At 46.1% G+C, this 70,500-nt stretch overlaps 10 protein-coding genes across 10 annotated transcripts; 4 read left to right on the forward strand and 6 right to left on the reverse strand.

Annotated features, from left to right (window-relative positions):
- Positions 1–7,185: 7,185 nt before the first annotated feature.
- Positions 7,186–8,134, reverse strand: PtA15_2A461 (uncharacterized protein; the record flags this gene model as incomplete). The annotated part of the gene is made up of 5 exons (XM_053166484.1): positions 7,186–7,247; positions 7,326–7,418; positions 7,506–7,628; positions 7,732–7,839; positions 7,933–8,134. The coding sequence occupies 5 exons, from the start codon at positions 8,132–8,134 to the stop codon at positions 7,186–7,188; spliced, it is 588 nt and encodes a 195-aa protein (XP_053017701.1).
- A 1,154-nt stretch (positions 8,135–9,288) lies between these two features.
- PtA15_2A462 (uncharacterized protein) lies at positions 9,289–9,877 on the reverse strand (the record flags this gene model as incomplete). Its single annotated transcript, XM_053166485.1, has 5 exons — positions 9,289–9,325; positions 9,412–9,521; positions 9,590–9,673; positions 9,755–9,799; positions 9,875–9,877. 5 exons carry the CDS (start codon positions 9,875–9,877, stop codon positions 9,289–9,291), a joined length of 279 nt encoding a protein of 92 aa, XP_053017702.1.
- Positions 9,878–10,151: 274 nt separating this feature from the next.
- On the forward strand, positions 10,152–13,796 carry PtA15_2A463 (uncharacterized protein; the record flags this gene model as incomplete). The annotated part of the gene is made up of 8 exons (XM_053166486.1): positions 10,152–10,548; positions 10,633–10,826; positions 11,076–11,299; positions 12,607–12,653; positions 12,733–12,836; positions 12,933–13,045; positions 13,129–13,468; positions 13,542–13,796. The coding sequence occupies 8 exons, from the start codon at positions 10,152–10,154 to the stop codon at positions 13,794–13,796; spliced, it is 1,674 nt and encodes a 557-aa protein (XP_053017703.1).
- Positions 13,797–18,442: 4,646 nt separating this feature from the next.
- Positions 18,443–19,558, reverse strand: PtA15_2A464 (uncharacterized protein; the record flags this gene model as incomplete). The annotated part of the gene is made up of 1 exon (XM_053166487.1): positions 18,443–19,558. One exon carries the CDS (start codon positions 19,556–19,558, stop codon positions 18,443–18,445), a length of 1,116 nt encoding a protein of 371 aa, XP_053017704.1.
- Positions 19,559–20,764: 1,206 nt separating this feature from the next.
- Positions 20,765–21,656, reverse strand: PtA15_2A465 (uncharacterized protein; the record flags this gene model as incomplete). Its single annotated transcript, XM_053166488.1, has 2 exons — positions 20,765–21,451; positions 21,522–21,656. The coding sequence occupies 2 exons, from the start codon at positions 21,654–21,656 to the stop codon at positions 20,765–20,767; spliced, it is 822 nt and encodes a 273-aa protein (XP_053017705.1).
- Positions 21,657–22,517: 861 nt separating this feature from the next.
- Positions 22,518–23,465, forward strand: PtA15_2A466 (uncharacterized protein; the record flags this gene model as incomplete). Its single annotated transcript, XM_053166489.1, has 5 exons — positions 22,518–22,725; positions 22,812–22,907; positions 23,024–23,149; positions 23,235–23,327; positions 23,401–23,465. The coding sequence occupies 5 exons, from the start codon at positions 22,518–22,520 to the stop codon at positions 23,463–23,465; spliced, it is 588 nt and encodes a 195-aa protein (XP_053017706.1).
- A 4,668-nt stretch (positions 23,466–28,133) lies between these two features.
- PtA15_2A467 (uncharacterized protein) lies at positions 28,134–28,373 on the forward strand (the record flags this gene model as incomplete). Its single annotated transcript, XM_053166490.1, has 2 exons — positions 28,134–28,246; positions 28,334–28,373. 2 exons carry the CDS (start codon positions 28,134–28,136, stop codon positions 28,371–28,373), a joined length of 153 nt encoding a protein of 50 aa, XP_053017707.1.
- A 4,829-nt stretch (positions 28,374–33,202) lies between these two features.
- On the reverse strand, positions 33,203–34,197 carry PtA15_2A468 (uncharacterized protein; the record flags this gene model as incomplete). The annotated part of the gene is made up of 2 exons (XM_053166491.1): positions 33,203–33,603; positions 33,681–34,197. 2 exons carry the CDS (start codon positions 34,195–34,197, stop codon positions 33,203–33,205), a joined length of 918 nt encoding a protein of 305 aa, XP_053017708.1.
- Positions 34,198–47,303: 13,106 nt separating this feature from the next.
- Positions 47,304–48,742, reverse strand: PtA15_2A469 (uncharacterized protein; the record flags this gene model as incomplete). Its single annotated transcript, XM_053166492.1, has 6 exons — positions 47,304–47,528; positions 47,614–47,896; positions 47,974–48,272; positions 48,349–48,394; positions 48,504–48,534; positions 48,607–48,742. 6 exons carry the CDS (start codon positions 48,740–48,742, stop codon positions 47,304–47,306), a joined length of 1,020 nt encoding a protein of 339 aa, XP_053017709.1.
- A 16,594-nt stretch (positions 48,743–65,336) lies between these two features.
- Positions 65,337–65,835, forward strand: PtA15_2A470 (uncharacterized protein; the record flags this gene model as incomplete). Its single annotated transcript, XM_053166494.1, has 2 exons — positions 65,337–65,526; positions 65,594–65,835. The coding sequence occupies 2 exons, from the start codon at positions 65,337–65,339 to the stop codon at positions 65,833–65,835; spliced, it is 432 nt and encodes a 143-aa protein (XP_053017710.1).
- Positions 65,836–70,500: the final 4,665 nt, after the last annotated feature.

Here is a 70,500-nt window from a genome sequence, read left to right on the forward strand (position 1 = left end):
CAAAGTTCTCCAAGTTGTTGAGAAATCATTATCAAAACTTCGGGCAGTTTTACATATCCAACAGTCCAATCAAGTGTATAGCACATTCCAGGGTCTCTGCAAGGATAACAATGTTAAAGCTTGAAAGCCACTCATCAACAACGCCACCCGCTGGAATTCAACCTTCAACATGCTTGATTTAGCCCTTGTTCAAAGACCTGCAATCGACGACCTCATTTCCTCATACCAGAAAACTAACCAAGCTAATCAGAAGGCAAAAAAATCAAAATCTAAATCAAAGAAGAAGGCAAAATCCAGCGCTGGAAAATCCCAAATTATCAATGCGGTGCGTGCGGTTAATGATAAGAAAACTTGTGAGATTGTCAGTATTCCTTTTGGACTTCATGTTAATTGTGTATTCTTTGGGTCGGATGCTAATATAAGATGTCTCCAATGTAACAGGAAGTGCTCAAAGACGATGATTGGAACCTTTATGAGTGGATTCATGCCTTCTTGGAGAAGTTCCAGCAGGCATCTCTTGACACCCAAGGCAAATTCTATGCAACACCAACAATTGTCATACCGTGGTACAAGGGGCTGATGGACCACTGCAACGAAAACATGCAGAATTTCTCCAAATCCTGCTGCCAATTGAGATCGGTCATGATCAAAGCAGCTCAAGCTGCTATTGACAAACTTGAAGGCTAATACATAGTCTACTCCCAACACTCAATACTTGTGGTTGTTTTGGATCCGCGTTTCAAGCTTGCTCTCTTCAAACACCCAACCTCTGCAGCCAAAACAACAATGATGATACAAATGGCGAGACTCAGATCCAGTTCAAAGATGATGCGATGAGGTTTTTACAAGCAGCTTTTGAAAATTACTGGGCAAAAGTTTTGGTCAAGCATAAATCACAAACAGATGCAACTGCTTCCAAATTGGTTTCCAAGAAGGCAAAGGACAAACTCCAATTCCACCCATTATAGAAATACAAGAAGCCATCAAAGGCATCAAACAACAAAATTTCAACCTACCTGCAGATGTCTGATCCACCACTTGAGAAAGACATCCTCAACTGGTGGAAGGAAAATCAATATGTACTTCCAACACTCTCGATGATTGCAAAGGACTACCTTGCAATGCCAGCCAGTTCAGCAGCGAGTGAACGTGTTTTCTCTCAATCAGGTAATCTTGTTAGTCTAAAAAGAATTTGTCCCTCAGGTGACTCATTTGAGTCTAATATGTGTATGAGACCTTGGCTCCAAGGCAATCTAGTTGATAAGGCATATAGTGCCATTAAAATTGACAAGTAGTTTCCTTTTTTTTATGTTTTTTTCACCTTTTTCTCTCAGAAGATTACATAGAACACACACAATACATAGTATACACGCTAAATTGAAATAAAATAGGCTTAAAATGACTGTCTGAAGTGAAAATAATAATCATTGATCTACAGAAACAAACCAAAACACCTCAAATGTCTTTTTTGATGTTTTTGGTGATTTTTGGAAGTTTTCTTTTGAATATCTCCGAATATTTGAATATTTGACAAATCAGTATTCCAGTGTCTCAAAAAACACATCAAATACCACAGTTCTATGCACTGGGACTTCCCTCTTTACCCTTGAGCTGACCTGTAATCACTTGGACGAGTGTGTACAGGCCAGCATTGTTTCTGCCCAGGCGCAGGGCCCTGGCAACCAAAGTTGAGGTTTTCAGGGTGTAAAGCATGAGGACCCAGGTCTTGTGCAGCTGGGTTGGATACTTAAAGGTTGTGAGGGAAGCTGTTTGTCCCCCCAGGGGATCTGGTTTAGTCCCACCCCCTCCCTGGAGCCCACTAATCACTTGATTAGGGTCTCCTTGATTACATTTTTGACCAACCTTTTTTTGCCTGTTGCTCTGGCACAGGCTGGAGGGTCAATCCGAGGTGCCCTCCAGGGTGTTTGGGGATTAATTTAAACTTTTATGGGATTTTTGCTAATGAGCAGAGGCAAAAACTTTGATCTTGCCTTCTGTGTTTCTGTGATTTTAATAAACTTGGATTATCTTTCATTTCTCACCCCACTTTTTACCTGTATTTAGTATCTTCTGACACCAAGGGTGGGCCGTTACGTAAAGAAAGAATGACACACACTTCAGATCAATGAAACTGGAGGACTTCCCATGAATCTGGGATTCCAGATTTTTCACATTTTACAGGGAAATCTAGGACCTAGAGTCCTAATGCCCAGATTTTTATGCAAAATCTGAAAAAATATGAGTTTCCAGATCAAAAGGAAGTCCTCCACTGACTTGGCATCAGCTCCATCCCTCAAGTTTTGCACAGTGTGACATCAATTGTTTCTAGTTGTAGTGCTTGGCAACCTGAGATAGTTATTCATTTTTGTGGGCAATGAATAATTACATATGTGGAACAGTATTTCTTATGGGGCTGTTGATTTTTACAATTTCTCTTTTACCATGTGGGTACATTGTAAAACCATGAAATTGTAAATTTGCATACCAGCCAAAATAAATTAAATTTGCAATTTAACCCTGGAAATCAGGGGCCTCAAAAGAAGCCCTTGCAAAAATTAAATTGCAAAATAGGCCACAGAGGTCTTTACTGTAAGCAATTCCAAACTAATTTCTACCACCACTGGCCATTTTAAAAATGGCCATGGTCAAAGTACATATCCAAGCCCCAAAAAATAAAATTGCAGCTTCTTTTTTGAAATTTGAATAAAATTGCAAAAAAGGTATTGTAAAAGTACACATTCCGCCTATTATATGTAAAATTGCAATGCCTTGAAAAAAAGGCCCCAAAGGCCTGAAAAAAAACAAGGCAACACATGATACATTAAGAGGTCGAAAACAGGGAAGGAGAGAGGAGAGAAAATAAGCCAAGAGGGAGGGGAATGGGGAACCACAAGCAGATAAGATCAAGGACAGGGGAAGAGATCAAGGAAAGGGGAAGGGGGAAACAGCAAAGAGATCATGAAACTCGACGTGAAGATCTGCGCATCGGTACCTTTGACTTGACAGCGCTGATTTTTTCCCTGGCGGCAGCTGCCCTCCAAGCAGCCATGGCCTTCTGAGTGCCCGCGGCCTTCTGAGCAGCAACCACTTCGTCCGAGGGAGCGGAGTTCTGGCTTGGGGTGTCTTTGTGAGATGTGGGCGCAGGTCGATCACTCAAACTCGAGGCCAGGTTTCCGAGGTCAATGAGGAGGGACTTCCTTGGATTTCCTGGGTTCTGGGCTTGAAACTTCACATTCTCGGCGGTGAAGTGAGCTTTCCAGTTGGCTGCCGAGCAGGCCGCGATGCGCTCCCAGTCCGCACCGCTCAACAGGGCCGGCTGAAATTTGCTGTCGGATATGATTGGCTTCCAAGGGCGACCACGTTTTCTGGCAGGCTTCTTGGGGGCTGACTCTGAAAAGGGGACATTGGGACCCAAGGCCAATGGAGCAGATGCTGCGGCAGGGTCCGGTAGCGAGTCTTGCGGAAGCAGACCATCAAGAGTGTATTATGTTCCTCTCATTGACCGGTACTGATGGGCCATCAAGGTTGATGTGTATACACATCAGCAAAAGAGCTTTTCTCTCAATGGCCGGCCAGTATGGGCCATCAAGGGTGATGTGTATACACATCAACAAAAGAGCTTTTCTCTCAATGGCCGGCCAGTATGGGCCATCAAGAGTTTGATATTTTTGTCTTGATGGCCGGTGTACTGACAGGACACCAAGGGGTATCTGTATCACATTTTGATGGCCAGTCAGTAGCGGCCATCAAGAGTGCAAATAGTACTTTACTCTTGCTGGCCGGTACTGACCGGCCAACAAGAGAGTGTAGGGGGTTCCTCTTGATGGCCGGTACAGACGGGCCATCAAGGCAGGTGTGTATTTCCCCTTGATGACCAGTTAGCACCGGCCATTGAGGGGGTCGTGCATTCCTCTTGCACCTGCCACTGAGAATGACAGGTGACGACACACCTGGGGTGCAAGTTTGAATTGGAATCTGGATTATGTCATCCCGACGAAATCCAGATTACATCACCTGCTTGCTGGCAGTGCCATTATGCTAAACTCAATATTCAAATAGGGAATTTTTTGAAAAATATTGAACAAAGATTTTCACCCCAAAAAAGTTATGTTATCCAAAACCTCCCAAACTCAAAAATAAAAAAGTTACTTTATGTTATGTTACTCAAAGAAAATGTTACATTATGCAAATGGCTAATTTGGATAACTAAAAAAAGTTAGGGTATCCAATTAGCCCTCCGTAACGTACTGTAACGTAACCAACGCTGAAACCATTACGCCACATGTAATGTAAAGCTGTTACATTAATGTAGTGTAATTGCACACCAATACAAAAAATGCCAGAATGTGCGTACGTCAATTCTGGGCCAAGGTGTACCAATGCAGATCATCAGCAAACAAATTGGCGTTGCCAATACAATTGCTGTAGCGCATCAAGAAATCAATGCGCTCCGCTACAGTTTTTTTGTTTTTTTGTTTTTTATCAGCTCATTGTACAGTATTCACTTCATACTTCATTTCACACCAATACATAAAAATGTAACGGCAATACAGAAAAATATGTTACAGCCATTACACAATACATGGAGCGTAACAGTTTCACCATTGACGTAACTGCCCACCCTTGCTGACACCACTTGTACGCAGCTCACCAGCTAAAATCCAGGGTCCCCCTTGTAGCTAAAATCCCTCACATTTGTCTATATATAGAGCTCTCTCCCCAAGTTTTTTTTCCCTCAGTTCAGTATTCACCAGTCATTCAGATACCACCCATTAGTCATTCTCATGATCCTTACACTTCATAACATACCATATCATCCCTCATATCTGCAATGACCACTGAGCTCACTCTCATATTCTCATCCTCTCATATCACATGCCTGTTGTGAGTTACCCCGTGCTTGGTTCAACTCTCAACTGAGACATATACCCTTCTCAGCCTAGGCACTCTTCTCAACTTTTTATATCACCCTCTCTAGGACCTTTGTTCAACCCCCACCGGAATCATCAAGTCAACTTCCACCCTTTTCCATCATCATTGCCGGGGAGCAAGCAGGGCACCGTGATTTCCCCTCTGTCCATGGAGGCGGCTAAGTGGGAAGCCCTGATGTATCAGAGCTGTGGCCAGGCTGCTTCAGTCATGAAGCACAGTGTCATGCAAAGACACACGCGCAAATGCACTTGGGAGATTCATATATCAATCCCCCAGCAATAGAAGCTCCCAAGCTCATTGCTCCAAACTTCCCCTCTCCGCGCCCATCAGAGACTTTCCCACTTCAGAGTTGTCTCATTTTTTAGACACCTCCAACCCACCCTTCTTTTTGAAGGCGCAGGGGTTTGCGCCTGAACCCCTACACCCTCCTGGTAGCTGTACGCGAAATGAAACTAGCTCATTTCTCTTCCCTAGTCAAGGCAAGGAAGGGGACCCCCCTTCTTGACCTCTCCACCCTGTACTTGCCACGGGGCGCTGCGCCACAGTACTCCGGGGCAAGTACTAGGTGAGAGAACAACAGCCAAATGGATAAAACCTCAAATCTTTCATGTACCTGTCATCAAACCACTTCATCTGGAACCAGACCAGACCTATCACTTGATTAAAACTTGCCAAGCTTAGATTGGTGGGTCTTGTTATCTGATAGTATAGAAGGGCAGAGTTTACACCTCCATCATCCCCTTCGCCATTCAGCAAAAGGGTTTCACAGCCACTTTTGATTCTTACAACAACCATTTTGAGGGGCGGGTATCTGCTGATACCTGCCCATATCATTGGGTACCCGCCATTGGATTTGGATGTCCGGAAATGGCAAAAGAAATGCTGCGGGTACCCAGATTTGAAGTGACCATCTCTAGGCAGAGGGGATTTTTCTTGCCCCCCCTCCAATTTCTTGGAAGATTTGGATTCCTCAGCTTGACACAAAGAAAGAATGAAAAATAAATACAAAAAATAACCTGAGTGCAGGCTCCCACTTTCCAAGGATTTTCAACCTGCCAAAAGCTGATAGATTGGGTACACTACTACACAGCCCCTCAAAAACAGAGTTCCAGGAGCAGAGGTACATACACCTCCATGAAAATTTGCTGTGCCAATTTGTCCTGGAGCAGAGTATACATACTCCCCTGATGACTGGCCAGTACGCATGTGGAGTGCAAATCACCATTCATCCAGGGGATTAAGTATTCCTCTTGAGCACTAGAATGGTCCCGGTCATTGAGAGGAGTAAACAGACCTCTTGATGACTGGAAAATTTGTCAGTACCAGATTGGGTTTTAGATTGGTTTGGGCTCCAATACATTGCATCAGTATTGGATTGGGTCACCAATACAATGCAATACATGTGGATCAGGTTGCAAAGATGTTCTGATCCAATCCAATAATTGGGGGATCACTGGAATGGGGTGTTTAATTGAGCCCCAATTGCCCTGAAGCATGTGGTTTGTTAAAAATACAATACCAACCATATCATTTTTTCTGATACAATACATTGTATCATTTTTTTTATCAAATAAATACAGTACACATTATTTCATTGCATAATTGGTTTTACTATTGCTACAGCTGATAATTCCTGAGGCACTTTTTTACCATCATCACTTATTGAACTAAATTCCTTATAAGTACCATACAACAAAGTTGGAAAATAGAAGGCCTCATCTGAACCTTTAGGACCCTGGAACCACAAATTCATTATAAGGGATGGATCTGAAAGTTTCTTACCTGGAGCCACATTTGTCTTTCTACACCAGGAGGGGATGTATTTACACCAAGGGGAAAGTTCTGTGCAAACTCTTCCATCCAATTGATGCTTTCACACCAAAACTGTTCAAAAGATGCCCAAAGAGCATCCAATGGATGCTACAGGGTGCCAAGTGTAGTAATGGGGTTTATTTAGCTACATAAGTATGCTGGATTGACTGTATTCAAATAAAGCTGTCTACAAAACATGTCTGGAAACAAAATATGAAAAAAAAAACATTTGGTACATTTGAAATTTTGAATTCGAGAGGGAAAAACTATCAAGTCATTGTTAAGGCAGGTTCTTCCTGATTATGCACAAAATGAATTGATTATGGAAGAGTGTCTACATATACTTGAAAATGGGCAGAGAGGATTTTACAGGAGAAATGAAGTATTTCTTGATGCTTTGAATCAGCAAATTGCGGCATCCAACTTGAACTATCACACTCCCTAGGGAGTGATAATTGGTTCAGGAAGGTCTTCATAGGCTTGGAGTGTGCATTCTTGACATGCTGAGAGAATTTGTGAATAATGAGATGATGTTAGTAAACAGAACTTGGTATTACCCAGAATTCAAATCTTGGACTGACTAGGTCTTTGGTTGTTTGCATCACTAAAATTGACCCATGAGCATTTGTACGTACGTGTTATTTTATTCAACGGATCATCCCACCCTGTGGCAACTAAAGTCCAAAGGTTTCCAGTTAAGGGACGTAAGCTTCACAGTCACTCCATACAAATATAGTCAGGAAAAGAGCTAGATTACACACCTAAATATGCTTTAGTATTGTGGGCCCAGATTTGAATTGGAGACATTGACTTTACAACTGTTGGTTTCCCTGTCTCTCCTTGATTGGGGTAGCGTGTGCAGTCCTTAAAGCGCCAGTCGCTGACTGATGGGAAGAAAATGAAAATCCGGAGGAGAAAATGATTGTCAGTCTTGGCTTTACAGTGCCAATAGTTTGACAAAGTGCCTGATAAACAATTGAGACCTACGAGAGTAGCCCGCAGGTGGTATCTTATCTTTTTTGCTCCCATAATGGCATTTATTCATTGTGCAAAAGTAAGGCAGACCTTTATTTTTCCCATTGTATGATCTACAAGCTGTAGGTTGTAGAGCAGTGATTGATGTGGTTTCAATATTTAGAGCTTTAACAACTTCCCATTATGATACAATCACATGATTTGTGAGCTTACAGACTTGGCCAGCTGGTACTGGAACAGAAGCTGTACCCCAGTTGTCACCGCAGCGAACGTCATTGGCTACGGTACCGATCGCGGCTCTTCGTGAAAGGGTGTGCCGTTCGACTTCGACAAGCTCGATGGGTAGGCTGACAAGGGAAATCACGGCCAAAACAACGCTTAGTTTCCAGATTGAACTGGGTGACACTGAAAGCATACTGATGGTGAGGGTTTGAAGTTTTGAAAAGTAGGAACACAGAATATGTAATTTTTGGTTAATGTAAACTTTGTAAAGCAGCGAACCAAGAGTGTCTTTTATGTATGAGCAACTCTAAAAGTGTAAGCGCAGGCGAAAGTGAGATTTTAGAAGCGGCGAAAGAGGAGTCCAAGGGGCATTTAACTACTAATATGAAAGTTTTGAAGCTGGGGGTTTGGAGGGGAGAGACGGCCAGGAAGGTCAGGTTTTATGCTAAATTCTGATCATATTGGCCGAAGCAACAGTGCCGTTGGACTCCAGCTAGGAGCCTACGAACTGCGTTGTCCAATACCACATTATGTAAACAGGTTACCTGAATTGTTTCTCATTGTTCGGTCGCAAACTTGCCACAAGTCTCTTCCGTCTCCGAAGGAGAGGCTAGTTAAGCTCGTTATCCTCGGTACCCGCTGGGTTGGTGACCATTGCCGGGGTCGCCAGGTGTGGAATGCTCGGATGACCTCCCTTCGAATCTGCAGCTGTTTTGTGTCCAGCTGCAAAATCAAAAAAAAATTGCAAGGTGCTAGAGGCTGTAGATCTGGTTCTGCAGGGTCTGTATATCCAGTAAAGGACTGCCCGTCGTCTAAAATTGTTCGTTTTAAAGGAAGGGCTAAACCTTACCGGCTGACGAAAATTGAGGGTGATTGGTTTTTCATCAGCCAAAAGTGTTCAGAGCCTGTCTAATTCAGGCCATTTGGTCCCCGCAACTTTACTTCGCCTTTCTGGTTGTTATCCGACCGAAATCGATCACCGAGGTTGGGACTCGGTCGATCGGGAAGGCCAACGGGGACAGTAACAAGCTCACTTCGCCGAGGGTATCCCTCCCGGTCGACAGGCTATAGGGATCTCCCTTGGTCAACAAGGTTGCCTAACCTCGTCGGTTGGGAGGGATTCCTCCAGGTCACCAGGAGGCATCAGCCTCCTTGACCGCCGGAGATTACTCCCAGTCAGTCAGGTTTCCTTCTACTTCGAGCTGACTAATAGAGCCAATGATATATTCGAAGCGGTCTGTGAAAGCATGGGCCATAACTTCGGCATCTCAAGTGCCTCAATGATCTTGTGTTTGAGGGACATGGGTGGCATTGCATGAAGGGAGCGGGTGAGGGAGGATTGGACAATTAAGCTTCTCGCAACTCAGCCAGACGACGAACGGTACTGCGAGTGGGCGAGCAAGGAGAAAAAAAGATGAGTTTGACCGTCGAGACAGCATGCAACGGAGAAGCTGTCGGTAGGGTACGGACCTCCTGACAGTGGCAGCAGCCGTTGTCGAGACAGTCCAGGCACCACCAGCAATGACCTTGCGGCAGGATCGGCAGTCCCAGATACCGACGGCAGATCGTTTGACCGTGTCCTGGGATCATCGAGAAGGAAGGTGTGAGAACGGTATCATTGGATACAATGCTTGGATGGTCAGCTGACCTTGCCACAGAAAGTACACGTGTAACGGGCGTGTTGGGTCACTTCCATCTTCTTGATTTGTTTACGGAGAGAGGCACCATATCTCTACAAGTGGATGAATTTGATTTTATCAGTGAATCGTTGGTCGAGGGCCAGGTAAGAGAGGCAATGAGGACCCGAACCAACCGTTCCGTATTTACCGGTAACTCCAACTTTTTTTGTTCGTTTGGTCTGTTGGGAGAAGAATGATCATTCGTGAGGTTTGCTTGCGATTAGGCGAGGGTGGGGAGGAGGGCATGGACTGACCATTTTGAAGTGTTGCTGGTGATGGGGATGGGCCGGCGTAAAGAGGGTGGACCGGAAGGTTCGTACAACGGGCAGTTGATTCGCCGGGGTGCTCGCCCGGTTAGGGTAACAGCATCCAACGGATAATGTGCATACATGCGCAGTCTCACCAGCAAGTCATGCTGCGGGTAGAGGGGGCCTGTGTTCCGTACCGCGGGGGCTTGAGTCATCCCTCCAACTGCTCAGTGCGCAATGCTCATGCTCTCATCACTCAAGCCGGCGGACAACAACCTCAACCATGAGCTCCGAGAAACCCAAGAAACCTCTTTCGAAACTCCAGCGACGCATCCAGGCCGGACTGGCCGGTGCTAGTTCCACATCCGCCTCCTCGATACAACCAAAAACAACAACCACAGGCGAATCAGGACCGATGGAAATTGTCGAGACAACTCTTCGTGCGGGAGTCGATTCACCATCATCATTAGCTCGAGATTTCTCATTCTTACCCACCCCTCCGAGCCTCTTTGCACCGCCCTCAAAGTTTGCCAACGCCCTCCCCCGTCCAGATCGACAATCAAACCAGTCTTTCTTCTCTTTGCCTAAGGATCTCTTTCTTCAACCTTGTCTACCCAACGCTTTTGACGGCCCAAGTCCGGATGATGAAGTCTTGATTGCGCGTCAAGGAAGCTCGCTCGGTACATCCATTCGAAGATCGTAATTCCAGACTCAGAACATCACGCCCGTCTCGTTGTAGCCCGCATGATCTAGAACCGTCGCAGCTCAATTCTTAATTACCGGTTTTGCAATCCTACCATCTCGAAAACGCAATCCAACCCTAACCACTGCACATGTCATCGCGCATTTAACACCACGTCCTCCTGCTCTGATGTACTGGCTACCGTTGGAACAAGTCCACTACACCGCTCACGCACCAGAACGTCAACTGAGGCTTTGCAAACCTAACCTTCTGATGGTTCGATCACGGTCGATTTCTTTTTTCGGGAGTCACTCTTACTCCTTTTTTATTTGTAGTAGTTGTAAAAAGCTTTTCTCATTTATTTTTGTTGTATAAGACATACGTTACAAATCATGCAAATGGGAAAAGTGTCTTTATCTGTGTTGTTGAGGCAGTATGACACGTACTAATCACTGCAGGTCATCAGAAATGAATTATTATGCGTTCCATTGTCAATTTATGGCTCTGATGGGTCAGCTTACGTAGCGAAACCGCTTAAGGAACCGAACGAGTCACACAGAAGTAAACTCGAATGCCAAGCGTAATCATCTGCTTCGTCTCGACGATCGAATTCGGGAGAGCAGAGGCGAGACGATGAATCAAGGGCGCCAATCAAATAGAGGGTATTTCAAGTCGACCAACTTTGGCGACAGTCCGGCACTGAGCTTGCCATTGGTCTTAGAGATCACGGATGAGGATCCAATGCCAAGGTATTGTCGTAAGCAGATCAATATGGGCTGGTTGGAGCCCGGGTAATTAGCAATATGTCTTGAGGCGGATGAGCTAACGAGACTTGTTTTGGATATCAAAACAGATGTATGTGATAACGTCTACTCGCTCGAACCTGGTCGGAGGGCGAATTAAGAATGTCGCCAACGTTGTTCCAGAGGCAAAGAACCACTGCAGTGCCTCTCCTGGCATGAGCCGAATCCGGATCAACATCCACCTCGCTCGAACGTAATTTTCCTTTCCTGTAGGTCTTAAGCCAGATGACCAAGCATTTGTGGTTTGTGTGGCACGCTGTAATTCAGCCAGCCGGGCCGATTTCCACGAGTCGATCAGATGGGCCTGGTATCTTGATCCAGTTCCAGCTCGTCAATGGCCGTTTGGTCAAATAGTTTGTCGATTAACTCTTGGAGCGGGGTTCCGGTGGAGTAGTAGCTTCGGGAGACTCTGGCTCAGCGGACAACTGCGGTAGGATGCCCCGCGCGCGGTTTGGGACGGTCTAGAAGGTGGATTCGATCATCAATGCGAGGTAATGCAGATTGTGTGTTTTGTGTCGTTGTTAAATCGACTCGATTTGCAAGTGATAAAGCGAGGCAGGAAGACCCATTGACCTTGAGGCATCGTTGCTGAAGATCAGTCCAAAAAATAGTGTGATGATCAGGTTTCGTTCCAAGCCAGTTGAGGAGCATCATCAATACATAGAGATGACTCACAACTCGGTGTCTTCTGAATATCTGAGGGCAGTTAGTCGCGTGGAGTTGATGCTTTCGAAAGGATACGAAGTCGAACTGGTGGTTCACTCCCCAACCTCAACAAGGGACCCCCTTCTGGGTCAGGAGGAGGGCTCAGGGTGGACTGACGAGATTTTGAATATTCACTTTGAGCCCAGCGGACCTTTTGGATCCAGCCTTCAACTCCGGAGCATTGTCACTCGAACTTACTCCCGGCACATCTCCATCTTCAAACGGCAATAGGCTATCGCATCTCACTCGTACTGTCGATCGGGGACCGCATAACAAGATGCAGTCGGATGATATGGTATGGTCGATCATGTAAGTCGCTGGCACTCTCTTCACTCAGGTGGCACAACTACAATAGCTGACAAATCAATGGGCTTTTTTCTTCTTTCTTTCTGATTTTCATTTGCAAATAAAAATGAAAATAGAAATCATCAGTTCTGCTCTTACAAAATCAAAGCAGCTCCAGGAGGTGGCCACTCTCACAACAAGGCGGTCGGACAGAATTTCTGTAAAAACGAATATAATGCTACCGGTCTTTGCAATAAAGCCAGTTGTCCATTGGCTAACTCTCGATATGCAACCGTTAGAGAAATCGGTGGTAAGCTCGCAGCTCTGGCCATCGTCTGGGATAAAAGGAGAAATCCCATTTTGAATTAAAACCTTTTCTATCTATATAGGTATCGTATATCTGTTTCAAAAGACTGTTGAGCGTGCACACTCGCCCGCGAATCTCTGGGAAAAAACACGACTATCGACTAATTACGCCAAGGCACTTGAACAAGTTGAGTAGGACTTGTCAATAGATTGCGATCGTCAATCTTTCTAGGACACATTCTGATCCTGCTTGCATCTTCTGGGCAATTGAACATCGATCTAGATCGATAGCTCTCTAATCTACTGGCCTGATTACATGATTCACCGGTGTAAACAGCGATTGACAAAGATTACTCAATATCTGATCAAGATTCGAAGACTAAAGAACAAAGAACTGTCCGTGCATATGCTTTCTGACCTCCCCAATTCATTGAATCGTGTATTTTCCCTAGCTAATCTCCAACCATGCAACTTCCTAGGCCTCAATTGGTTGCGATCAAGTCGAAAACCGAGCGGCGTGAACGGGCCCGAGAAGCTAAAGCCTTATCAGCCGCCCGATTAACCAAAACGCTCGAAAAGGAGTTGATCGGTCGATTAAAATCCAAAACTTATGGTGACGCACCTCTGAACGTCAATGAGGACGTCTGGAGATCGGTCCTGGAAGGCGAAAAACGGAAAGAACTGGAACAAGAGAACGAGTTGGAACTGGAGGATGAGGAAACTGATGAAGAGAGTGATGACGAAGAAGAGGAGGAAGAGCGGGAGTTTGTGAGCGATTTAGAGGAAAGTGATCTGGAAGATATGGAGGACTGGGATGGGGTAAGGCGGTTATTTCTACAGTTCTTCATCTATGTAACTATCCTGATGTCGTTTTTTGTATTGATGTTTCCAGCTAAGTGACGATGATGACGAGGAAGAGGCGGACAGTGCAGACAGTGACGCGTCCGATGATGACGCTGAGGGTCTTGATCTCAATATCGACAAGGGATCATCATCCAAGAGAAAGGCTAACCAACAACCAAGCCAACCCGCCCAGAAGAAAATCAGGCCAACCAACCCACAAGATCCCAAGACAAAGAAGAAAAGAAAGCCGCGTATGGAGATCGAATACGAAGAAGAACAGGAATGGTTGGGTACACAGGTCTAGAGTCCTTGGATTACCACTTGAGGCTTCGGTTTTTCTGGATGTCTTTCCTTTTTTCCCCTCAGTACAATTTGGACTTGTCATCGCGCACTATTATCCTTCTAAGCTTCAGCACAAAAAACAGCATCTAAATGCGTAATAAAATCATTTGATCCTATGCATTTAAGAAATGCCTACAGCAGCTCATTCCCATCCTTAGGTTCAGATATCATACGCTAGCCTATTTTACTGATAGCGTGTGAAGCCCCCAACGGATTACAGGATTATGTGATCACCCCAAGCATGTTCAAGTACAAAGATTTGACTCCTCCCTCTCCTCCCGCTTCTTCCTAGTCCGGCAGAGAGTTTTCCCTCTCTCCGGTCTAGCCTGATGAAATAAAAGCTAGGCTTGTCCCCCTCGCCCGTTTCCTCCTTGTCTCCAGTGAGAGCCCACCGGAGCCTTACATAGCGCAGCAGGCCCACTATTACTACATGGTCATGATGCTTGGTTTGTAACAAATTCATTGTCATCATTGAATTCTGCTCAATGTTAGTCTTGTGCCACATCATACGTCTCAGCTCAAGACACTGGTCCCTTTTGCATATCTTGTTGATAGACTAGAACTGGACACAAAGGTTTGTGCCTGCCCTCGGCAGGGAAACCTTGGAGGATTAAACAGAACAGTTCACATTTGAGGGTGTGTGTTGCTGGTTTGCCTACTGCCACGGCTGTGAGCCCCGCGGAACATTATGATCTTTTCTTTAGAGTCTGCCTCCGCCTAGTCCTGGAGGTTTCAGTTCATTGCTCCCAATTCCCTCAGTCTCTGATTCCTCACTCCAAAGGATCTTAAAGTAAAGACTGTGGTATACTATCACTTGTCAAGTGCCAACACACATTTGTTCTTGCTGGGACAGAATTTGGAGAAACTTGTATTGAAAGGAAAGAAGCTACTTATAAATTGAGCCATGGAGGATCGGTTCCAGTGTGGAACTACTGAACAAACGGAAAATAGCTGGGAGGGGAAACAGACAACTACACTAGTAATAATGTATGTTGAGGCTAAGGGTGCTGTTGAGGCTGCCCTCCTGACTACTTCTGGAGTTGGAAGAGAGTTAACCTAAGAACAAGAAGAAAGAGAGGTGTGGATTGGGTGCTACTGATCCTTAGTGATTTCTAGGACAGGGGGTTTATCAAATGTCTAGTTGGAATACCACAAGATGGGGAAGGGGTGTATGAGAAGCTCATCAGCAAAATATGCAAAGGGTGAGAGGTTTAGGAGCAAAGTATGCAGCTATGAGCTTGAGATAGTTCGTGTACAACTGTTGAGTCAAGGTGGACCAAGCAAGAGAGGGGGGTAATTATCTGAAGTTCAATGTATCTTTAATTTTTAATTTATGCAATCAAATGTATCTGTAATCTGATTTAAGGTAAGAGCAAAATATGCAAGTGATGAGGGGAGATAGTGCAAAATATGCAAGTGATGAGAGCTTTAACCTGGAATTTCATGAGGGGAAATACAAATGGGAGGAACAGAGGTCCTTACATATCATGATGAGCACAGACAAAGAGTGTCCTGGCTATGGGAAGATGAAAGTACCACATTGGGAAGAGGTATGAACATATTGAAAGGTTACAAAGGTGAGTACTAACAAAAAGAGAGAATGTACTAATCCAAAAGAGTTTGTATGAATGTATGATGTAACCACTGAAAGAGAAAATGGTATGCAGTATGTGCTACAGTGACCCCGCCATGTAAGCATACACGTTGTAAGCATAATTCACTGTAAGCATAGGATTTCCATCCACCATTTTTGGTTACCACAAATTTGATGCTTTTTATGCATAATGCATAATGCATAAAAAATTGGGGGGAGAAAACAAAAAAATGCTTATATAGGACTGGGAAAAGAGGCCGAGGGGCCATAGATACTGCTGTTCTCCATCTCTGAAACCATGAGAATCTCCAAACTACAGCTCTTCAACCTCAAAAATGTTCTTTCTTGAAATGCCTGTGTGCAAGATAGTAATGGAAATACATACATATAAATATAAGCATACATGCGCAAATTGGCTATGGCAACCCACTCCTGGTGGTTGCCAATGTAAGCATAAACTGCCGTGGAAATTCACAATGCTTATATAGGCCAGTCCTATATAAGCATACATTGATTTATGCTTACTTCGCTAAGAAGCATACCTCTATGTAAGCATAGGATTTGTGTCCACCATCCTTATGCTTACATGGCGAGGTCACTGTATGTATTATGGAGTATGTTTTTTATGACTATAGGGATTTTACTATGTTTATGCCCATGTCTGGAATTTGAAAGCTTATAACTATGAAATCATTAAGAATTTGAGGGTGGTGTGAGTGAGTGACTGGGGGTCAAATATTATGGAGAGTTTGATTCTGAAAAAATACTGAGGAAATGTGAATGGTTTGTATCTAATCTGAGTATTATGAGGATTTGTAATGGTTGAGAAAGAGAAAGACAAATATCCCTGAAGAATTAGTATGCAGCACCACACCAATGAGAAACTTGAGATACCTGTCAGATCCATGAAAAAAGACAGATGTGTCACTATTTTTGAGCTGCAGGAAGTGTATGTACTTGACCATTTCAGGATACCTGGCAGAGTGCCTCACAGGTTGAATTCTGATGCTGATTTCTTGCTGAAGGAGGGTTTTAAGCCCCAAAATTGTGTGAGATTGTAGGCTGAGTGTAGACCTTCATCATTGTCTCTGCAGTGCCAATTTATGGTAGAATTATATTTTTCTCTGCAAAATCTGACAAACTTGACATACCAAAAAAAATCCCCTTCTTCATAATTCCCTCCTTTGGGGTCAGGTGCCTCATGCCCAGGAGAGACTTATTTAAGTTTGGTCTGGGACTCACAAGTGAAAACCTTATATGCTCTGCTCATTGGAAGTTTTTGTGTTGCTGAAACATTTCAAATTTGAACCCCCTGCCTACTTATTGATTCTTAATGGTTGGACAGTGGAAACTCAGCACAGATATCTAGAAATTCTTCATAAAAAATCCCCTTGCTTGCGCATAGGATAACTCTTTGCGCTTGGGAGAGAAATTTACATTGGCACAAGGGGATTTTGGTTATGCCAACATTGCAACCCTCATCGCCTGTATCTACACCCCAAGGGGATCTAATTTATATTTCATAATCACTTGGTGGCCAGCAAGGTGGCCTTTTCAAGGTGTGCCACACAAGCCTTGACCCCTGGGGGAGAGACTTACATCCAAGTGGCAGTGTTTTGCAGGGAAGGATCTTGGGGTTTTGGTGTAAACCAACTTCATGCAATTCCCCAGGGAAAATACTTCTGGTAGCTCAATCAAGACATATTTTGAGTCCATTAATCTTGAGCTTCTTTGCTTTGGCTACATCTACGTTTATTGATTGGGTTCCACTCTCTTTGCATGAAAAACAAAAATGAAAACAATCAAGAAGCTGAACACTGCCAGAGAATTATAATTTAGAGAATCTCCCAAAAATGAAAAAATAACAGAGTGATCAATGCAGCCATAATCAAGCAGATCTTCTCCCTTAAAAATGGTTAGGGGGCATTGTGAGGGATGAAATTTAAAATGAAGAAAAAGAGAAAAATACTCATAAAACTCATATCCTCAAATGCAGTAAATTTCTCTTTCTGGCAAGTAGAAATGGTCTTGTGGTACCCAGCACTAGCTGGCCGTTACTTCTTGGCGCACAATGGTACCCACTAGCTGGTTCTGGGTGCAGCACCTGGTGCCTGTGTTTGGCCAAAATTCCACCCGGCACACTGGTACTGCTGCGGGTACCACTCAGAAAACCCTCAAGCTCCCCTATAGGGGGGTTGGCTCTCACTAATATGATTGGATAGCAGCCAACCAAAGACCCAATATGCAGACATTAAATTTTTGGCAGTACCACCAGTACCCGGAAAAAGTAGCTCCAGTACCTGCTCAGAGGGGCTGGGTGTGGTACCCAGTTCCTTTTTTTGGCCAAATTTTAACCTGGTACCCGGGTCCCAGACTCCCACAGGGCCATCTCTATTGGCAAGTGCTTGAAAGGCTTTGTCAAGCTGGAAAGGGCAGGCAAGTGACAAAATCAAAAATCCACATTCAAAATATAAAGGTTAAAAAAGATCCTAGCAGTCTGCATTCATTATTTATTAATCTTTGCAGTGAATCAATGAAACAATTGATAATTCAACAACAGAGCTGATTCACCATGAAACAACTGAGGGGACTATGAGGCAGGTGACATGAAGCTAACTCCAGCCTTTGCTCCAACCATACACTTGATGGCCATTGGTAGAAACCCCTGATGATGAAAAAGGAGTCCTTTTTATTTTCAAGGGGAATAATGTTGGAGTCACCACTGGAATTTCAATACATGTTACTGAATGTCACTTGACACCTATTCACATTTTTTTTTTTTTCATGGTGATTGGAGCCAATGCTCCAGATGAACCTTGGTTTGAAGGGTTGCAATATCAGCATGATCAAGTCCCTGTTTGAAAAGAGTTATATCTTGCGCCCACAAAGAGCTTTATCTTGTGCCCAATATCAAGGCCTCAAAAATAGAGGTTAAAGAAGGTAAGATTTTCAGTCATGTTTTTTTAGGCGTATCAATGAAACAATTGGGATTTTAACACAATAAATGGATCTGGCTAATGTCCTCGGTTAATATTGTTTCGAAATAGCGCAAAAGCTTTCAAGAGTTTATCGATGGCTAGAGAGAGCTCCTTGTCCCAAATATACAACCAGTTCACGAGGTGTACTTGGTCAGAGGGGCCGTTGAGAAGAATCAGATAGCGGACCACGTAACACAAGGCAGATCCGAAATCGGCTTTGAGATTGTTGACTATTCGATTAAAATCGCCCCAATGTAGAGGCGCTGGCGCGTCACTTGATTCTAAATAAGGCTTCAAATAAACCAGCAACTCCTTGAGTTGCGGTTCGGCAGAGAGGGGCGAGAAAGCTAGGCGTTCAGCGGAGCACATCTTTTCAAACAGGAGCCACTTTGTATTCAATCCTAATTTCAGTAACTTTCTGAAAAAAAGCCTCGCAAGTTTTATGACTGGGATGAGTGTTTCAGCTAGATTGATGACGGGTGCTCTGAGGGGATGTGTCCTTTCGTGTCGGCCTTGGGTCGATGGATCGTATAAGCTCAAGAGCTCTTCCAGTGTGTTATCAATACGCCCGATGTGAGATAGCCAACGAGATTGAACTAGGTCAATTGCGGAACCTTTCAGCATGTCAACGATTGAATCAAGGGTCTTCAAGGCAGCAGATGTGGAATTTACGGCATCAAGCTTGGCCGAATCTATTTGTTTTCTAGCATCGCGATCTCCGGCTAGGTACATCAGATTTTGGGTGTAGTCACAGCACCTATCACAGGCGGTGCAGGCGTTGTGTAGAAATTTAAAAAGGTTTCGCAGTCGGAATTTCATGACCCGGATGTTGGTGGATTTGAGTGTGACGGTTTGTTGGTTATTAACTTCTAGCGGTAAGTATTGTTGTTCATTTGGACAACCCGTCAAACTTGTACATCTGAGTTGTAACTGCAACGAAGCTTCAATCAAAACTGATTTAATCTCTTTCACGAGCTTGAGCACTGGTTGAGGTTCTTGCAGCAAGTCGGATAGCTTGATCAGTTGGTTTCGTATTTCTGGCAAAAGAGTCGATTGCAGTTGAAGTGAAAGACCTTTCGTCGAGGGGCCTAGTTCGACTGAGAGACTAGCTCCTGCTGCAGGCGCGTGTCGAAGGGCCTGTCTCTGGTTCATCTTGGCTAATCAGAAGAAACCCAAGTGGCATTCTATTCAAGTTGAGAAGTAGATTAAGAATCAAGAGCGGAAATAGGAGTAAGAGATAGTTAGCAAGATGGCTTACTGCGAGTCCAAACCTCAAACTGGTATCTTTAATGAGCGCGATCAGGATCGTTGTCAGGGTTTTCAGGTAATGAGACCTATATATCATAAGGAGAATTAATGGTGAGAGAAGAAATTTCTGCAGCTCTTTGTTAAACCAACCTTAGGCTACTTCGAGAGGAATGAGCTAGAGCCGCTGAAGGTATGCGAATTACATTCGAGGGCGATTATCTCGGTAAAGAATATTTATTTCGTCTTCTTTATCGGAGGAGGGGGGATTTGTTCGTACAGGAGTGTGCTTTGAAGAATTCGGAGACGCATCTGCAGGACGATCCTGCAGGCCAGGATCCTCACTCAAAGGCCTCGATTTGGTCACCCAAGTCACAACAATTTGCACGCTCTCACAGCCAGTGGTTGCCAGTAGCTATTATGACGTCACCAACAGTTACAGCCTCCAGCGCTGTGGCTTTGCGATCAAGACAGTCAGCGGCTCAAGTTCAACAGTTGGCTCAATGTCGCAGCTTGGAGACGGCCTTTAGGGAAGGGGTAAACAACCACCATCCTATCATACTGCTAGCGAAGTTTGGAGGATCTCAAGGTTACAATATATCCCTTCTGACTTTGCTGCGTGCGGGCCCAGGTCATTCATTCCAAGTTATCCAGTTTGATCAGCTCGAGCTCAATCGATTATACTAAAATTTGATGGCGCACGGGTGGTTTTAAATGAATATATTGCTAGTCAAGGGGCTACGTGAACGGGGCTATGGGTCATTTTTTTAAAAAACTATATAAAGTGAAGAAATATTTGCACGGTCACATTTTTGGAATCAATCGAGTGGACTTTCAAGAAAAAGGATGGGTAATTGGAACTGATCCCCTGGATCAATCATTCATTGAAAGAACTCAGAAAAGCCTCAGATAGTTTATGGATGGCTGCAGAGAACTCCACGTTCCAAGTAATCAACCAGGTCATGAACTGTTTTTGAACTGAGAAGACCTTGTTGTCGGCCACCAGAGGAACAAGATGGAGTTGTATGAGGTGCAAGGAATCATCGAGAGCGGTTTTGAGATTGGCGACTGTTCCAATGAAATCGTGACGACCCGGATCCGTGTCACTTGGCTTCAAACAGGGCTCCAAAGAACCCAGCATTCTCTCGAGTTCGTATGTGGCATCAAGAGGTGAGTAAGCCAGGTGAATTGTTCAGCCGAGGACATCTCTGTAAACACCGGCCACTTTTTATCCATGCCCAGTTTCGGCAACTTCCTGAAAAAAAGGCGGACGAGTTTTATGATTGCGATGATTGTGTCAGCTAGATCAACCGCTTGTATTCTGAGGGGATGCACTGGTTCGTGTTCGTCTTGGGATCTTGGATCAATCAAGCTCAAGAGCTTTTTGAGTGTTTCATCAATACGCCACGTGAAGAATCGCCAATTCAATTGAATCAAGTCAATTTCGGAATCTTTCATGAACATGTCAATGGTTGAATCAATCAACTCCAGGGCATCAGACGTGTGATCAAGCGCTTGTAACCGGAGCATATGCGTCGTGTCTTCGAAATCGCAATGTTCTTCTGGGTTCTTGAGATGTTCAGTAACCTCCGAGTACCTATCAAAGACGCCGTAGACTTGGTCTATGTAGGAAGGGGTGCTCGAGATGGTATTTAATGAGCTGGATTTGGTAGAATTTGAATTGTTTGAGGTCTTGGTGGTTTGTATCAAATTCTGGACATTCTTCTTCATCAACAAGGTTAGTAATTGCATCATGAAGTCGATCAAAAGTCTCATCAAGTAAATCTGATCGACTGTTGTCTATGAGCCTGGCCATTCTGTGAGGTTCTTTTAGCAAGTCGGAGAGCTTGAGCAGTTTAGAAAAATCAACCAGTCCCTTTCGTAGTTTGGGTAGTAAGCTGAAGTGTAGTTCAAGCATGAGGTCTACCGTCGAGCTGGCTTCTTCGATGGGGAGACTGTCTCCAGTAGTACTAGGCTCGTGTTGAGGTGTCTGTTCCTGGTTCATCTCGGCTGATCAGTCAGACGCCCAGATCAGTTTCCATTCTCGCGTATGTCAGACAAACCGTAGCTTACTCGAGAGTCTAGATAAATATGTAAGCTGAAGCCACTGAAGCTTTACGGATTAACTATTCGAGTGCGATTGTTTCGGAAAAGATTGTGTCTTTCTTTCGTGATTTCACTCTAGGAAGGGGGGATTCCTTGGAATTTGTTCTTCTGTGTCATGTGATGTGATCACTCGACGGACGCGATCATTGGGGTGGTCGTCCTTGTCCGGCGAGGTTCCGATCCGGACCACGAAGGTCCGGCACTACCTGACCGGATACCTGGCCGGTTTGGGTCACGGGATGGGTCCACACAGGATGATAAGGTTTGATTGTATGATTTTAGATGTTTCAGTCAGAAGACAACCGGACTTCAGCAACGGCCAGCTGAAATCGAAGGACAGGAGTAAATCCACTGAAACCGAACACCGACACAAACATACGACCCCCGAACGGAAATGGTCACCAGCCTACCGAGCCAAGTGAGAAACAATGCAGACAACCTTTAGAATGTGCACTGGGCAATGCTTCGCTCCCGGCACCGGCAGTCGCGTTGTTTCGCCCAGTGGGATCAGAGTTGATTATAAAGCCTGACCTTTCTATAAGCCGTCTCCCCCGTTCCCACCCCCAGCTCATTCCCTTTACACTTTCATAGTGGTAGAAAAAGGTCACTCGCAGTCGGGTCCTCTCTTTGATAGTTGTACATATTTAAATAGATAAAAGTCAGCAGTTGTTTGCCGCTTTACGAAGTCTTCATACACCAAACATCACAAACTCTTTCTGCTTGTGTTCGTACTCTGAAAGTACTTCAAATCAGTACCAGCATGCTTTCACTCGGCTCAATCTGGAAACTATATGTCGTTTTGGCCGTGATTACCCTTGTCAGCCTACCAGCCGTTGAGCTTGCCCAAGTCAAACGACACGCCTTTTCACGGAGAGACGCGCCAAAGGACGGTACCCCAGCCCAGGATGTTCTCTGTGGTGACAACTGGCGTACAGCTAGCTCTACAACAGTACCAGCGGACCAAGTCTGTAAGCACACAAATCCTGTGATTGTATCTCAATGAAAAGGTGTTCAAGCTCTCACTCTCAAAACACATCGATTGCTTTATCTATAGCTTGTAGAGGATACGATGGTCTACCCTACTTTTGCCTGGCGAGTACATGTCATTTTGAGAGCAAAGAAGGCACGACACCAGAGAATGGCTTCTCCCGTAAGTCTTTGTACACCAGGCTCTTGGACACACCACTATTGTCAGGGTGAAAACTAAGACTGATAATCATTTCCTCCCTCTGATTTTCATTGTCTTCCGATTGATCGGAACATCAGTCAGCGACTGGCGTTTTAAAGACTGCTTACGTTACCCCAATCCAGGAGAGACAGCCCCATCAACAACACTAATAGCATTAATGTCTCCAATTCAAATCTGGGCTCACAATCATGACGGATATCTTTGTGCGTAATCTAGCTCTTTTGATGATTATCTGTATGGAGAATCTGTGAAGCTTATGCTCCTTGATTGGAACCCTTTGGGCTATAGTGGCCATGGGTTGGGACGATCCAAACAATAAGATAACACGTCTTTATAAATGCTCATGGGCTGACCGTCCTGACACAAACAACCAAAGACCTAGTGAGTCTAAACTTTGAATTCTTAGCAATACCAAGTTCTGTTGCTAAAATCATAGAATTATGCAACTTTTCAGTGTGTGGACAATGTACCCATCAAGAATTCAAAGATATCCCTGAACCTATTCCTCCTCCCACCTAAGTAGTGTGTTAGTTGGATAGTTGGATTTGCTGATTCAAAGGACAAAAAAAGAATCCATATCTTTGGTCCACTCTCAAAAATAGACACTTGCCAATTTTATATCCATCCATTTTCAAGTATCAATCACCCAATTTCAAGTATCACCCATTTTCAAGCATCACCCATTTTCAAGTATAGACACTTTTTTATGCGCCACTCCAGTCAGATTGTACTAACAGGAAGAACCTGCGCAAAAAATCAGCCCCATCTTTTGTACCTTGTCAATACAAATACACCACAAAAACTGTATTCTGTTTTCAGAGATTATTTGTAGATAGCTTTATGTAAGATCCCAAACCACATACTTGTGTAACCACATATCCCACAATACCTACATGCTGTTTCTTTCCACCATAGTTGCTGTGGAGAAAAAATGTTTATTGATGGGCCATTACTACTGAAATAAAACTGTGTCAACTGTGAGCAGTTGACATGCAGGATACTCCAGCCAAGCTGCCATTGTAACTCCACCTGGTTACATAATGACTGTTTTTGGCACAGTCACTGTGCAATGCGCAGAGTGGCTGTGCATTGAAGCTTGGGTTTGTTGGAATAACACAGTGAACACCACAAGCTTGCTTAGACTTTCCACACGTATACTGCTCCCAGTTGACCCAGTTTTTTTTGCAGTGTACTGTTTTGGAACAGAATCAGCAGGCACAAGCTGCACATAGTCAGCAGCTACCATTTAATGGAAAAGCAAGCCTTGATAATAACAGGAAGTTATTAGCACACACAGACAAGTAATTCTATTTGACTTATGAGCAGCACACCTTGATAATAACAGGACGTTATTAGTAATAGCACACACAGACTAGTAAGTCTAGTTGACTTATGAGCAGCACACCTGGAGACAAGGTTGTTGAGATGAATTGAGATGAGCATTGATGAACTTGATGAAACCAATTAATGAGATGAAAAAACTGATACAGCAGTGAAAATGGTGTATATGGAATCTACATCTAGGGTTAGAGTTTTTACATAATCAATACTCAGATTCAAACTTTCCTCATCCCACAGCTACTAGGTTTGCCGTTTTGGTGATTTATATGGGCAGGTGTGGTAGAATGTCCACTCAGAGATAGCGCGGGCGGGAATGCACAGAGCGGCTGAGCGCAGAGTGCATTCCGGTGACATAAGCACTGAGGATGATGTCAGAAAGCACGCTAAGAAAGCTTATGGAAAGTTGCGCGTGGATGGAATGCACGGATTGCGGATCACGGATTTTGGATTGGATTGTGGGACCGGAGCTGAAAGACAGGACTGGACTGCGGCAGACTACACTCATGGACTTGTAGCAGCGGCGCGTCAGCAGGTGAGCCAAGGCAGCCAAAGCGGGTGGAACTGGGGCGGAGGCAGTGGAAAGAGACTGACTCACGGGGGCTAGACAGAGGGCGTGGGAGGTCAAGCATTGGAGGGGAGCGCAGTCTGGGACAATGACATGTGGGAAAGTGGGTGGAGCTGACGGACTAGTGCGGGAAAGTGTTGTATCTGCAGGATTGAGTGGGAACGGCAAATTGCGTGGAGGGAAGGAAGGGGGGGTGGAGGTTAACGGTTTCTCTTCTCTTTCTTTTTCCATCATCTTACAGACTAGTAATCATTGTACTTACACTTACAGACGTACTAGAGTATTAGAAGAGCTTTATTTGACCTTATCTTTTGCTTACGGAGATTACTTGTGGATTTGTGCTTGCGGAGTGCAGAGCTTTATTCACTTGCGGATTATTACGCAATAGATCAGGCTCGTTGAGGAGTGCTGAAAGCTAGCGGAAAGTAGCAGTGAAGAGCCAAGACACCAATAATCACTCAGCCTGGACTAGGGTTGAGAATTGGGCCGGGTTGGCCCATGGTTAACCTATGCCACAAGCTATGGGCTGGCGCGGGTCGTGATTTTTTAGTTCCCACAATTAAATGGGCTTGCCCAATGGGCCCCTGAGTTTGGATAGCGGGTCTTGGGCAGCCCATGGGCACCCATTGAATTTCAGTGTGGCAGGTGGGGTGCTGTCTGCACTTAATCAAAAATCATCAAAGCTCAGAATGATCTTAACACTCCAAATGTTCTTCACACTCCAAACGATTCCAACCCTCTGACCAATCTTAACGCTCCAAACAGTACGAAATTTCCGAACAATATGAATGCTCCAAAAAGTTGGATACTCCGAGTGATCTTAACGCTCCAAATGATCATAACGCTCCGCATAGTAGAGATTGTCCATTGATTGGTGTTGCTGCAGAATCAATGCATGGAAAGTTCAACAGGTACAATATTGGAAGCCATTGCAAAATTTTGCTTCCCTAGCGATTGTTTTTGATCTGCACAATACAAGCTTGACTTAATCTGGTTTTACTTTTTGAACAATCTTGGACTTGGTGAAGATACAAGCAAAGTGCAATTAACTTGCATCAGAGAGCTCCTCAATGAATATTTTTCTAGCTATGCACCCAAACCAGAAACAATTCCACCTAGAGAGAAAGTTGCTTCAAATTCACAAAATCTTTTCGACAATGATGAAGATGATGAGCATGATTTGTTTCTATTCAAAGAATTTTCTGGTTTTTGTTCAGCCAAATGAATTTTTCTTTTTTATTTGTATCTAAGTAATTTCCTAAATTATGAAACACTCTGAAATAAACCCAAAAAGCTCATTGGATGGTCTTTTTGGGTTTTGTAGAATGGTCACTGTGATGCCGCAGGGAAATACTGTGTGAGATGAGAGATTTTTAGATAGACAAAGGCTAGAAGTCAGCTGGCAACAGTCCCAGAAGAAACGGATTACCAGAAAGTGTGACTTGAGTCAAGGTCAGATGTTCGCTGACTACCTCGCAAGTACTTTTTTGTGGGTTCTGACCCAAGTCAGGCCTGAGTCCAACCTGTGAGTTTGTGGTTCTGCTACTCTTAGCTTTATCATACCTGCTGGTGTCACTCATTCGTGACCTGTCATTTACAGGTCTTACCCTCAATTAGGGATCTTCATGTGACACCAGTGGATGTTCTTGCACCCACCTGCAGCCATTCATATCCAAGCGTCCTTAGTACAGTGGTTAGTAAACTTGACATGGATATAAGAGACATGGGTTTAACTCCCATAGGACACATAATATTTTATGGAGTTTCACAGGTTATGAGCCCAGCGCTACTGCGTGACACCTAGGATATTATGGAGTCTTGGTATGATAAACCCCTTTCATAGCACGGGGGGCTGTCAGGTTGTGGCTCTGCTACTCTTAGCTTTATCATACCTGCTGGTGTCACTCATTCATGACCTGTCATTTACAGGTCTTACCCTCAATTAGGGATCTTCATGTGACACCAGTGGATGTTCTTTCACCCATCTGCAGCCATTCATATCCAAGCGTCCTTAGTACAGTGGTTAGTACACTTGACATGGATATAAGAGACATGGGTTCAACTCCCATAGGACACATAATATTTTATGGAGTTTCACACAAACAATCAAATCAGTAACCCGGCCCAACCCAACCGTTTCAAGTTGGGCCATTCCAAGAGTCCCACAGATGTTGGCCCATCCATTTGGGCTCGGACCCTTGTCGGGCCAAACAGAAACCTGAGTGGGCTAGTATGGGCCGGCCCAATTCTCAACCCTAGCCTGGACACATGTGTTCTTGAAGAAGGCGGCTAGTGGACTTTTCTACCCACCAACCAGCCTTTATTCTCACACCGTCACTGTGAAAAAACTCAAGAAACTGCTGTCAGTTGACATGCAATATTACAAAGGCACTGCGTAGTAGTTCAATACCATTGGTATATATTTACACCACGGGTTGGCCTGGATTTTAATCCAACATTGTTTTGAACATTTCCACGGATGTTCAGTTCTTGCGCTGCAGGAAGCGTCCGCTGGATGCCACTTGCATTGCCTGAATTTGGACGTTTTTCAAAAAGCATCTGGCAGATGCTTGCTGGATGCTTATTGTCAAGCCAATATGTACCATGTCCTCTGGACAGGTATATAGTAAATATTTGTGCATGTAAATATACCTGTTCAGTTGGGAGACTCAATGCCAATTTTAAACTGATCATGCATAAAAAAGTATATTGCATCAATTCAGTGGTCATTCACAATTCTGAGCAAGTTGAAAATTTCATGTAGTGTTTATGATGGATGTGATAAAATTAATGTTAAGTCTTGAATGTGAAAAGGGCTTATAATTTATCTGGATTAGCCCAGTTCAAACTTCAGGTAGCTGCTTGTTGGCAGATAGAATTTTACCAATAAAGAAGGTCTTTGCACATGTGGATAAAGTTCAGGGCCATAGTACCACATTTTAAGAGAAAAAATTCAAACTGCGATTTGGTTGCATTTGCAAGAGCCATGCTAATGTCTTTTGCAAGAGGCATTGTCGAATTTTGAAAATTTATGATTTTGTTGATTGATGCCTATGTACCAAGCCCCGAAGAGGGAACGGCGGGTGGCAATTCGGGGCCCCGTTCTTTGAGACGTCAGACGAGTCTCAGCAAGACTCAGACCAACCGTCACAAGACAACTGGACTTCAGCAACAGTCAACTACACGAAGGGCGAAAAGAAATCGACGGTAAAATCGAACCGAAAACCCATACAAACCCACAACGTTGAAATAACACAAGATCCTTCCTGGGATCTTTAAAAATGGAACAGCAGAATGACGACCAACTCGAATCGCTTTATTCTAAAATTAATTCAATCAAAAACGTTCGCCTGCTTCAGCTTTATCCCTGCTTCGAAAACACTGTTGACCTAGCGTTGATTTTCTGTTTTCTGGGATGTATGGGTTGATATGATGTTTAGGTGACAATCGATATTCATTCCGATTCGTTATCCCAAAACAGGCTACTCAACCAAACCGTAAGAGCCCAGCCTTCATCTTGAGCAACCAAATGCTCCAGGAAAGAGAGAACCAAAAAAAAGCGGAGCTGATTCTGATTTTCAAATTGGGGAATATGTCTCTCTCAAAAACGAACTGGCCCTCTATCTACATGCACGACTGAAATTCAAGGGAGAGCAATTTGATTCGTTCACATCACAATTATCCGACTCAGCCAATCGATTTAGTCGGACGATCCAAGCCGGTTCATCTCAACGCAGGACAATCATCTACGCTGTGGGCTCCGTTATCGGCCTCTTTGTTCTTTACCGGCTGTTCAGATGACATCACTCGGCCTCACCATCCATCTCATCCACCCATCGGCGGGCGAATGTAGAAACAAAAAGTCCCTGTAAAAAAAGCAGAAATATTATCTACTTGCTGTGGTGGGACTCCCGTATCCAACGCAGATTATTGTATCGGCCGCCCATCAGCAACGCTTTCACACATCTTCTCCCACATCTATACTCAAGGCAGTTGCCTCGGAACACCGGTTGCCCCTCTAAACCTAGGCCACGCGGTCTGAAACGACAAGGTTGTGGATTCCCTTGTACCGCGCTGTTGTACCAGAGGCCTCAGCAATGTACGCTGTGGTCTATCTCTCAGTTCACCGTAGAGTTTCACCACAGGCAGGCCTGCATACATTTTTTACTTACTCTTGACTTTGCGGTCAATCTTGGCTATTCAATTTCAACCTTTCAGCTGCTGAATTTATCTTTGCCACATCTTAGGCACCATTACTCTTCATTTTAATTATCTTCGTTGTTAACTTGGTTATCTTTCTTTGTTATCTCAGCTTGCTCTCTTAGTCATTATCACCCCAACCTTATTATTTTTCACTGCCAGTACCACCCATCTGCCCACCCTCCTCCGTTGGGATTTGCTCTTCACTCTCTTTCAACATTTTTCTTTTTTCCCCTGCGGCAATTCCCTCTTCCACTCACCAAGCAATCATGACAAAGCAAAAAATCAGCCAGGTTCATTCCCACTCCAATCCAGCACCAGACCCATACCCCCTTGTTGAGGATATATACAAAGTAGTCCCTCTCCCCTTCACTCAGATGGTACTGGTCCAGTCCCGTCAAAACTCAGCTCCCAATTCTCTATGCATGATTTGCTGGGGTGGCACCGCTGCTCCTTTGTTCCCCAAGCCATCCACAAGTTTACAATCCCAGGTCACACCCAAGCTGAAGCAGAATATTTTGTCACCGCTATACAAACCACCATCTATTGGAACAAAAAGCGGCACAACAACAATGACCCAGCACTCAAACCAACTTCTGGCCTGTCACCCTGCCAAAGCCTTTTTCTGCCTAGCGTTCAAATATCCGCGCAGCGAAGCACACATAGCAACTCCAAATTTGCAAAAGCAGAAGGCTGTTTCCCGCAAATGTTGATGCAAGGCCGGTTTCACCATTTTCCATCATATTCCAACCAACTCACTCTGCTGTGAGAACTCCTTTTGGGATGGGTGGCAGTGCTTTGAGGGGGAAATAACAAATAAGATATTGCAGTTAAGTAATACTTATGTTACAGGTGGTTTGAAGGACCTGCTCCTCTATTGTACTACACAAGGATTCTGACAACAAAATTTATTTAATGTTGTGGCAAGACCTTGATAGAGATCACTATGTGCAGTAGTCTCTATCAGACTTAGATCAAACAATGTAGATGATGTGAAATGACACAAGCTATTTAAGAACCTGATTATACAGGTGTTGTGTGAGTGGATGTTTGAGATCACATTGTTAAATGAATGAGTGACTGGTTGGTTGGTGGCTGCTATTTGCATGCTGGATTCAGATGAGGGGGGAGGAAGGGCTCCTTATATAGTCTATTTACCAGGCGGCTGACTTGTGGTTCTAGCCCTAAGTCTAATTGAATATGCATACAAATATGGCCACCTTGTGGTTCTAGCCCTAACTCTAATTGAATATGCACAAAAAATATGACCCAGTTGTGGTTGGCTCTAATGAAGCCAAGGAAGCCAAGGACTGGCACTTTGGCTTCCCAGCTTCCTCCGCAGGCCAAGCCAATAGAAGACCTCACCCACGCCAATCAGCCAGCAGAGGCCGACAAGGGTCTCTTGGGGTTTGATGCTGGAGGCTTGACTAACCAACATGGTTGTCTGTCAATGCGGCCTCTGCTGCCAGCAAACAACCTTTACCTCACTGAAGATGAAATTAAACACCATCTTTCAAACCTGCTGGCCTAGCTTGTTAACGCGCTGAATCTAACAAACAACATTCTCAAGTTTGCCAAGAATCGATGTCTTGTTCTTTCCTGGGTTACGCCGGATTGGATGTGGGGTTTCAAGGAATCAGGATTTGTGTGAACAGATCCTGACACACATCACCTACAAGTGCCCCAAGGTGTCAAAACCAAAATATGTGACCTTCCCCGGGATTTCTGTGGTGCAGTGTTTACTGCGTGAAGAAGTTGACAAACTTACTAGTTAGTTGCAAGAAGTGGGATTCAATTGGCTTAAGACGGCAGAGGGTCTTCTCACTCACAAGGATCACAAGGACAACTGCTTGGCCAACTGTGCGGTGGAGGATCTCAAGCAGCTCAGAACAGATGGCTGGGAAATCCTTGGAAGTGTCAAGAACATGTTGCCGCAGAAGGACTTAAGGAAGAAAATCAGGTGAATTGGTCCAATATTTTGTTGAGAAGGGCTCGTAGTTCTGCCTTTGGGGGTTTGGTTGTTTTTCTTTTATACTGTAGATTGAAGTACACATTGCATTTGGGTTTTCTTGTGATAACTATGAGCACCCAAGGAAAAATATGAGGGAAGCCAATGGGCTGAGGCAAGCGGGTGAAGTAAGGAGCGGTCTCATATGTGGTGTGATAGGGGCAGGCAAGAATGGATGGGTCTCAAGAGCACAACTGCCTGGGTTTTAAACAGAAGATGCCTCCAGGGCAAGCAGGGAGTTGTGCTTTTGAATTTTTCTTGTTCTCATTTCTGTGGCATCAATGGCAAACCTGAATGCAGCCTAAGCAATGCCAACTCAATTTGGTTGCTAGGTAGGAAAAAAAACAATATTCAAATCCATAAAGCCAAAAGGGGTATGAAAAAAACACATTTGAAGGTACCTAGCCAACAAGCCGGGATGAGCCCACACATAGAAACCGGCCCTCAGAGCCAAGCAACCAAGTGTGATTCCTCACCAGCATGCCGGTGGTGCTGGCTGCCCGCCAAGGAGAAGGTTTCCTGAGACAGCCGGGTATGTATCAGGCGAGCAGGCACACCTTGTACATAGCTGCTCTCTGCAAGAACGTAAAATGATATTGCCAAGGAGGAGGCCTCTCCGGCAAGCAGGTGTTTTGACTGCTTGCTGTGGAGGAATCTTCCTTGGAATCGTCCCCGGCAAGCGGATCCCCACTCGCCCGTGAGGATTCCTCCTACACGAGCACCTTGCACCTGCTTGCCGAGAAATCTTCCTTGACAAGCAGGTACAAGTGATCCGGGGCAATGGAAGAAAATTCATTCCGGCCGAGTACAAAGGGTGCCAGCGGAAGAAGCCCCAAGTGTATGTATAACATGTACCTGCTTGCCCGAGATAATTCCCAGACCTTGGCAAGCAGGTGTCATTTCCACATCCAAGGGCAAGAGGAAGCCTGCTGGGAAAGCGGAAGGGAATCCATCTTTGCCGAGTGTGTGCAATAGGCCTAGTGTGCAAAATTGCTTGCCAAGGTCCTCGGCAAGCAGGCACTCATCACTCCTGGGGGCAAGCCAAAAATTTGTCCACACCAAATAGGCACAAAGGTGTTGCCCGCTTGGTTGGCCAGGGACCCAATTGGGAGGCTCAATCACTGAGGCTGATCCTCCATCAATTACATATCTATGGTGGATTCTCTCAATCCAGTATTGCTTAGGTTAGATTCAATTTGCCCTTGCTTCTAACGCAACATCACAATCATTATTGGTAGCTGATACATAAGATTTGCATTTAATTACGCTTTTGGGAGTGACTTAGTGGTTCTACATTCAGGCAGGCACTTTATATCAACCTTTCTCCAAGCTCAACCGTTTGGAACAAATCTTGTCTCAATCCCATAATGTCATCTCCAACAGTGTTTGCTTTCACTTGCATGAGCTTTTTTTGTTGTGTGCATGTCTCAACCGGGGGTTTTTTCTTTTGATGATTACACCACGGACGCAAAACTCCAAAGGTTGTTCAAAGGTGCTTCAAATGAACTTCAAACAAAAATCAATTCAGTTGGGACGTTGCCAACTGGGTCAAAATCAAAAATCTTGCATATTGTCCAAATAATACTTGAGTTTTTTTCAAATGCTTGTTTAAAAAGATGGATTAATGCACATTCGAAGTTTCTTCAAACTGAAATCTTAAAATTGCGTCCGTGGTGTATTCTTGGTGTTTACAACTCCCCTTGCTCCCCTCAGCCCATGTGATGTAATTTATGGTGTTCAAAATTGCATATGTCACTGTTTACATAAAATCATAAAGCCAATTTTGGCTGGGAGAGCTCAGCGTGCATAAAACTTAAAGTGACATCTCCCAGCCAAAATTGCAGTTTATGATTTTATGTAAAAAAATCTTATGCAATTTTGAACACCATAATTGTTTTTCTTGTGATTTTTAATTGTTAACATCAACTCCTGCTTTGCTATCTTTTCTATGTGCTCATTTATTTCAGGGTATAACCGGCACATGGAGTTGATTCTATAATAACAGTAGGCAAGACTTTCACGAGCTGTGAAACACATACATTCACACATAATCTGGTTTTGAAAAGAAATCTACGATATTCAGTGTCCAACCAGCAAATCAACCCAAAAAAAACAGAAGATTGTAGAGGGGCGAAGAGAGTGTTAGGCCTTCTTCTTCGGAAAGTTTCCGATTGCGTCAGGGGGTAGATCCAATTCGATAGCGGCAGTCTTAGAGCGATAAGGATCGGAATTTTTAGGGATGAGGCCCTGTTTGACGGCATGTTGATGTTTCTCGAGGTCATGGGCAAACATAGCGAAAGCGATCCGGTTAGAGAAGGAGAAGATGATTCCAAGTATTGGGATCCTTTCGAGTGTGGCAGCAAAGAAACCGAGCCATCGTAACGAGTTCTCTCGCTCGACCATGAACAAAGCCTGCTCCAACTCGCTCATCTTCTTCGTCCGAAAGTATCGCTCCAAAAGTCGCTCCGACAGAGTCAGTGAGACAAGGAATGAGCCGACGATCGTATTCAGGAACGGAACAAAGTTCAGTGGTAGCAACATGACTACGATTGATCATCATCAACAACAACTTCCCACATTGTTTATTTTTCTCCCGACAGAGTATGTAGAGTGGACTCGCCTTTGAGGATAAGCAGTCTAAAGATCGGCCCGGTGATGGTCCTGTACCACTTCCACTTCGAGATTCTTCGCTGAGCTTTCTCGAGGGGAGGATTTTCCCATTCCTCGACGTACGGTATCCAGAACTCGGCAGATTTAGCACGACTCTGGATGGTGAAGTCGTAGACCTTAGCTCTAGTCTTCTTGAGTTTTCGCAGTAGAAAGAATTCGATAATCGAGCTGAGCTGGCTGAGGACGAGACTGATCGTCGTGAAGTTCGCCAAGGAGAAGAACGATGCCCCCATCCCTACCCCTTCCTCCTCCATCGCCTTGGCCCGCTTGCTTAGATAGAAATACATCACCCATACTTTCGTCACCGGATAGGAGAGACAGCAGTAGACTATCGATAGGATCACTAGCCTCTTCACAATCGTCGAGAACTCTTGAACAATCGCTCGGTTGATCTTCCCATCCGTGCCTAATCGATAGATCCCTACCGTCAGATAACTCGTCGGAAATTGTAGTAGTTCTTGCGGCATCTTCTCTAGTCCACAACGAGGGTTCCTGGGATATACAACACATATTTATTTGCATTTGCAGTTGATGCTGTTGGATTTATAGCAAAATCTCTCCCACGGGCGTCCCCGGGGGGTGCAATATCCCTTGGGGAGAACAAGTCGATGGGCTGGCTGAGGCTGGCTGGGACAGAAAGGATTTTCAAGCCTAAAAAACAAGAAAGAACATATAAAGGGCCTGTACCATAGGGCATGGAAATTGAAATTTTCCAAATTTATTTGCCTCAAAATTTCTTGGGACAAAAACTGAGCCTGGCCAAAATGTAGGCTTGAGCCCAAATGTGAAGAATTTCAACATTTGAACCCTCTGCTAGTTTTCAATTTTTGTGTACAGGGCAAAAAAAGTTGAAATTTTTCAAAATTGAGGCCCATGGTACAGGCCCAAAGAAAATGAATCTCAATTCTCAAATACTGAATAGACAAAACTGTGGGCAGGAGGTTCCTCAAGGATCTGGTCACTTCATTTCATTTTTATGGTCTGATTCCAACAGGACTTTGGGCCCAAAATCATGGAAACTGAGTGAGAAATTTACACTGTGCCAAAAGATACTTATTCTCTTTCAATTCAGGGCTGGATTTTCAAAATCACAAATATCCCTTGAAGGGTGATGGCCACATATCATAAATTGGCTCAAGAGTATGAGCAGGAGTGTACATAAGCCCTGTGATCCAGGATCCAACACGGGGGAAGAGGCAAGCTATGTATTGGATCTGAACAGATTAGCTAAAGGTCCCAGACAAGCTAAATGTGGGAGAGTTTTTGGACGCCGGAATTTGATTGAAGGTGTTGTGCGTGTGATGTGGATTTTTGGTTTTGAAAAAAATGCTGGATTTCTTAAAGGTGAGATGAAGCCCAAATATCTTGCCTGGGAAAGGAAAGTTATGGAGGCTATGACAGAGTGTTTCCATTACAATTTCTCCATTGTCGCACAAGATAGTTGACGCGCAATGAGCACTTGGCTAGAATTTGTTAAAATCTTGTTATTAGATTGGCGTTAGCACACATTGTCCATGATGCTATTGTTATGGCAGGTCTCTTTACATATTACATAACTGCCATGGTTTTATACAGTTTTAGCTCACCAACACAATTACATAATCATCTTTTGTATATATATTCTACATTCTTAGCAATCTTATTTTTCCCTTGGGGGAGTTCTACATCTCATTCTCGCATTATCCTGATATCTAAGCTCTTCAGGTTATGAGCCCGCGCTGTCACCAGCGGGTATCCAGTGAACTATACTCCTCATAATCCACTTACTTGCTTTGCGTCTTTGCCTGCAAAGCTTGATATATTCATCTTTTTTATGGTTCATACTTGTTCTTGGAATCCTGAAGTTATCATCCCCAACTTCTCCGCACAAGTTACCCCTCCGAGATCTCCTGCATCTTCAAACTCTGTTTCTTCTTTCCACTCTATGTCCGACAACGGTGATATTTCCCATTCCGTCGTACCCGGTTCCTTTCCCTTAGATCCCGTTGTCACCCCGTCTGTCCGTTTTTCCCATCCCGGTACTCCAACCCCTTCGATTCCTGCGGCAATGCGTCCCAATTTCCGTCTCTCTGCCCCTCCGGTCAAGTCACCCTCCCCGATGCCGCCAATCCCTGTCGATGAACGTCGGTCCCCTCAACCTGGCCCGTCCAACAAAGGAAAAGCTCGTGATTTCCCGGATCCTCCTTCACCCCAGCTTTCTCCTCGTCTTCCTCAACCATCTCCTTCTTCAACTTCCGTCGACGACATCCTCTGAAAGGCTATTGGTCCGGGAGGCTTTGACAATTTAAATGAGGATGTCTTGAAGATTCTTTTGGTCCGGGCTCTTACCAACAACTCCTCTCCAGGGTCCTCGGCGTCCAGTCAACTCAAGTGGCAACAACTAGGGAAGGAAATCCAACCTTCCCTGTCCATCGACGGGTCAAATTTTCCGGCTTGGTCTGCGGCTTTAAGGGAGTTGGTCGCCACCGTTACTTGTCGGGAAGATTACTTCAACCAGTGCCTGTTCGAGGATGATGCTTCGACAGCGCTTGGCGTATTGACGGTCATCAAGGCTTCCATTGATCCGGCTCTGCGACCATCTCTTCACGGCATGACTGCTTACGGCGCCTGGACCTCCCTTCAAGATTGGTTTGCGGGGTCCTCCTGGTCAATGCTCCTTGCACAATGGATTGGACTGGCCAGGACCACAGACGATGCTTCGGACTCCGTCGCGGCAAGCTATGAGGCCTTTAAACGGGGTTTGCTGGACATTGAGGAGCGCATTGGAGGCTGGACGACAGATAAGATTCTATGTTTTGTGTTTCATGCGGCTCTCATCTGTTACGGGAGCGAAGTGGCCAACGCAATGGATTCTCGATTCACCATTTCTCCCAATGTTAATGTTTCTGGGTCTGATTTGTTGAACGTTGCTACTTGGGTAGATCAATCCTTGAAAGCTTCTGGATCTCGCCCGGCGATGATGGCAATGTCGGCTCAACAAGGACGAGGAGGAAGGCAACGCGGAGGTCGTTCTGGAAGAGGGTCTGCACCACGTGGGCAACTTCAGACAACTGGCTCCCATGGTTCTCTTCCGGCTGACAGCTGGGGTTCTCAGTGGATCACCCCGGATAATCCATGCAGCTCTTGTTGGGATTGGGGGCACTGGGCTCCTGACTGTCCTCGCTCTAAGGCAGGGCTTCCACCTCTGGATGACCCCCGCTTGAAGACTCCAGGGTGGAGGCCCAAGAAGTCTGCAGTCCTCTCCAATTGGCTCCAAATGGCGGACAAATCCTTGGCGTCCATCTCGGCAGCTCCAGACAAATCTGACGACGTCCTGGTCGACACTGGCGCTACCAATCATGTAACGTCACGTCGTGATCTGTTTGTCACCTTTCGGCCTACTAATATACGTCTCCGCGTGGCTTCCGAAGAATCCCTTTCCGTAGGCGGAGTTGGCGACATTGTTGTCAAGACGGCTCAAGGCAATCTTTGCCTAAGTCAAGTTTTATTCTGCTTGGGTCTTCGCGGCACGGTTCTCTCCGTTGGTTTCTTCAATCATTGGGACGGTAGTGTTTCATTCAACGACGGCCGTTTCATTTTTCGCCAATCAGACTCTGTTTTTCCTTTGTATATTGACAACTATAGATGGTTTATCTCTTCCCGCGTTTTCCCTTCTGTTCCCACTCCTTCCTCTTCTCCGGTTCCCTCTCTCGCCAGTGTTTCTTCCAGAGTTTGGCACCTCCGATTGGGTCATTTGGCAGTTCAAACGATCAATCGCACCATTGTCCATGATTCTGTGTATGGGCTTCCTGAGAAGCGTTTCAATTCTACTTCAAAGAAATGCACTTTGTGTTCCCTTTCAAAAAGTCACCATGTCCCTGTTCATTCCCCCAGTCGGGGTATTGCGGACAAACCTGGGGCCATTGTGGCTGTTGACCTGGTTGGACCTTTTCCTCAGGCTGTTGACGGTAGCGTCTACGGCTTGGTAATTCACGACGTTTTTTCTTGGATGACGTCCACCTTTGGCCTTAAACGCAAAGCAGATGCGGCTTCGTCGGTTATTGAATGGGCTCTTAACTTCTGGAAACACACAGGCCACAAACTTCTGTGCATCCGCTACGACAACGGTGGCGAGTTTATCTCTAATAAGTTCAATACATTCCTTAAGGACAACCAGATCCGTCATGAGATGTCCATTCCCTACGAACATCATCAAAATGGAAGTGTGGAGCGCACCAACCAAAGTCTCCTCGACATGGCTCGAACTCTCTTGGTTCATGCACGACTTCCAGAAAGTCTTTGGTTTCAGGCGCTCAAACACGCGACGTTTGTATTCAACCGCGTTGTACACAACGGTTCTTCGAAGACCCCGTATGAGCTTTGTATCAAATCCAAACCTTCTCTCGACATGATCCGTGTGTTTGGTTGTAAAGCTTACCTACACGACCTCAATTATCCCAAACAGTTTGTCCCTAGGGCTCGAGAACTGATTCACGTTGGTATATCGGAAGTCTCTCATGGCTGGGTCTTATGGGATCCAGTAAAAAATTGCCTGGAGCGCGGGGCGTCTGTGGCTTTTTATGAAGATGAATTGCCCTATACAGTTTCCAATCCTACGGCCATCACTGCGGTTCTCAGTTCTATTCAAGTTTGTCGTCTGGGTGATTTTTCATTGATGCGGGAGTTTGACATTCAGGACACATGCCTGGAGTCCGCTGTCTCGGTTGCACCCTTCATTTCTGATGCGCCGGAGACGTACAATCAAGCGGTTCAATCTGATTCTGGCGTTCAATGGTTGAAAGCTTGCAACAACGAAGTTGGGATGATGGTTTCCCTTCATGTTTGGGACGAGGTTCCAATCTCGTCTCGTCTGGAAATCCTGAATTGCCGCTGGGTTTTTGCTGTTAAGCGGAATCAAGAAGGCGTTGTTATTTGTTTCAAGGCACACATTGTCGCTCAGGGGTTCCGTCAAATTCACGGGGTCAATGTTGGGGAAACTTTCACCCCGACTCCTACTTTTACCTCCTTGCGTGTACTTCTTGCAATCACGTTGCATTTCTCCTGGCCAGTGGCGTCTTTCGACGTCAAGTCGGCTTTCCTCCACAGCGATATCAACTACGATGTTTATATTCGTCCCCCTCCTGGCGTCAAGGTGTCACCGAACTGTGTTCTGAAACTCCGCAAGGCGTTGTACGGGACGCGTCAGGCTAGTCATTGTTGGTGGATGCATCTAAAAAACCGGCTTGCAACGATTGGTTTCCTTTCTAATCTCAAGGACCAGTCCACCTATGTATACCGCAATGGTACCAACATGGCCTTCTTGTGGGTTCACGTCGACGACGGTATTTTTACTGCAAGTTCGAGACTGTCGTTGGATCGACTCAAGGCTAGACTGGATGCTGTTCTTGATCTCAAGTGGGACCAGCAACTCTCCAGCATTGTCGGGTTGCAAGTGCGTGAAGTCCCTGGTGGTTTTTGTCACAATCAGCCTCTGCTTGTTGAGAAAATTACTTCTCTCATGTCATCGAACATCAAGACCAGGACTCCCATTTCTTCTTCTGACTTGCAGTCCAACCCGTCCACTGAGATGAGCAAGCCATATCTTTCTGTCATCGGTTGCTTGCTCTACTTGTCTCAAGGCTCTTGTCCCGACATCACATTTGCGGTAAACTTTCTTGCATGTTTTTCAATGGCTCCGGATGACTCTCATTGGACGGCCCTCGATCATCTAGTCTGCTACGTCAGGTTTACGGCTGCTTCTTCCCTTCCAACCATTGTGACTGGCGCGGTCTCTGACTGTGTCACCACCTTTGTTGACGCCAACTGGGGCGGGGAAGGTTCTAGATCAGTTCATGGCTTCATTTCAATGGCGTGGGGAGCACCTGTTTCCTGGGCATCCAAACGGCAGACATGCCAGGCTGAATGCATGGCTCTGTCTTTTGCGTCTAAGGATGCTTGCTATGTGTCTTCTCTCCTCTCAAAATTTTTCTCGGTCGCGTCCCCTCTTCTGCTTTCCGACAAGAAGGCGGCGGTGTACATCAGCAAGGATTGCGGGACTCGTAAGGAACATCGGCACATCGACCGTGAATTTCACACTATCAATGAACTTCTGTACCACGAAAAAGTCCGCCTTGATTGGATTTCAACCGACCTTCAACTTTCCAACATTTTCACCAAGGCCCTTGGATGGAGGAAAATTGCTGAGTTTGCCACTCAGATGGGTTTGAGAAACCCATCACAAGCTATGGCAAGTACACACTACCAAGATGGATGAATTTGCGATGTCGTATATTGATCAATATAGCGTATATTGATCAATTTATATTGATCACTTTTTTTTTTTTTTATTATTCCTCTTGATACCTTTGTCTGTTTTCCATGTCTCCTTGATACTATTCTATAATCTCTCTCCTTCTGCCTGTGTTAGCTTCAAGCCACAGGAATTTTTTTTTTCTTTTGCCTGATAACATTCATAAATTTCTACATACACCACTCAATTCTTCCTGAAAAAAAGATGTTGCAAGTTTTAGGATTAATCCAGGGTAGCTGAGGGGTCTCAATTTTTTTTTTACTTCAACAATTGATGTTATCAGAAGTCTCCAAATCGACTTTTTTTCAAAAGAGGAAAAACATTGACCCCTGACCTCTCTCATGATACCATCCTGCACACATTTTTAATTTGGTTGGTTGAACTTGCTCAAGATATTGCATATCATACTTGAAGTGCTACATGCATAGAAGGCCTTTTTGAAATTAGTTTACCATCGTTTAGCATATTTTTGTCAGGTTCTTTTTTTTATCTACTTTTGTTATCAACCACAGATTAATGAGGAATATTTCCACGTAAAATTTGATCGGAAAATTTTTCTACATATGAAACCCAGAAATATTTTAAAATATAATTTATTTGGGGTCACATCCATTATGCAGCAGCAACAATGTGATCAGTTCCCAAATATCACTAATTTGGTAGTTTCTGGCCCTTTCTGCCATTATATCTCAACAAAGCGTGGGAGTTCTTCCATGATATTGGTATCAAAATGATCAATAGCCCCCAAGGATTCATTTTGTACCTTAAATTACCACATAACCCAAATGTAGCAGCTACAATCTGATCAGTTGCCAAATGTCACTAATTTGGTAGTTTCTTGGTGTTGCTGCCACTATATCTCAACACAGCCTGGGAGTTCTTCCATGATATTGGTATCATAATGATCAATAGCCAGCAAGAATTCATTGTGTACCTTAAATGACCAAAAAACCTCCAAATGTAGCAGCTACAATCTGACCAGTTGCCAAATCTCACTAATTTGGTAGTTTCTTGGTGTTTCTGCCACTATATCTCAGCGCAGCATGGGAGTTCTTCCATGATATTGGTACCAAGATGATCAAATGCCCTCAAAGATTGATTGAGTACCTCCAATGAGCACAAAACCCCCAATTGTAGCAGGCACAATGTGATCAGTTGCCAAATATCACTAATTTGGTAGTTTCTCGGTGTTTCTGCCACTATATCTCAGCGCAGCATGGGAGTTATTCCATTATATTGGTACCAAAGTGATCAAACACCCTCAAACATTCATTTTGTACCTTGGATGACCACAAAACCCCCCAATGTAGCAGCCACAATGTGATCAGTTGCAAAATATCACTAATTTGGTAGTTTCTTGGTGTTTCTGCCACTATATCTCAGCGCAGCATGGGAGTTCTTCCAATATATTGGTACCATAATGATCATATGCCCTCAAAGATTCATTGTGTACCTTCAATGACCACAAAAACCTGAAATGTAGCAGCTACAATGTGATCAGTTGCCAAATATCACTAATTTGGTAGTTTCTTGGTGTTTCTGCCACTATATCTCAGCGCAGCATGGGAGTTACTCCAAGATATTGGTACCAAGATGATCAAATGCCCTCAAAGACTGATTGAGTACCTTGAATGACCACAAAACCCTCAAGTGTAGCAGCCAAGATGTGGTCAGTTGCCAAATATCACTAATTTGGTAGTTTCTTGGTGTTTCTGCCACTATATCTCAGCGCAGCATGGGAGTTAATCCAAGATATTGGTACCAAGATGATCAAACGCCCCTGAAGATTCATTTTGTACCTAGAATGACCACACAACCCCCACATGTAGCAGCCACAAGGCGATCAGTTGCCAAATATCACTAATTTGGTAGTTCTTTGGTGTTTCTGCCACTATATCTCAGCGGAGCATGGGAGTTCTTCCATGATATTGGTACCAAAATAATCACATGCCCTCAAACATTCATTGAGTACCTTGGATGACCACAAAACCCCCAAATGTAGCAGCCACAATGTGATAAGTTGACGAATATCACTAATTTGGTAGTTTCTTGATGTTTCTGCCACTATATCTCAGCACAGTGTGGGAGTTCTTCCATGATATTTGAGCCAAAAGTATCGCATGCCCTCAAAGATTCATGGAGTACCTTGGATGACCACAAAACCCCCAAATGTAGCAGCCACAATGTGATCAGTTGACAAATATCACTAATTTGGTAGTTTCTTGGTGTTTCCGCCACTATATCTCAGCACAGCGTGGGAGGTCTTCCATGATATTGGTACCAAAATGATTAATCACCGCTGAAGATTCATTGTGTACCTTGAATGACCACAAAACCCCCAAATGTAGCAGCCACCATGTGATCAGTTGCCAAATATCACTAATTGGGTAGTTTCTTGGTGTTTCTGCCAGTATATCAGCCCCGCGTGGGAGTTCTTCCATGATATGGGAACCAAATTTATCACATGCCCCTGAAGATTCATTGTTTACCCTGAATGACCACAAAACCCCCAAATGTAGCAGCCACAATGTGATCAGTTGCCAAATATCACTAATTTGGTAGTTTCTTGATGTTTCTGCCACTATATCTCAGCGCAGCATAGGAGTTCTTCCATGATATTGGTACCAAAATGATCACATGCCCTCAAACATTCATTGAGTACCTTAGAAGACCACAAAACCCTCAAATGTAGCAGCCACAATGTGATCAGTTGATGAATATCACTAATTTGGTAGTTTCATGATGTTTCTGCCACTATATCTCAGCACAGTGTGGGAGTTATTCCATGATATTTGTACCAATAAACACCCATGCCCTCAAGCATTCATTGGGTACCTTGGGTGACCACAAAACCCCCAAATGTAGCAGCCACAATCTGATCAGTTGACGAATATCACTAATTTGGTAGTTTCTTGATGTTTCTGCCACTATATCTCAGCACAGTGTGGGAGTTCTTCCATGATATTTGTACCAAAATAATCACATGCCCTCAAAAATTCATTGGGTACCTTGGATGACCACAAAACCCCCAAATGTAGCAGCCACAATGTGACCAGTTGCCAAATATCACTAATTTGGTAGTTTCTTGGTGTTTCTGCCACTATATCTCAGGCCAGCATGGGAGTTCTTCCATGATATTTGTACCAAAATGATTGCATGCCCTCAAAGATACGTTTGGTACCTTGGATGACCACAAAACCCCCAAATGTAGCAGCGACACTGTGATCAGTTGCCAAATATCACTAATTTGGTAGTTTCTTGGTGTTTTGGCCACTATATCTCAGTGCAGCATGGGAGTTCTTCCGTGATATTGGTACCAAAATGATCACATGCCCCTGAAGATTCATTGTCTACCTTGAATTACCACAAAACCCCCAAATGTAGCAGCCACAATGTGATCAGTTGCCAAATATCACTAATTTGGTAGTTTCTTGGGGTTTTGGCCACTATATCTCAGTGCAGCATGGGGGTTCTTCCGTGATATTGGTACCAAAATGATCACATTCCCCTGAAGATTCATTGTCTACCTTGAATTACCACAAAACCCCCAAATGTAGCAGCCACAATGTGATCAGTTGCCAAATATCACTAATTTGGTAGTTTCTTGGTGTTTCTGCCACTATATCTCAGGCCAGCATGGGAGTTCTTCCATGATGTTGGTACCAAAATGATCAAATGGCCCTGACGATTCATTGTGTACCTCGGATGACCACAAAACCCCCAAATGTAGCAGCCACAATGTGATCAGTTGGCAAATGTTCTAATTTGGTAGTTTCTTGGTGTTTCCGCCACTATATCTCAGGCCAGCATGGGAGTTCTCCCATGATATTGGTATCAAAATGATCAAATGGCCCTGAAGATTCATTGTGTACCTTGGATGACCACAAAACCCCCAAATGTAGCAGCCACAATGTGATCAGTTGGCAAATGTTCTACTTTGGTAGTTTCTTGGTGTTTCTGCCACTATATCTCAGCGCAGCATAGGAGTTCTTCCATGATATTGGTACCAAAATGATCACATGCCCTCAAAGATTCATGGATTCCTTGGATGACCACAAAACCCCCAAATGTAGCAGCCACAATGTGATCAGTTGGCAAATGTTCTAATTTGGTAGTTTCTTGGTGTTTCTGCCACTATATCTCAGCGCAGCATAGGATTTCTTCCATGATATTGGTACCAAAATGATCACATGCCCTCAAACATTCATTGAGTACCTTGGATGACCACAAAACCCCCAAATGTAGCAGCCACAATGTGATCAGTTGACAAATATCACTAATTTGGTTGTTTCTTGATGTTTCTGCCACTATATCTCAGCACAGCGTGGGAGTTCTTCCATGATATTTGTACCAAAATGATTACATGCCCTCAAAGATTCATGGATTCCTTGGATGACCACAAAACCCTCAAATGTAGCAGCCACAATGTGATCAGTTGCCAAATATCACTAATTTGGTAGTTTCTTGGTGTTTCTGCCACTATATCTCAGGCCAGCATGGGAGTTCTTCCATGATATTGGTACCAAAATTATCAAATGGCCCTGAAGATTCATTGTGTACCTTGGATGACCACAAAACCCCCAAATGTAGCAGCCACAATGTGATCAGGTGGCAAATGTTCTAATTTGGTAGTTTCTTGGTGTTTCTGCCACTATATCTCAGCTCAGCGTGGGAGTTCTTCCATGATGTTGGTACCAAAATGATCAAATTCCCCTGAAGATTCATTGGGTACCTTGAATGACCACAATACCCCCAAATGTAGCAGCCACACTGTGATCAGTTGCCAAATTAGTGATATTTGGCAACCATTCACATTGTAGCTGCTACATTTGGGGGTTTTGTGTTCATTCAAGGTACACAATTCATCTTTGAGGGCATTTAATCATTTTGGTACCAATATCATTGAAGAATTCCCACGCTGCGCTGAGATATAGTGGCAGAAACACCAAGAAACTACCAAATTGGTGATATTTGGCAACTGATCACATTGTGGCTGCTACATATGGGGGTTTTGTGGTCATTCCAGGTACTCAATGAATCTTTGAGGGAATTTTATCATTTTGATACCAATATTATGGAAGAAATCCCACGCTGCGCTGAGATATAGTGGCAGCAACACCAGAAACTACCAAATTAGTGATATTTTGCAACTGATCACATCCTAGCTGCTACATTTGGGGGTATTGTGGTCATTCAAGGTACACAATTAATCGACAGGGGAATTTGATCATTTTGGTACCAATATCATGGAAGAACTCCCACGCTGTGCTGAGATATAGTGGCAGAAACACCAAGAAACTACCAAATTAGTGATATTTGGCAACTGATCACATTGTGGCTGCTACATTTGGGGGTTTTGTGTTCATTCAAGGTACAAAATGAATCTTTAGGAGCATGTGAACATTTTGGTACCAATATCATGGAAGAACTCCCACGCTGCACTGAGATATAGTGGCAGAAACACCAAGAAACTACCAAATTAGTGATATTTGGTAACTGATCACATTGTGGCTGCTACATTTGGGGGTTTTGTGGTCATCAAAGGTACTCAATGAATTTTTGAGGGCATGTGATTATTTTGGTACCAATATCATGGAAGAACTCCCAGGCTGCTTTGAGATATAGTGGCAGAAACACCAAGAAACTACCAAATTAGTGATATTTGGCAACTGATCAGGTCGTAGGGCTACATTAGGGAGTTTCATGGTAATTTAAGCTACACAATGAATCCTTGGGGACTATTGATCATTTTGAAACCAATATAATGGAAGAACTCCCAAGTTGTGTTGAGATATAGTGGCAGAAACACCAAGAACCTACCAAATTAGTGAGATTTGGCAACTGATGAGATTGTAGCTGCCACATTTGGGGGTTTTGTGGTCATTTGAGGTACACAATGGATCCTTGGGGGCCACTGAACATTTTGATACCAATATCATGGAAGAACCCCCAGCCTGTGTTGAGATATAGTGGCAGAACCACCAAGAAACTACCAAATTAGTGATATCTGGCAACTGATCAGATTGCAGCTGCTGCATAATGGATGTGACCCCAAAAACATTATTTCTGGGTTTTATATTCAGAAAAATTGTCCAACAAAATTTTATGTGGAAATATTCCTCATTAATCTGTGGTTGATCACAAAAGTAGATAAAAAAAAGAACCTGACAAAAATATGCTAACCCATGGTAAACTAATTTCAAAAAGGCCTCCTATGCATGTAGCACTTCAAGTATGATATGCAATATCTTGAGCAAGTTCAACCAACCAAATTAAAAATGTGTGCAGGATGGTATCATGAGAGAGGTCAGGGGTCAATGTTTTTCCTTTTTTGAAAAAACAGTCAATTTGCAGACTTCTGATAACAGATCAATTGTTGAAGTAAAAAAAAAAAAGAAAAAAAAAATTGAGACCCCTCAGCCACCCTGGATTAATCCTAAAACTGGCAATGTCTTTTTTTCAGGAAGAATTGAATGGTGTATGTAGAAATTTATGAATGTTATCAGGCAAAAAAAAAGATTCCTGTGGCTTGAAGCTTATAACACAAGGGGAAGGAGAGAGATTATAGAATGGTATTAAGGAGACATGGAAAACAGACAAAGGTATCAAGAAGAATAATAAAAAAAAATTGATCAATATAAATTGATCAATATACGCTATATTGATCAATATACGACATCGCAAATTCATCCATCTTGGTAGTGACGGGGGGGTCAGTATGCGCTAGCGGCGACAAACATACGCCCCCCGCATCTGTCCGTCTCCTTCCAGGCCGTCAACATCATTCCGTAGATAATTCTGCAGGATGTTAACCATTGTTGCTTTATATTTTTTGGCCGTTTGATGACTCAGGTTCTTTTGGCTTGGCTTGTTCTTCTGGATTCCCCTTTTATTTTTTCCTCTTTCTTCTTTGTACTCTTCTATATACTTCACCTTCTTCTCCTTGGCTACTCTTCACTTTGCTCTTCTTTTCCTCTGTTTTGCCTTGTTCTTTGTTGTTTTGTTTTGTTTTTCTCTCTGGTGTTGTCGAGGGTGGGAGTGTTATGGCAGGTCTCTTTACATATTACATAACTGCCATGGTTTTATACAGTTTTAGCTCACCAACACAATTACATAATCATCTTTTGTATATATATTCTACATTCTTAGCAATCTTATTTTTCCCTTGGGGGAGTTCTACATCTCATTCTCGCATTATCCTGAAATCTAAGCTCTTCAGCTATGACCGGGTTGAATAATAATGACAGCAATAAACAACGAATAATATACAGATGTGAAGGAAACTCAGTCTTTCGTGTGGCCGTGCATGACCTGCTCGAAGGCCTCGCCGATATAACTCAGCATATCGCTCGACTGCATCGATCTACCGAATTTCTGGTAGGCTAACCGAGAGCAAGTCCTTGTGATTTCCGCTCCGAGGACGGCGGCAATGACCCATGCTTCTTCCGGTGAGATCGGCTGGTCATGTGACTTGGGTTTTGTGTCCAAGTAAAGCTTACTCCAAGCACACTAATGGCCGGCGGCGGAGATGAGCCAGACAATCAGCTGAGCGACGGCTTCCATGAGACACCCGACCTGAGAGGAGACCCCTCACCCATGTTCCGACTAAACCACTCAGGATATCCCCCTGGCCGCCGCAACGTTTGGGAGAGCCCTGGCAGCTCACTTTCGCTACCTCTGACCCCACTCGAGCAACCAAGTCCATCGCGCCTTTTTGTAAAATAGTACAGCCACCCAGAGCCTTCGAGAGTTCCAATGCCAGTCGTCCATCATCACCGTCGTTCTCTCGCGGATCTATGGAACAAGCCTTCAACAATCTTTGAAATTCGACGTGGTTTGGCGTAAGGATTGCATGCGGATAGCCGCGAAGAATTTCACTGCGCTCATGACGAAGATCAGCTGCATTCGAAGCTTCTTGTAAGGAAATCGCGGACAGCATGATAAATCAACGAACGGTTTGTTTTGTAGTAACCACAGAGCATCTGCATCAAGTACCAGATGAATTTTCTTCTTCATGGCAGTCCTGAGGGTCCATTCTGCCCAGTCTTGCATCTCCGTATCTCTGCCTAGACCAGGGCCGACAACGAGGACATGAAGACGGCCCATGAGCTGATCGAATTCTTTTTGGTGAGCTGCGTAAGCCTCGGGATGCTCCGGTGAGCTCAAGTAGCTGTGAACCATAAGGTCGGGGGAATAGGTCTTGATGACCATCGATGCGCTTGGTTCACAAATCACGTGCGAGAGATCGGTCCCCTGGTCGGTGATCGCCAATCAGAAAAATCGAGCTTGAAAGAGCTGGCTTTCTGTTGACCATGAGTAAAAACTCAACTAATCTGAGCGATGCGTAGCCAGAGTAAAATGGTGCCCCAGTGTAGCTACCATCCAAGGAGGAGACGAAGAAAGATTAGTCACACCATAAATCGACGCCCGATAAGTGTTGGCCTGAATACGTCGGACGGGATGGGGAGAGCACGAGGAACATACTCTTTCGAGCCACCGACGATCCCGATTCGACCTTTGCGCGAGAGCATGAGGATAGGTTAGTCTTGTGAGTTTCAAAAGGCTCAAAGAGCCCTGCTTTACTTACCGGCTTGGCCTTTGTGTAGCGAGCCATCCAATGGGGGGATCATCTGGAAACCTTTGCGGAGCAGCGAACGGTGGTGGTGCATGGTGCGTTCCCGGTGTGTCGGGTGGGTGGGACTCGCCATGGGACTGATAAGCATACGATGGGCCAGTTGTAATCTCCTGTTAAATTGAGCTCTGTGTTAGAGTAGAGGCGGCAGAAACACGGTTTACAAGATTACAAAAACTATCTACAACCATAATCCTGTATTTAGTTTATCCTACCCCCGGGAATTCCCCGGGTTAGGACTGCGGCAGCTACTTAGCCTGGACATTCCCGCGCCCCGGCTCCAAATCTTTTCCTCACCGAGATTTGGAGACCGGGATCGACTAGTGCCGAGTGCTAATCAGCGACGGGGCTGTTTTGTCCAGGTGAGTGTTGTTCCGGAGTTTGTCAGCAATGTTACCAAGATTTGGAGACCGGGATCGACTAGTGCCGAGTGCTAATCAGCGACGGGGCTGTTTTGTCCAGTTCCCATTTGCCTTACTCCATACGGCATCTTATACTCTGCTCATCTCAAGTGAACACCCAGTGGCTGGGGTGCGCTTCCAGCCTAACTTAAGCCTCTCGAACGGAGGGGGCCCCTTGTCCCGAAGGAAGAGTGCACATGGACTCCCCCGAGCACCTACACCCGGGGAGTCCTTCCACGAGGATATCTCGAGGAATCCTTGTGGATTCCCCGTAGTGCCCCTGCGCGAGGTTGGACCAGCGGCTGCTGGTCCACACGTTCACGTGACCTCCACCAAGTGGATCAAGGGGGCACCTCGTGATGGCCCCGAGGATTCCACGGATACTTACAGATGTGTACCCGTGGAATCCACGTGGCCACGTAGGCGGGGCTGAAAAATATAGCGGGAGGAGCCCGACAAAAATTGTCATAATTGGGACTCGAACCCACACCAAGCACAGGGAGCCTGGGTGAGAGGGAGTGCTACACAGCGCAGCCGTTTCACATTCCTGTATCCCGCTTTTTAACACGATATCAAACCCCTAAACGATGGTTTGCGATCGTGTTTGCGACAGGTTTTTTTCTTAAGTTTTTTTTTTCAAGTTTTTTTTTCCTCTCTTCAAAATCGAGTTTTGTCGGACTTTCAAAACCTCAGGACCAGCCTGAGGTGGTCTTGGCTGGAAGTAAAAAAAAAAAAAAATGCCGTGGAACCAACGTGAGCAACGAGCTGACATGGTCTCCACGCGTGCCAGGAAGGCACATCGTGGAACCGACGGGGAAAAGTGTGAAGCCCATCGGTTCCACGTGGAAAAATAGCGTTTTGTGGAACCGACGAGCTTACCGAGGGGTTACCGAGCCGATCCTCGTCGGCTCCACGGATTACCCTCCTCTCGTCGGTTCCACAAACGGGCGGGGCAGGAAGTACCCCCGCTGTGTATGGCCACTAATCCGCACTATACTATACATAGCATGGCGGGGGCGGACTATGGTACGCAGAGGGGTTACTCTCTGCCCAAAACTAAGAAATTTCCCGCGTCTCCAGCAACGCCTCGATGACCAGGTTTTTGGCCTCCGAATTCTTGCCTAAGTCCCGCATCCTCCCCTTCCCCCTGCTTAGCTCATCACCCGCACCCAACACCTACATAACAGACCATCACAGGTCTTACAACATACATACATAACCAACACCCGCACATCACTCCACCAAGTACATAACACTCAGCCACCGCCCAAACTCACCCCGCCCAAGGCAAAACCACACCTCCGGTGCCGAAACCATACCTCCCCGCCCGGAAACTCAACACACCCAGCCGTACTCACTCGTATTGTAAATAAATACTGTAAACAATCATACTAACTCGTCCCGGTAGCTGAAGCACCCACCTGCATGCAACAAATCATAAGCAACCCGGTGCAGCCCACCAGGGACCATATTGTTCATTTACTCAGATCGCTCGCTTTTAGCAAGCAATCTTGTAATAAAAATTACTCGCTTTATGTATTGTAATTTTTCTCTGAAACTAGAAAGTGATTGATCTGCGAGATCCCTTTCCTTAAGTTGTCTGACCCCTTTTGTCAGGTGTTTCTTGTAATACATGCGCATGTATATTTCAAGCACAATAAGATAAAAACATTCAGAAAGAAAAACATCGGGACTTGTCATGTGAGAGCAGAGAGGGCAACCAGGCAGCAAGACTATCATATCAGGATAAGTGAAATGAACTACAACAAAAAAAGTGAGAGCAAACAGAGCTGTGTATTGTACAATGTATCATCCATCCCTCCCCCTCTGAATTTCCACCATTGCCTGTGATCTTCATCATCATCTTTCACACATCGTCAGTTGTCGTCGTTGTCCTCATCCTGATCACCATCATTGTCGTCATCATCATCATCCTCCTCCTCCTCCTCCTCCTCCTCCTCGTCGTCGTCTTCATCTTTGTATTTGTCTTCGTCTTCATCTTTGTCTTTGTCTTTGTCATCCTCGTCATCCTCTTCCGCTTTGTCTTCATCCTCGTCCGAATTGTTGATAATTCGCTTTTGTTTCTTCTTGGTTGCATTGTTTGATTTCCCTCCCTTCTTCGCCTTCGCCTTTGTCGCCCAGCCTTTGTTTGAGTTGGTTTGATTGGATTCAGCAGCTTCCTTACGGGTGGTGGGATCATTGGGATCTGCACCCAAAGTCTCAGGGGCATCAGCAGCAGGTGGCCCCGTGAGCAAGACTAAGTCCTTGTGAAAAGCGCGTAGGATCAGTTGCAGCTGCTCATTTTTCATCGCACCGGGTTTGCCGCAAAAGTGGTTCACGCCAATCTTGTGGTTGTTTTCCTTGATACGCAGTGTAACCCCAAGCTTTTTCAAGGTTGGCGCTGTGGATTTGCCTGGCCATTGCTTATGCAAGCCATGGGTGACTTCGGCTGAATCAAAGCCCCCCTCAGTAAGAACCATACATGCGTTTTAGCAAGGGTATGAGAGAAAACTTACATATAGCCAAGTTTAACTTCTCCTTAGCGGCTTCGTAGTTTCCACTTTTACTGCCTGCAATATCAAAGAGAATGAAAGATATCAGTGCAATAATAAAGGCAGATAGACGTGCGGATAGACGACTTGCCAAGATCCCAGGGAGTTTTGGTGGCGACAATTTGGCGTTTGCGGATCTTCTGGGGTTTGGTAACAGGAGCCAGCTTGCCAGTAGCTCTTCTATTCACCTGCTGACCTTCCGCAAACAATAGGAAGTTGGCCTCGAGGTCGGTCTTCTTATCGTGTGAAAACATATCGACAAACTGCTCCCCCATGAAGCTACCACCACTGATGACTTCGCCTCCTGTGTCCTTGGGCTTGTACATAATCAGAAATCCCTCCACCTCGTGTGAGGCTCCAAGGTTCTTCAACTAAATCATTGATGTCAGTGTGATTTGGATGAAAAATAAGGAAATTGGACTTACATCAAGTATGGTCTTTCGGCTCCAGAGTTCGGTCTTGGCATGCCGGAAAAAACGGTTCTTCTTGTTTTTTTCACGGGATGCTTCCGAAGTCCCGCCGTCCGGTCCATTACAATCACCACGCCCAAACGGATTTGGTAATGTTGCCAAGAAATCAATATCTTTCAATTTTTTTTGCGCAGCCTGATCAAGCTTTGCCCAGAGGCGACCACATTCAGCCTTTCGTTCCTTATCACTCAGATCGTCTGGAATTTGGATGGATACATGTAAGATGAGTAATCAGATGTGACTGTAATCGGAGATAACCAAAAGAGTGAGTTAAGTGGGAACTAACAGTTGTAAAAAGATTTTCGAGCTTCAATGTCGTATTCACAGAAGTTGTTGTACATTGTTGGCCCTCTGAAACGACTTCGGTTACCCAGATGCTTCAATACTGGATTAAGTCTGAGCAGTCTTTCCGCAGCGATTACGTGGACTTCGTGTTGGTATCTCTGGTAAGCGTCGGTGAGAACACGGCGATCATCAGCAGTGAGACGTTTGTATCACGCGTGGGTGTGGACCTTTTGGCGCAACTGATTGAGTTCAAGATCCTTCAATGTCTCTACAATGCTTGGGTCCAGACGCATTCTACTGTTCTTGACAGAACTTGGCCCTTCAACGACTCTGATTGCAGTCTTTTCGCGAGGAGGATTGGAAGACTGAGTTTCCGGAGAAGAGTCATGTCCAGAATCGTCGAAGGCTACGTCGGCAGTCTCTTGGCGAGCAGAATCGTTGTTGGAAAAGGAGTTATTTTGAGCATTGGAAGGGGAGCGCTGTCCAGGAGTTCTCGGAGTATCGGTAGACTGAGTAGTGCTAGGCTGCGATAATGGCTGGGTGTTGTTAGCCTGAGTATTTTGCCGCTTTGGGGGACGAGCACCCGAGAGCTGGCGTTTTGTAGGGGCTCGTTTTTGGGTGGTGCTGCCAGTTGAGGGAACCCGTAGCTGACCAAGGGGTGCCAAGTGATTGCTCGCCGTCTGGCTCCCAAACGTTGGTGGAATCATTCTTGCAGGTGGCAATTTGGGAACTAAAAAATAAAATTAAGAAATTTCTTGTCAGTCTTGATGGAATGACCCGGCTTGAAGGTGAGAGGAAGAACCTACATGATAGCTCGGGAGTGGATAAAGGAGCTGATCCTTTTTGGCCTGTTGCTAAGGAAGATTGGATGCCGGCCAAGGAAGATGTTTTCGGAGTCGCAGAATGTTTTGCTTCAGGATTCAAAATTAAGAAATTTCTTGTCAGTCTTGATGGAATGACCCGACTTGAAGGTGAGAGAAAGAACCTACATGATAGCTCGGGGGTGGATAAAGGAGCCGATCTTTTTTGGCCTGTTGCTAAGGAAGATCGGATGCCGGCCAAGGAAGATGTTTTCGGAGTGATGCCGGCCAAGGAAGATGTTTTCGGAGTCGCAGAATGTTTTGCTCCAGGATTCAAAAGGAACTCGGTTGGCAATATAGAAGCTGATGAGAACAGAGCGGGGCTTCGATCAGCCAAGGAATGGCTGGACCGAGTGGAACTGGAGGACGATAGCCAAGCAGATTCCAGGAGGGTAGAGCCGGGGGCCCGAGGCGTGCGCCGCGCAGAATTTGGAGCCGCGCCCCCCATCATAGCTCGTCGCCGAAGCTCTTCCATGTAGTTACTCCCGGGGCAGGAGGACCGTCCGGCCGGCTGGCCGGGCGGCCGCGGTCCTAACAGTGAATCTCTTGAAGGTCGCATGCAAACAAAACAATAATGTATATAATAGATATAGACCGTCGAGTGAGTTGGATGGCAAGGGAAGATTTGTGAGTTTTAGAGTCGGCAAGTGGATCTATTTATAAATAACGAATTGGAGTCACTTGTGAGGCTAGTCAGACTGTGGGTCCAGTGTCCGATTTTTTCCGATGTTTGATACTAATTAGACCGTTGATCCAGTTACCCTTTGTTTCTGATATTTGATATGAAACTGGTGTTCTGGATTCACGTTACTATCTCCCCACCAACTTGCAAGTACAAAATAAATATGACCTTTGTGGATGTGGATTATTTACTACTACGCAAGATGTTCCGCTGAACCTGATCAGACTTATAATATCCAGTGTACCCTTTGTTCCTGGTATTATAATTCGATATGAAGCTGGATGCCTGGACTCGTGTTGCGGAACAGACTTATAATATCCAGTGTACCCGTGTACCCTTTGTTTCTGATATTATAATTAGATATGAAGCTGATTTCCTGGACTTGTGTTACTATCACCGCACACGCAAGTACGCAACCAATATGACCTGGAGATTATTTACTTCTAGACAGGATATAGTACCGCTGAACCGGAACTAAAGCAAGTTTTTTTTTAAAATATGATTGGAAGGTGGCCTGGCGGTAGGTAAGGGAAACTGTTTGGATTTCGTATGATCCCAACCATATTGGCTGCTGTGGTGCCTATATACCAACAAAGCACTCGACTCACAAAATTCGGGTGACTGACTGAAGCTGCTGTGTGAATCTTAATGCTGCCTGAATTTTGTTTAGGTGACTGATCCGTGTTTTTGTCGGTTTATGTGTCAACAAATGAATGTTTCATTGTATATCAGCTTTAACTTCAAACCCACCCACAACAAACAACTGACGCTACTTCATCTTGACATCTATATCTCTCCTTCAGCCGTGCCGTAGCACTCGCACCGAACATCAAATCAATCTATTGCCTCACCTTTCAATCTCCAATACCGTTCCTACTCATGGCCAAGAAACGTGTGAAAAGAAAACCAGGCGTTCTCCCGCTAGCAGTCCGCCTCCGACGAGAGGCTAATGTGAACCAAAACTTTGCTGCCCTACAACGACTTCAAGGTTTTCAATCGGCAATGGCGCGAATGGACCAGATAGTGGCGGCTGATACTCGGTTAGCGGAGGATCTAGAGAGCGGAGACTGGTTAAACGAAGATAATCAACACGATCAATATCGAGAAGACATTGAAGGAGAAGACGAGGATTCTGAAAGTGATTGGGCTCCTATTGACTATGAAGAACCCGATGAAATCGACCTTGCGATAGAATCCAACATTGAATGCCTCCGACAAGAATCCCTGAATTTCAATTGGACCAACCTTGTCAAGGACCTCTATGCAACTTATCTGGCTCAAAAAGCTAAAACGAAAAACTGGACAAAGGACAACTGCTACTCCGATCACTCTACTTGCGAGTGTATCTCAGCAACCAGAAGAGCAATTGATCTAGTTGATGTATACTGTATGTCAATTTTTCTCTTGCTTCCAATCTATCTATGATGGCCGATTGATTTCATCTTTTGCCACAGGTCAACGACGTGCAAAAGTCAAATTCTGTCCATGCCAACCCGATGCTGTATGTCTCCTGCGGATGGGGTATCTCCCAGGCTCCCCAATCAGGCCGGTCACTGCCTTTTCGATCCCCCTGCTTATCCTACACAATAGCCTATGGAACAATTGTCACATCGGCGCCTTGCCATTTACGACTGCAATGAAGCAATTTCTGGAACCTCAATCCGAACGGTTGACTGTCAAAAACTCTACACATGTAAGTGATTTATGCTATTTGGGCGTCTATGAGAATCTTAGTTGATTTGATCAACTTATATTAATTGTTGAATAGAGTCGTGATCTCAGAAAGCCTTTCTCTGCGGCTGTCGACCTTTTTCGGGAACTTGAGGATCAAACAGATAGCTTGATATTCAAAGCAATGCGCCTTGAAGAACAGACCATCCTGGCGTGCCGCTCCTGTCCTGCTTGCTTTGGGCCAGCACCAACAAACCTTCAAGATTACCCCCGAATTAAGGAAAACAAACTTATTATTTGTCTTGATGGGAACTTTCAGCATCGTCACATTGCCAAGGCTAGCCGCGACTATCACCGAATAAACACGCCAAGCATATTCCTCAAGCAACAAGAAGTCGACAAAATGAAGGCTGAAATCCGAGACATTGAGCTACGCAATAAGCCAAAAGCCCAAGTGAGTAGGACTGATCACTACATAATTTCATTTCAAGTTTACTGGCCAACAGATCGTCTGCAATTTCAGAAAGACCAATGTACAGAATTCCATAAGGCAGCCGACGACAAACGCAACGAGTCCTCGTGGAAAGGATGCGATGATACCGGCCTTATGGGCTGTTGCTGTTGGCACGATTCCGCAATATACATGGCAAACATCAATAAATCGGGCGAACAGAGGTGCTTCCCAATGGCACTGATCACAAAAGTGGTGGAAAATGAAGAGGTCAATTGACACATTGGTATCCTTTACGACATCAGCTGTTCTCTTGATAAGTTCATTGAGTTGGTATGTGTTTCAAATTTTCCTTCAGTCTTTGCTTTTTGTTAATGCCATCAGGATGCGACAGCGCGGATTGCTTGATGAAGTACGGGGTCGCATTAAGTTCGGAACTTCGATTTTCCATGCCTATGTTCACTCATGGGCTTGTCAGCTTGATTACAATCCGCGATTGAACGAGGGATGGGGCTTATCGGTATGGAGCTCCGCTCGGTGCTAGGCCGGCGGCAGCGCTGGGAGGGGAAAAGGTGTCGAGTGACTGCCCTCACGGATGGTCCGGATGAGTCGTAAGGATTCGAAGTGATAGCTGGGGGGGGGGAAGTGGTTTTGGGGGTACAACGAAGGTTGGATCTTCGTTGGCGGTTGTATCGCGCTCAGAATCGGAAAAAATGGATCGGAAAAGAATCGAGGATTGGATAGATTTCTTGATAGCCGCCTTGGATCAGAGCAGATGCTATGGTCTCCTATCCTCCAAGTTCGCCGGGAACTTGGATTCCTGGAGGCCTGTCACAACCATGTCATCATCTCCTCGCGCGCCGTGCGCGCGCACAAAACACAGACAACAGAGACAAGGAAAGAAACAGACAACAACAACAAACAAAAAAAAAAGAGGAGAAGGAGACAAAGGAACAGAACCCAGAAAAGAAACGGAAAACCGCCAATAATAACCATGAGAAATAAAAGGGGAATCAGGAGACATAGAAATAAACATGACAAAAGGCAAAGAGGAAGCAAAAAAACCAGAAATAAACCCACAGACAACCCTGTGTTAGGACCAAGAAAGAGAAGAAGGGGGGGGGGGGGGGGGGAGAAAAGGGAAGTAAGTGGAAGAAAAGAAAAAAAAGAAGGAGAAAAGAGGATCTTGAAGGTCGAATCTTGAGGTCCGGAAGTCATGCGCCGCCTATTACTGAATCCTGAAACGTGCACCGGCTAGGCCACCACATCCACCACCCACTTGCAGTCTGTCCCTAGACTGCGTCTTCCTGCGCCAGAAAAGGGAAGAAAAAAAGGGGGATCCCGCGGATGGCTCACGACAGTGGCTAAAGTAGGGCTTACAAAAACGGTAGCAGACTACCCGGATGGTGCATACATTGGGAGGACTTACTTTTAGTCTGAAATGCCCCCGCGCGGAAAATAACGCTTGACCTGATCCGCCGCAAAACGGCGCTTGAGCTCCGTGCCGTCGAGTTCCGCCAAAACGTAAGATCCACCCTGAACCTGCTGAACGATCCGATAGGGTCCATTCCATTTGTGGGCGAAGAGCTGCCCCCACTGAACCTCCAAGGACCGGTTATACGCTAAAACCAAGTCACCGGGGCCTAGAGGGCTGCGAATTCGACTAGGATGCTTGTCCTGCCAATAGCGGATGGACTCGGCTCGAGACTTCATCATTCGCTCATACGCCAAGGCCCGCGCCTCTTCGCTGCGCTCAAGTTGTCGAGAGCGGGCTACTAGCAAATCAGCGGTGCTGCGCACCCCCTCCCAATTGACCCCAAGGAACGATTTGATGTCCAGATCTATAGGAAGTGCCGCGCGTTGACCGAACACCAACTCGTAGGGAGAGTAGCCCGTCGTGCGCTTGGTTGAAATACGATCGGCGAACAAAACTAACGGCAAGAACTTCCGACAGTTCTTTCCGGACTCCCCAGCTAACTTGACTAGAGCCGATTTGAGCGGCGCATGCCCGCGCTCAACCATTCCTTGAGCCTCGGGGTAGTACGGAGTCGAGACCCGATGTTGACCGGGCAACAACCTGAGCATTTCCGCCAAGGCTCCGCCAAACTCCGAACCACCATCGGTTGAATAGGAACGCGCTAGACCATATCGCATGGTCCAGTGCTCTTGCAAGAAAGCGGCTACGGCCTCGGACGTGATGCTGTTCAGGAACTTCGCCTCGACCCACCCGGAGAAGTCGTCGCGCGCGACGATCAGATACTTGGCACCGCTGGCCTTGATGTGCACAACGTCCATGGAGACCCGTCCGAACAGTGTCTCCTCGCCCGTCGGGTAACGAACCTCCAGCGGCCGTCGCAGATCCCTCTTCTGGCAAGCTCCGCAACTCCGACACCAGGACTGAACCGCTTTTTTTAGAGACGGCCACCAGAAACGATCGGCCGTGCGACGATAAGTCTCCGCCGTCCCGCGGTGGCCCAAGTCCTCATGTAAACGCTGAAGGATCTCGTTTTGCTTGCTAGGAATTGTGACGACTATCCTCGGCAGCGGGCTACCCCGCTTCATGAGGCGCCCGGCTTGAACGAAGAAATCTGAAGCCTTCCTCCTTAACGCCTGAAAAGTTACCGAGTCCATTCCGACGGGCCGCGCCAGCGTTGTGAGATAATCTTCCAGCTGCCTCCAAAAGCCCTCCTGAAAGCCGGTGTACTCCGAAGCCACGTCAACCGAGAAGGCGGCCAGAGGTCTAATAATGGGAGCCTCTTCGTCGAATTCCGAGGCTGGAGGATCGGATTCTTCATCCCCTTGGGGTCGCCGTGAGAGTCCGTCCGGCATTGTGAAAGACTTGCCAGGCCGATGAATGATATCGAAGGAGAATAGCTGTATGAAGGCCACCCAACGCGTCATTGGCGCGTTGGGGAGGCTCGGGGCGTTGACCATTTGAATCAATGACTGAGCGTCGACTAGCAACTCAAAGTGCTGACCCCAGAGTACCGTCTGGAGTTTCTTGAGGATCCGGGCGACGCCGCACAGCTCGAGCTTGGATTGCGAGTACCGCGATTCGACTTCGGAAAACAACAACGACTCGTAGAGAGCGGGGCGGTCCATTCCATTCGCATCTTCCTGAGTGAGCACCGCGCCCGCCGCGTGGAAGCTAGAGTCGACCGCCAGCCGTATCTTTCCCGCCTCTGGCCCGTAATCAAGCTTGACAAGTACAATGTCATGCCCAATCAATCGCTTTAACCCCCCAAACGCTTCCTCGCAATCCGCGGTCCAAATAAAATCCGCGTCCTTGCGCGTCAGACGTCGGAGGGGCAGGCATAGTTGGGAGAGGTGAGGAATGAAAATCCTGACGTACACTACCACGCCCAAGAAACCCCGCACTTCCGTTGCATTCACCGGGGTCGGCCAGGCAAGAATCTTATTGACCTTCGTTTTTGCCATGCGCCTTCCCTCCTTGCAGACGACGTGTCCCACGATTTCTAAGGCGGGAACGCATGCGGCGAGTTTTGACGCTGAGACTGTAAGCCCCGACTCCTCGATCCTGAACAGAATTCGCTCCAAAGTCTCCGCGTATTCCCAAATGAAGCGCCGGATTCCCGGGTGCCAATCTAGACAAACATTCCCGTAATCAGAAGTCGGCCCCTTGATCCCGCCATCGTCGATAAAAATGCCGGCGTGATCGGGAATCTTGTCTTGGAGGATCCAGACCATTTGTGCCTGGTACACGGCGACCGAATTGGTTGCCCCCTGCGGCAGCCGGGTCAGCTGGAATCTTCCGAGGGGAGTGTCGAAGGTAGTGAGTGGCCTGGAGATCGGATGGAGTGCGCGCTCGTCGTAGCCGCCCATGATGTCCCCAAGCCCGTAGCAGGCTCGGCCGGAAAACGATTCTACAAACTCTTCCGTAGCTGGCGGAACCCCCGCGTCCCGCACCGTGACTTTGTTGAGAGGCTGCAGATCGTGGACAATCCGCAATTTGCCGTTACTCTTGACCACACAAAAAACCGGGCTACTGTAGCTCGACGTAGATTGCTCGTACAGACCAGTGCTGATGCGTTCCCTGATGAGCCGAATGTATTCATCCATCTTGGCCGCCGGAATAGGGATTTTCTTCTTTTGCCAAGGGTCATGCTCCACAACGGGGATGATATAAGGGAGACCGTATGACTCCTTCAAAAGGCCCCGCTCCGACTCTGTAAAGGCGATAGATCGGTTACGCAGTGACAGGACATTTTTGATGAGTTCCAGCTCGTCCGGATAAAGCCAGCCTTCTGGGCCGAAATTCACCACCGCCAGTCGCTCCTCCGTGACTCGGCCTCGCGGAATGAAAGGACCCGCCAGTGACCGAGAAAGTCCGCAATATGGATCGCGAGAGAGAGAGGGGCGCTGGAGCGGCGGGTTGAGTCCCTGCGGCATTGGTTCGTTTACTGGCTTGATCTTGCGCGCTACGGGCTTGTACTTTGCAGCGAAAGAAAGTAATCCTCCTTCTCGCCAGGAATCCACGAGAACCCGCTGAGCCGAAGGGCTCAACCCGACAACCAGCAGACGCCCAGTCCGATGCTCCGCGCCGTCCTCGAACGCCGACTTCTCTGAGAAAGAAAATCCGGGACAAGGCGTGTGGCTCACGAGTGTGGCGCGTGGTAGGGTTTTTGAAAGTTGCGGAGCATCACGCCCCGGAGGTGCATATTGGGAGGTACTTACTTTCACTCCAAATTGCCCCCACGGCGGACCGAACTCCACCACTCCTTCATCGCACGCCAATTTCCAAGAGAATAGTTTAGACTCATCGCGGAGACGAATATGATCGGATGTAGATAGTTTCACCTCTTTGCGGAGGGTCTTTGCAGACATGCCTAGTTTAACCTCGTCGCAGAGGATCGGAAGTTTAGCCTCATTGCGGAGGGTCTTTGCAGACATGCCTAGTTTAACCTCGTCGCAGAGGGCCGTTAAAGGCGAAACTAGTTTATTCTCGTCGCGGAGACGAGAGTCGGAGATTAGTTTATTCTCGTCGCGGAGACGAGAGTCGGAAGATCGCGCCACCAGGAGCCTAGGAGCAGAGCCAGAATGTTGCGGAACGCTCACGAGTGTGGCACAAGGTAGGGTTTTCGATGATGCGGTAGCAGCTACCCGGAGATGCATACTGTGGAGGGGACTTACTTCTGTACTCAGCGCCCCTCCGGTTAGCCCACGCTGCATGTCCGTCCTTGCGCTAGATGCCGAAGCTCGTCGCGATGTTCTTGATGGGTTTAACGGAAAAGAATTCGAAAAATGAGGAAATGGAGATCGGAAAGGAATCGGACTGATGTTTTTGCGGATTTTTCGATTTTCTTGATGTTTTTCGCTTTGATTTTCTTTGAGAGAATGGGACGAAACTCCAGAGATAGGCGTTGAGACGGAAGAAACGGATGAATTGAGAGGAGAGCGGGTCTCGGGGAGAGCAGTCGATTCCTTGGTCAGAGTTTGAGACCCTATATTAAAACTGCCAAGTTGCGAATCGACTCCATTCATAAAAAAGGCGAGTCCTCCGAAGAGTCCTCCAGGATGCGCCCGCAATGGGCCAACACCCCCTTTCTTCCATAAGACGGGAACTCCCGCTCCCACCTGCCCTTGTCGACTGGGCACAAAGTGACCTCGATATTGCGTCCACTAGAATCAGGAAGAACAATCCGTTCGCCTGAGGTCGGGGAAAACATAAGAGTCGCACTGAAGTCCATCAAAAAGGGCCGCCCGAGTATAAAGGGCCCGTCGGCTCTGGTGATCCAGAAGTGACACGACCCGACGATCGAGCGGCCAATCCGGACAGGAACATCCTCTGCGACGCCAATCAGCTCGCACGCTTGATTATTTATTCCATAAACGGCCGAACTAAAATTCACCCTCGGGGTGAGGTTCAACTTGACCGCCATTGTATCAGAGATGAGGTTAAGCTGTGAGCCTGAATCCACCAAAGGTGTTGAGAGGGATTCCCCCTCTCCCACCGCACAGTTGAGGTATCCGAGAGGGCAGGAGTATAGGTTAGGGTCAAAATCACCTTCCGGGTCGATACCTTCAGCCAAAGTTCCCGAGTTAACTCTCACATCCTCAGCCCCGACCTCGATACGCCTACGAGACACCCATTTCTTGACCCCTTCAGCGACTGCTGGCGAAGCGGCACACAGCTGAGAAACCGTCACGTCGGGTACCTTAAGATCGCCGATCTTGTGAAGAAGCTCGTTTACCACCTCGGGCTGCTCCCTAAGCACATCCCTCTCAAACCGCACCTTAGGTTGCGGCGCTGTCGCCTTCGGCGAGGTAGTTGATCGGCTAGGAACGTTTTTAGCTGAAGGAACATCGGGATCCGGGTCATTCATGATTCGGTCGAAGAGCTCGGGCTCTTCGTCTGGACCATCCTTGCTGGGCGAGACTTCTTCTCTCGAAGGTTTTCGGATCGGGCGTCTAGCTTGTGAGGCCGGCGCCAAGGGCGCCTTGTATAATTTCGGGTCCTCGTGCCGCTTCCTCCCGGCAGGATCCGCCTCGTACGTCCCTGAGAATGACTGCGAGGAGACGGCCGGCGGGTACCAAGGATCTAGAGAGCCGCACCCTGTCTTGTACTCTGCGGAAACGGAATTTGACGTCGGCCGAGTGGGAGTGGTAGGTCGAGGTGGATTTGAAGAAGATCCTGGTTGAAAAGAAGCGACCACGTGGCGAATGGGGCGACTGCGGTCAAAAGGAATGAGAGCCCCGTTGGGCAAGAAATAATTCGTCCCTTTTTGCTCAACCAGGCCCGCCTCCTTATCCTTCTGTAGCTCGAGACAACGCAGCGTGCCATGGTTCTCCCGATGGCAGTAGAAACAAATCATCGGTCCACGCTCAGCCGAAGCTCCCGTTTTACCGGATCCTTGCTTCATGTATTGTTCAAAAGCCTTGAACATCTTCGTGAGCTCGTCCATTGAAGCCTCAGGTTTCGGAACCGTAGACGCGACTGCCGGGCGCTGATCGGAACCCATCTTCTTCATAATCTCATTTGCCTCTTGAAACGTCGAAACGACAGGAACAGCCAATCGGCTGTCTTCAAACGTTAATGCTGTCTGCTCCCTCATCACGGCGTCAACGGCATCCTTGAGAATCTTGAAAGCTGGAAGTTTGAATCGATTATCCAACGTAGTGACCATAGTCTTGTCGCGGACCAATTTCCGGCGTATTTCGTCCTGAACGGGTGGCGAAAAGGCCTGATAATACGAGTTTCTGATCTCTTCGACTGAGTCGATATGGGCCTTGGACAGCAAATATGACTGGATCGGCTCCCACGATTGACGAAAAGTCTGGTAGTCGGATGCTGAGACCACACCTCCCTTCTCTGACCAAGCTTGGACCAAAGACGTCAGGTCTCTTGTCGTGAATCTTGCGGTGTCGACCTTTCCCCAATAAGCAATTATAGCCGCTTTGAGCTTCGGCCAATTGGGAGGACTAAATCCATCCAGCGTCTCGAGGATGTCCAGGAGCTCGTCGTTGGCGAGAAACAAACGAATTTGTTTTGCCATATCAAGCTCGGTAGCCTCATCCAAACCGGCCACCATCTCGTAGGTTTTGATAAACCTCTCGACCTTGGTTCCATCGAAAGAAAGCCTCTTGTTTGGCGACTTGATCTTGACCATGGCGGCGACTCCTATCGAGAAGAGAAAATTGACAGACGACGAAGAGCGGCTCACAGCGTGGCAGGTAATGCTAACGACGATGTAGAGAACCCTTGAGGTGCACTATGGAGGGGACTTACTTCTATCTCTCCTATGCCCCGCCGCTGAACTCCTAAAAAGAAAACAAAAAAAGAAAACAACAAAAAAAAAACAAGGAAACAATCGAGTCCTCAAACGTCTTGATCCTCAAACGTGGACTAGGCCGAATTGAGCGGAACAAACGACGAAACAATCAAGTCTTGATAATTTCGGAGCAGAAAAAAAAACAAACTCCGTTCAGCTGAGATTCTCCAGATTTGGGTGGATAATAGATCGGGAAAAGAAGGAATAAGCAAAAGTATAACCGCCAGTCGCCTCAAAACCACAGTCCGAGACTGTAAATCTTGAGGTCGCTGGTTCGATCCCGGCTCGGGGGACCAAATATGGAGCTCCGCTCGGTGCTAGGCCGGCGGCAGCGCTGGGAGGGGAAAAGGTGTCGAGTGACTGCCCTCACGGATGGTCCGGATGAGTCGTAAGGATTCGAAGTGATAGCTGGGGGGGGGGAAGTGGTTTTGGGGGTACAACGAAGGTTGGATCTTCGTTGGCGGTTGTATCGCGCTCAGAATCGGAAAAAATGGATCGGAAAAGAATCGAGGATTGGATAGATTTCTTGATAGCCGCCTTGGATCAGAGCAGATGCTATGGTCTCCTATCCTCCAAGTTCGCCGGGAACTTGGATTCCTGGAGGCCTGTCACAACCATGTCATCATCTCCTCGCGCGCCGTGCGCGCGCACAAAACACAGACAACAGAGACAAGGAAAGAAACAGACAACAACAACAAACAAAAAAAAAAAGAGGAGAAGGAGACAAAGGAACAGAACCCAGAAAAGAAACGGAAAACCGCCAATAATAACCATGAGAAATAAAAGGGGAATCAGGAGACATAGAAATAAACATGACAAAAGGCAAAGAGGAAGCAAAAAAACCAGAAATAAACCCACAGACAACCCTGTGTTAGGACCAAGAAAGAGAAGAAGGGGGGGGGGGGGGGAGAAAAGGGAAGTAAGTGGAAGAAAAGAAAAAAAAGAAGGAGAAAAGAGGATCTTGAAGGTCGAATCTTGAGGTCCGGAAGTCATGCGCCGCCTATTACTGAATCCTGAAACGTGCACCGGCTAGGCCACCACATCGGACGGGGAGGGACTTGAACGGATGTGGTCCTTTCTTTCACCTTTGATCAGTCTGTTACGACTAGCAACACGGAATCACCGACTCGGGGCCCTTGCGCACAAATTGAAATACCACAACAACAGAGGGATCAGGCAACTCCGTAAGTATTGGATTTTTCCTACTCTACTTTTTGGAGGGAGAATTGATCATGATGTGAATTACCTAGTGATTTGGCTCAAAAATAAGTTCTTAGCTGCAGTTCGCCGCCGCGCCGAGGTAAAAGCGCTCTTGTCTGAGCTTCTAAACCGCCCGAATCCTTTTTCAACCACTGGAAATAATTACACCAAGCGGTTCTTCAAATCGCAATGGGAAGAACAACGTCGATTCAAGGAAGCACACACCGAAGAACAAGAAGAACATCGAGCAAAGTTACTTGAAGTTTACAAGCAGGAAGCTGCCCTAGATGCCTTGAGGCAAGTCTTCTGGGTAGATACATAGAATGAAACTACTGATCTTATTTGTTGGCTCATGCAACAGGTCTCGCTTGTGTGAGAATCCTTCTGTTTATCTCACTAGCGCACAGGAGGTTCATGACCTCCTAGATAAGTTGGAAGAGACGGCTCAAAAACTGAAGAACGCCGCCGAGAGCTTAGGTCGAACCAAGAGGCCCCATCCAGATGACGCTGACGGTAAGCTTAGTCCATACTCCAATATCTCCACTCTTGTTTATCACTCACCTAGTTTTGTTCTTATTAGAGGAACAGAAACTCCTCTTGCTCTTGTGGGACGCTAAGTCGGCGCTATATGTGCAAGCCGTGCAACTCTGGGCCGAACGCCAGCCACTCACCGACTCCAGAACATTGGGCCGCCGTCTAGGAACAAAGTTGAGCAAAAAGATTCAGAAGGCAATCCAAAGTCGTCGTGGGCCAATCAACAAACTCATCGCGCATTACAACACTCAATTTGATCATTACGTGGCCAAGTTTCCAAGAGAATGAGTGGCCGACGCAGAAAATCATCCATTAACGTACGAGGCGTTTGCCAGCATGGCTATTGACCACAAGTTTTGGAACGATGGTATTTATTACCATTTGAAAGCACCCTGGGCAACCAATCCGGATGTGCGCACAGGTATAACTTGCATCCTTGTGCTTGGTAGAGTGGACGAAGAGCTGGATTTAATAACTCAAGAACTGGCGCGGGCGATGTCTTGAGGAGTAGCTATGTACACGCACATGACAGACTACATCAAATACATTTGATCTCGTATGTTTTTTTCCCTTACTACTTTAGATTTCTTGGTACTCACAGCTTGTTCACTGTTTGTTGGGTTGGCCACAGGAGGAGTGGCTCTAGAGAACAACAATAATTTGAGTGAGGATCACCTCGATAACCTGGAATTTGGCGACATTGAAAGAGGCGAGAAATTACGACTAATTAATAAGGAATTACAGTCTCGTTTGTTTGATCATGGTACACTAATGATTGAGTGGTCAGATACCGTCAAGTGGATGTGTGCTCGTTGCCAGCCCAATCTACTTCGCAATCAATGGTCTGAATGGACCAAACTTATAGCTACTGTATTAAACGATCAAGCTTCTCGACTACCAAGTAGAAATACGCAAGAGGTGGTAGTTGACATTGTCTCCGAGGACGTGGTCTTAGGAGTACAGACAGAAGATGGCGAAGAGCTTGGGGAGGCTGATCAGGGCGCTTGGGAGGATATTGCAGAATCTTAGTATTATTTTCTTTGTGGTCTTGTTTGATCTCTGTTTTCCCCTTGTTACTCGCCCTTTTTTCTTTTATCATTCTCAACGTTTTCATATGTGTATCAACGATTTCATATCGGTATTATTATTGGTCATGATTGCATTTGACTAAGTAGAGAGTACAACTGAACGAATTAAAATATACATAATCTGCCACAGTTGAGCGAGTGTTGAACTCTGGTTAGTCACCGGTGTGGTTAGTTCAAGTCGGACCAGGTTGATGAGTAACTATTTAAGTGTTGGACATTTTGCGGTGTGGTGTATGTTCTGGTTAGTCCGAGTTGAGCCGAGTTGCTGAGTGAAAGTGAACTTTGTGGTAGTGTTACATACTTGGGTATGCGATGACCGGGCTCAGTTTGAGGAGATGGTGCGGGCGGTGCTTGGTGGGGGTGAGTTGTTACAGTCGGAGTGATGTGCGGGCGTTGGTTATGTATGTATGTTGTAAAACCTGTGATGGTCTGTTATGTAGGTGTTGGGTGCGGGTGATGAGCTGAGCAGGGGGAAGGGGAGGATGCGGGACTTAGGCAAGAATTTGGAGGCCAAAAACCTGGTCATCGAGGCGTTGCTGGAGATGCGGGAAATTTCTTAGTTTTGGGCAGAGAGTAACCCCTCTGCGTACCATAGTCCGCCCCCGCCATGCTATGTATAGTATAGTGCGGAGTAGTGGCCATAGGTGCCCCCAAGGGCCGATACTGGCCATTAGCAGAGTCACCACTCTGGATGGCGAGTACCACTCAGAGCATCTCCAACGGACTCGCTAGAGCGGTATGGAGCTCCGCCCGGTGCTAGGCCGGCGGCAGCGCTGGGAGGGGAAAAGGTGCTCTGGGAGCTGCCCTCACGGATGGTCCGGAAAAGAGTTGTAGGGGATTCGAGGTGATAGCTTTGGTGGAGTGGTTTTGAGAGTTCGCCGGGGTTTGGATCCTCGGCGGCGGTTTGGGTTTGTTGGGAAGGTGGATTCTGGAAGGGACTCTGGGGATTCTTTTGACTCGGATTCGGAAAAAGATCGATCAATTGATAACCCCTGACTTGGATCAGAACAGGTGCTATGGCCTCCCATCCTCCAAGTTCGCTGGGAACTTGGATTCCTGGAGGCCTGTCACAGACATGTCATCATCTCCTTGCGCGCCATGCGCGCACACACACACAACAGACAACAGAGAAAAGGGAAGAAAAAGACAACACCAAGAAGGAAACAGGAAGAGAAATAGAACCAAGAGCTGAAAACATGAAACCAATAAGAACCATAAGAAATAAGAAAGGGACCAGGGGAAATGGAACTAAACATGACCAAGTACATGGAATAAACAAAACCAGAAAAAGACAACAACTGGGAATAAACCCACAGACAGATCTGTGTTAGGAACAAGAAAGAGAAGAAGGGGAAGGAAGGGGAAGTGAGAATGAGGAGAGTGGGGAAAAGGGAGAAGGAATTTGAAGGATAAGAAAGGGATGGGGAAAGGGGAAGTTCTTGAGGATCTTGAAGTCTTGAGGATGAGTGAGAATCTTGATGGTTGCTTTTAGATCTTGATGCTTGCTTAGTATCTTGCTGATCTTGATGGTGGTGGCAGCAGACTGCTTCTGACTAGCTGACAACCAAATGGGTCACCACATCCACCCACCACTTGGAGTCTGTCCCCAGACTCCTTTGATCCTCCATGCGGCAAGAGAGAGGTAGATAGATCTGAACAGAAAATAGAAACAGAGGTCCCCCGGGCGGCTCACGGCAGTGGCTAAAGTAATGCTTACGACTAATGGTAGTAGAACCCAAGGTGCATACTAAGGAGGGGGACTTACTTTTAGTCACCAATGCCCCCACGTGAAAAGACTCTCTTGAACGGATCTGCTGCAACATCTACAGCTTCCAAATGAAACAAGACTAGTTTATCCTCATTGCGGAGGCGGATCGGAGACGGCAGTGAGGATAGACACTTGTCAGACTTGTGTACGGATTGTGGGGAATCATCACAGAGGGTCATGGAATCCAGATCGGAAATTGGCAAAGGAGGATGATCGGTGGAATTGGATGATAAACGGAGGGAACAAGATGAATTAAATCCCAGTGCTAAATCTTCAAACACTAGGGGAGGCAGCTGATAGTTGTTGGCGGGAGGATTAAAGATCGAAGGAGTCGCTAGTTTAACCTCATCTCGGAGGCGGGTTGGCTTGGCTACTGCAGATAGTTTAACCTCATCTCGGAGGGGGTCGGACAGGGTTGAACGCTCTGCTGATGGTCGGAGCTGGCTACCAGAACAGAGATCGGGATCTGGATCGGAAGATCTCGAGACTTGAGAATTGTCATGGTACGAACTAACAAGTGAGAACCCCCTTGAATCAGGGATTTGATCTTGAAAGTCGGAACATTTGACTAGCTTGACTGGCACCGCTGCAGGAGGGGCGACGGCAACGGGGGCAGATATCGATGAATTCTTCTTAGAAAGTTTGGACACAGAAAGACCAGGTTCCATGATCTCAGAGATCTTCTTCAGGATGGAGTCTATTGCCTGCCTAGATGGGGTTCGAGACGGTGGAGGAGCATGATCACATAATGCGACTCCGGGATGACTAGGCTCAGAGGCGAGTGACTTGCAGATTGAACGACGAGGATGAGGCTGGGAAACCGGGGGATCTTTGCAGGGCTGTGACGCTTCGTGCTTCTTCCTAGCAGATATGTGTCGAAAGTTCCTTGGAGATGGTGGTAACGGAACAGCAGGCGAGTACCATGGCTGGAGGGCGCCACAACCAGTCCTGAAAGGTGCTGAAACAAAGCTACTTGATGGTTGAGAATCATTAAAAGAGGCCACCACTCGGCGGATCGGGCGGCTGCGATCGAAGGGAATGAGCGCGCCGTTGGGGAGGAAAAAGTTGCTCCCTTGCTGCTCCACCAGACCGTCATCCCTGTCTTTCTGAAGCTCCAGACATCCGGCAGTACCATGACGCTTCCGGTGACAATAAAAACAGGTCATGGCAGGTTGATCAGCCGGGTTCTGAGCCGAGTCTCTCTTCAAGTATTGTTCCAACGACTGGAACATCCTAATAAGCTTGTCAATTGAGTGGGCCGGTACCGGGGCAGAAGTAGCTGGGGTCGGTTTCTGATCCTTGCTCAACTTCTTCATGATCTCGTTTGAGGCTTGAAACGGTGGAGCTATGGGGACCGCTGATCGAGAGTCCTCGAATGTTAAGGTGATCTGACCCTCCATGACCTCCTCAACCGCAGCTTTGAGGACCTTGAACTCAGGGAGCCTTCCTCGATTGTCCAGGGTGACTACCATAGATTTATCCTTGATCAACTGCGCCCGAATCCGCTCCTGAATACTGAACGAGAAACATTGATAGAACTCTTTTCTGATCTCCTCCACCGAATCAATATGTTTCTTTGCGACGAGATATGACTGAAGCGGGCCCCAGGTTTTGCGAAACTCCTGATAGTCGGCGACCGACGATACACCACCCTTAGCCTGCCAGGTCAACACCAGCGCCTCCAAGTCGCGCTGAGTGTACAGCGCCGTATCGAGCTTGCCCCAGTGAGAGATCATGGCGGCCTTGAGTTTGGTCCAGTCAGGCGGCTTGTAGCCATCGAGTGTGCTGAGAATCGTGCGCGTCTCTCCCAATTCAACAAAAGAGCCGACCTGACGAGCCTTGGCATAATCCGACGCTCCGTCCAGCTCCGCGGCTAGCTCATAATCGTCCAGAAACTGCTCGACGTTAGATCCGCTGAACTTCAAAGCCTTATATTGAGGATTAATCTTGACCATCTTCCCTTGAGGAGGATCCGCGGTGACATTGGCCATGGCGAGGGAGGATCTGAAGAAAGAAACAAACGGAAATCGAGGAGGCGGCTCACAGCGGTGGCGATGATGCTTTGATGATGAAGTAGTGCTTCGGAGGTGCTACTGA

The sequence above is a fragment of the Puccinia triticina genome, chromosome 2A (genome assembly GCF_026914185.1).
Source record: "Puccinia triticina chromosome 2A, complete sequence".
Taxonomy (NCBI): Eukaryota; Fungi; Basidiomycota; class Pucciniomycetes; order Pucciniales; family Pucciniaceae; genus Puccinia; species Puccinia triticina.